The sequence below is a fragment of the Poromitra crassiceps genome (genome assembly GCF_964638095.1).
Source record: "Poromitra crassiceps genome assembly, chromosome: 12".
Lineage (NCBI taxonomy): Eukaryota > Metazoa > Chordata > Actinopteri > Beryciformes > Melamphaidae > Poromitra > Poromitra crassiceps.
This window is the reverse complement of record NC_139632.1, coordinates 28,036,004-28,101,817: the sequence shown is the minus strand read 5'-3', so window position 1 is coordinate 28,101,817 and position 65,814 is coordinate 28,036,004. Positions and strand designations below refer to the sequence as shown.

The 65,814-nt window shown below is 42.4% G+C and overlaps 3 protein-coding genes and 1 pseudogene across 4 annotated transcripts in view; all 4 read left to right on the top strand.

Moving 5' to 3' along the window:
• LOC310786127 overlaps positions 1–536 on the top strand; it is a 1,808-nt pseudogene extending 1,272 nt beyond the window's left edge. The window contains exon 2 of the transcript in view: positions 1–536. This exon is cut by the window's left edge and continues 890 nt beyond it. The product of the transcript in view is annotated as an uncharacterized misc_RNA (transcript).
• Positions 537–5,270: 4,734 nt separating this feature from the next.
• On the top strand, positions 5,271–8,080 carry LOC310786126 (uncharacterized protein; the record flags this gene model as incomplete). The annotated part of the gene is made up of 2 exons (XM_083647303.1): positions 5,271–6,922; positions 8,050–8,080. 2 exons carry the CDS (start codon positions 5,271–5,273, stop codon positions 8,078–8,080), a joined length of 1,683 nt encoding a protein of 560 aa, XP_083503429.1.
• Positions 8,081–10,345: 2,265 nt separating this feature from the next.
• On the top strand, positions 10,346–39,382 carry LOC310786125 (uncharacterized protein; the record flags this gene model as incomplete). The annotated part of the gene is made up of 7 exons (XM_083647302.1): positions 10,346–11,700; positions 12,145–12,351; positions 12,393–13,126; positions 13,191–13,384; positions 17,282–17,373; positions 23,007–23,117; positions 39,193–39,382. The coding sequence occupies 7 exons, from the start codon at positions 10,346–10,348 to the stop codon at positions 39,380–39,382; spliced, it is 2,883 nt and encodes a 960-aa protein (XP_083503428.1).
• Positions 39,383–62,734: 23,352 nt separating this feature from the next.
• The window catches only part of pex5la (peroxisomal biogenesis factor 5-like a), a gene marked incomplete at both ends in the record, with an annotated part of 143,314 nt that continues 140,234 nt past the window's right edge, over positions 62,735–65,814 (top strand). Inside the window, one exon of the mRNA XM_083647429.1 lies at positions 62,735–62,755. Within this exon, the coding sequence (XP_083503555.1) occupies positions 62,735–62,755 (21 nt within the window). The remainder of the gene's footprint in view (positions 62,756–65,814) is intronic.

The window sequence follows — 65,814 nt, the reverse complement described above, 5'->3', positions numbered from 1 at the left end:
TGGGCCAGCTAGACCTACGAAACAACTCCTTTCCCAACCTGGATGAGGAAAACCTGGATGTCCTCCATGTAGCAGACAAGGTGCTCCTGCAGCAGAACCCCTGGAGGTGTGACAAGGATATCCGGCCACTAAGGGATTGGCTGGCAGAGTACCCAGGCAAGGCCAACACCGACCTGGTGGTGTGTGGGCCCTTCAATCAGAATGGGGAGCGGATTGCCTTTTTGACAGATGAGTTACTGATGAGAACTGAGAGTTCTACCAAGGAGGCTGCAGTGACCCCAACAGAGAAGACGAGGAGACCCCACACACCTCCCCCCAAGAGGACCACTTCCTCCCCTACTATCAAAGTCACCCCCACCTCAGAGCATGGGGACAACACCAGTGGAGAGGGGCAAGAAGGGGCGATGTCTAAGGACACTTCCATCATCATCATCATTGCAGTGGTGTGCATCAGCAGCCTAATCTGCTGTGTGTGCTGGATAGGGCATTCACCAACTAAGTTGACTAGTAAAACCACTAGTCGACACTGTGCTTAGTAGTCGACTAGTCGTCATTCTTGGTTTTCCCTCTTTCCACAGTGCAGTGTTAATAATGCAGTACAGCAGATATGCCACTGGGGGACGCTGTGGGTTCCTTGCGACCATTTGCGACCCTTCCAATCGACGAAGAAGAAGGAGTGCAACAACCATTGCTAAATAACAAACCTCACATCACTTTATTTTCGTTTTTATTTTAGAATACTCAATAGCATAAACCATTAGTTCATTTTAGTGCGGCCAGTTGTTGTACGGTGTCAGGAAAGTCACTTTTGATGGATACTAGGAATTAAGCATCCTACCGGACTGTATGGACAGCAGCCCAGGCTAGGTTGCTAACTAACTAACTTATTTAGTGCCCCAAAGCAGGACTAGCTACACAGCCAGCAGGATAGCAGCATGGCAGACCTTCAAGTGTAAGTGGTGTTCGTTTTAACCATGCTTTATTAAATGACTAGCTGTCATTACTTAAGTAACGTTACCCATTTGTTTGTGAATAATGCAACGTTTTTGTTAGCTGGGTTTCACACTTTTAATTTGAAGGCCGAAAAGGGAAATGGTGTGATAGTACATTGAATTGACATTAGTCTGTCAATTCTATCATTTCACACGTACCATTTCCCTTTTTCGTCTTCAAATTGAAAGTGGAAAAACAACTAAACATTAGCATGTGAAGCCACGGCCTATCTGGATTATAAAAGTATAACGTTAGAGAAAACAGCCATCAGCCATGCCGTTTTATACTAATTTATTGCCAAATGCTTTGGGAATTAAGCTTGGTCAGAAAAGGTCTACTACATTAGTTATGCCTGCATCTCAATAGCCCTGCTGCCTGGTTGTATTTGAGACCTTTTGACGTGAGTTGAGCGTTTTTATTAGGGGGAGAAAAAAACTCTGACTAGTCGACTACCTTTAGGGACGACTAGTCGACTAGTAAAATTCACTAGTCGTGAATGCCCTAGTGCTGGAAGAGGAACAAGAGAGGAACCCTGTGCTAGAGACTATAGAGTAGACCACCCAACATCAGCAGCAACGCAAGAACTTTTAACTGTTATATTTGTACTATTTGCACTATGTTGTAAACGGAGTCCACAGCACAAGAATTTCACACGTGATACTTGTACCATGGAGTGACAATAAAAATCTTGAATCTTGAATCTTGAAACTATTACTGCGGCTAACAATCATTAGCAGTGTGGTGTAGCTTATAGCCAAAAAGTTCACATTTTTCTTATTGAAAACACAAGGAACCACTGCAGCTCCATTCAGAAGAACCACCTAGATCACACAAGTAAACATATGTCCATCTAATTAGCTTTTACTTTTTTTTAATAAATCAAATGTACCACTCTGTGTTCCTCTGCAAGTTTGCTATGGCTGAGACTGCAATGCTTCCCCCCCTTCTTTCTTACAAAGGACCATGCAACGATAAAAGAAACATCTTACTAAGTGTAATAACACTCACCTGGACATTTCATCGACAACTTGAACATTTTGGTGAATCCAATATCAAATGTATAGTAATTATTTTAATTAAAACAAGTCTGCATTCAGCATACTGCTAAACAATTTTGAAAATTTCTGCTTTTCAGTAATCCTTTTGATTATAACTAACCGCAAGTTTCTTAATGTAATTCTGATGAGGATTTTTGTGTGTGCATAAAATCGATATGTTTAGGTGTTGTATAAAATTAAAGTCCCATTAGCATTTCATAATCAATAAGCTATAATTGCATACGCATAATTAATGGTATGAGTTATTAGTCATAAAACATCTCACACATGCAGAAATGGAGACGCACATACATAGGAGGAGATTTCTTCAACCTCTGCTCCACAGCACATGGAGATCAAAACAAACGTTCTCCCCTCTGCTCAAGCCTTGGAACAGTGCAGCTTGTTCCATACACACACAGTTCCAATGCACACACACACACGCACGCAATCTGTGTGCTCCAAGTTCACCCCTCCAGCTCTCTGTTTGTCTCCTCTCTATAAAGCAATATGTCAAATGTGATATCTTCACTGCATTCCATAAATCCTCATGTAATCTATACATCAATGTATATTGAGATGTTTGCAGTCCTTCTCTAATGATGATTAGAGGAGATTAAGAATATGGCTTTATTAAATACACTTTTATAAGACACTTCCTGGACTCTTGGTTTCAATTCATTTGGTTTATATAAGCTGTTATAATTATCATATAGCGGATGAGGAGTGCTGAATTCCATTCCATAACAACAGGCAACAGATTTACTTTGAAACAACAGCTGTAATTTCAATCACGAGAGGCCAGTCGGTATGATTTAACAAGCAGCTTTATTTAGCAAATGGCAAGCATGGCAACTACTTTGGCGTATGACTCCCTTGCCAGGTGGCGCTCCTCTTGAGGTGAGAGGAGTGCATCTGAATAGGCTAGGATAGAGAATCGCCCCCCATGGGGAATTCTTTGGGAGTCAAGACTCGTTGGTGGTGGATTGGGGAGGTGGGTGGGTGAAACGACAGCTTCAGAGGAGATGATGAACAGCTGTGATGCCAGCTGCTGCTATGGTCCGCCAGAGAGGGAGGTGACGTAGGACCCTCGCTATATGTACTAGGATGAACTGATGTCATAACCGATGTCATACTTACACTTGACTGACGTCACGGGCTGATCAGGTTATGCAAATATGGCAGCCTTCTGATTGAAATTTGGTATGAAACCTCACTTCAACTTTCATACCATATAACAAAGAATCCAATGGTTTTAAGATATAATTCAAACTACATTGAATAAATGCACTATTTTTAGTGTGAGAAGGCTGGAACTGTCTTGAGTGAATCGTGTCATTCTAATAACAGTTACAGAGTTACAGTGAACTTGTGAAATCATAACTTGTTTATTTTTGATTGAAATACTCATCCTCTGAATCTGACAGTATATCCTTTATTCCCACATTATTCAGGGTGGAGGACAAGGGCGTCAAACCAACCTAAACTCAGTTCACCCACCATTTAATAATTGTTAAGGATCCAGTGCAATGATTTCAACACGTGGAACATTTGATATTGATTTATATAACAATGAACATTATTTGTTCCAGTTTTTGCACACCGTTTTTCCAAAAGGTGACAGTTATAATAATTTCCGTAACATGACATTAACAGGTCCTTTGATGAAATTGAGCAATACAATCCTCATTGCGCTGGACCTTTACACAGCATAAAGTAAGTTAAATCTTACAGTACTAGCTTTAAATTCATAGTATAAATCATTGGCATAGGTTGAGAAATACATTATTTCAGTGGGAGAGAAACATAATACAACTGAAAATATTTTGTTGATAGTTTGGTTTATCTGTAATTGGATGTTGGCCGTATTGTGATCAGATGGAGTTCATGGTTTGCCCACTTTTCTATGTACCAGTGGGTTTCTGATTGTGCTGATACAGTGGAATGTCTACAACAAAACACAGTCCAGATAGATTAGGCTTACATTTATTTTAAAAGGGTCATGCAGAGGGGAACGAGGCACTAATACCACAGACTTGGTCTTTTTAACCTCAGCGATGAACTTGCGTGTGGAGGATCCTGGCAATACTCAATGCATGTCATGTGTGTCAGATGGTTAGTTCGGGACAACTAATAAACTTGAACTTGAACTTGAAGCCACCCATCTACCTCATCCTAACTTTCCACTCTAAATACAAATCATCCAGTGCATTCAATCTGAGACTGCCATCTAGTGGGGGCTGCTCAGAAGAATTATGGCTTGATGGATCTTGGCTCAAATTCCACCCTTTTTGTTTTACTTGCAGTTTTAGAGACCTGACATAACAAATGAGTCACAAATACTGTAAAGTTATGACTGACTCTTGCCTGATAATCATCTAAGAAGATCATACAAAAAAAAAATCTATGCAAAGATGAAGTTCAAAACTAATTCAACAAATTGCAGATATGACTGCCGGTGAGCTGGAGGAAAATTGTGGAAATTAACTGTTGTCCATTTCCAACAAGTCAAAACTTTTACCATCTGTGTTGTGACAGCTGACTCTGCCATGGATGGTGCAGAGAGTCAGGCTTTTTAATCAGACCTATTGTTTGAATTACTGTTTGGGATGAGTAATCCCACACACAGTGACACAGTGTGTTTAAGAAGTAGGTAGCTATTGCACTCTAGAATGCAGTCATTGTTTAAAACTTCAACAACCTTTACATTTAAGCACTTGCACTTAGATAAGAAAACATAGTTTTGAAAAGTACTAAGTGTATTAAAGGAGAATTTCAGTATTTTACAACCTGGACCTTACTTTCATTTTTTTATTTTAAACTTTCAGAAATTGATGCAGTATTGAGCTAGAATGCCTGGAACAGAGGCCGATAGGGCATGAGAACTGTGCACACATGTACATTGTACTCTTGGTCCACGCCTCACATGGACATCCAACACACTGCTGGCCAACAGAGATAGAGCAGATAACTCGTGAGACGGTGCTTGTTTTCTGCTTCATTGCTGCAATAACCTCTTGTTTGACCCTCGGGAAGGAAATAATCAGGTAGGGAAATAATATTTTGTCTGCGGCTGTGACTGGAATAACAAATATAATGATATCCTAGCAAAGCTTTTATAATGTCACTGATACATGACAGATGATAATTTGTCTCAAGAGTGAGAAAAATGTGTAAGCTGTTTTTGAAACTGTACTTATGGTATAAATTGTATCTTTTTCCTTTTTGTAGATAATAAGCATGTCCGGAAGAAAAGTGGTCTTCCTTTTTCTGTCTTTGCTGTTTGAGTGTTCCTCGCCACAATGTGAAAGGGAGACTGACTGCCCCAAAGAGAACCAGAATGTTTTTGATTCATCTACGACTGACATCCCACACGATCTGAAACCATTTGTGACAGAAGTCTTCTTTGTGGATAGTGAGATCACAACCATCCCCAAAGGAGCCTTTGCTGCAAGCCCCCAGCTGAAAAAGGTGGATTTCATGGGTACTCCCACAGTATCTATAGAGGTTGGAGCGTTTGAGGGTTTGGCAGCCCTTGAACAAATTGAGATCTCCAGCACTCAAGTAACGTCCATCCCAGTGGGAGTCTTCCAAAACCTCAGCAACCTGGAGAATCTTATACTAAAGTCCAACAAGCTCCATCATCTGGAGAAAGGCTTGTTTGATGGCCTTAAAAAAGTAAAAAACCTTTACTTACACATCAATCAGATAGAATCCATTGAGGAAGGGACTTTTGATGATCTTGAGAGCCTTATACTCCTCCATTTAGCTAAAAACAAACTCCCCTCTGTATCTGCTCAAATGTTCTCCAAACTTAACAAACTACAGATACTGAGGCTTTACGACAATCAGCTGACCTCCATTCCCGAGGAGATTTTTCAGAATTTGCCCAACTTGAAGGAAATTGCCTTGCAGGGAAACAAAATAACAGAATTATCACCTACTCTATTTCCACATAGAGAGAAACTGATTAAGCTGCTTTTGGACAATAATCTTCTGGCTGATTTACCTCAGGAGTTTTTTGTTGGCTTCCCTCTGATTAAAACACTGACCCTACAGAAGAATCAACTGACTGGTCTACCACCAGTGCTATTTGGAGAAATGCCCAAATTGACTGAGCTCAGCCTCAGTCAAAACAATCTAATCTCTCTTCCTATGGGAATATTCAGTCCGCTAAAGAAGCTTAAGAAGTTAGACCTTTCTAAAAATCACTTTGCCACCTTGTCTGCCGACTATTTTGAGGGCCTTGAAAAGCTGACAGACCTTAATCTCCTCAACAACACGATCAAGTCATTGGATGCCAACACGTTTGAAAAAATATCATCTCTAAATACACTGAGACTAGCTCACAACAACCTTCAGACACTTCCTCTGGATATTTTTGAGCCCTTAACAAAACTGAACAAAGTCTATCTCAATGACAACCCTTGGCATTGTGACTGCAAACTGATTCACTTGTACCGCTGGATGACGGCCAATGCTGACAAGATTAAATCTTCTGCAGTCTGTCAGTATCCAGAAGATTTAAAGGGGCAGGAGATCATGTCATTAACAGAGGATCAGCTTGTATGCCCCACCATTCCTCCTACAACCACATTGACCACTACATTCCCAACCACTTTACAAACCACAACACCGACTACAACTTTACCAACCACAACACCGACTACAACTTTACCAACCACAACACCGACTACAACTTTACCAAACACAACACCGACTACAACTCTGCCAACCACAACACGGACTACAACTTTACCAACCACAACACGGACTACAACTTTACCAACCACAACACGGACTACAACTTTACCAACCACAACACCGACTACAACTTTACCAACCACAACACCGACTACAACTTTACCAACCACAACACCGACTACAACTCTGCCAACCACAACACGGACTACAACTTTACCAACCACAACACCGACTACAACTTTACCAACCACAACACCGACTACGACTTTACCAACCACAACACCGACTACAACTCTGCCAACCACAACACCGACTACGACTTTGCCAACCACAACACCAACTACAACTTTACCACTTTTACAACTTTATATAAAGCAATATGTCAAATGTCAGATCTTCACTACATTCCATAAATCCTCATGTAATCTAGACAGTATACATCAATGTATATTGAGATGTTTGCAGTCCTTCTCTAATGATGATTAGAGGAGATTAAGAATATGGCTTTATTAAATACACTTTAGACACTTTCTGGACTCTTGGTTTCAATTAATTTGGTTTATATAAGCTGTTATAATTATCATATAGCGGATGAGGAGTGGCGAATTCCATTCCATAACAACAGGCAGCAGATTTACTTTGAAACAACAGCTGTAATTTCAATCACGAGAGGCCAGTTGGTATGATTTAACAAGCGGCTTTATTTAGCAAATGGCAAGCATGGCAACTACTTTGTATGACTCCCTTGCCAGGTGGCGCTCCTCTTGAGGTGAGAGGAATAGACTGGGATAGAGAATCGCCCCCCATGGGGAATTCTTTGGGAGTCAAGACTCGTTGGTGGTGGACTGGGGAGGTGGGTGGGCGAAACGACAGCTTCAGGAGGAGATGATGAACAGCTGTGATGCCAGCTGCTGCTATGGTCCGCCAGAGAGGGGAGGTGACGTAGAACCCTCGCTATATGTACTAGGATGAACTGACGTCATAACTGATGTCATTACACTTGACTGACGTCACAGGCTGATCAGGTTATGCAAATATGGCGGCCTTCTGATTGAAATTTGGTATGGAACCTCACTTCAACTTTCATACCATATAACAAAGAATCCAATGGTTTTAACATATAATTCAAACTACATTGAATAAATGCACTATTTTTAGTGTGAGAAGGCTGGAACTGTCTTGAGTGAATCGTGTCATTCTAATAACAGTTACAGAGTTACAGTGAACTTGTGAAATCATAACTTGTTTATTGTTGAAGATTGAAATACTCATCCTCTGAATCTGACAGTATATCCTTTATTCACACATTATTCAGGGTGGAGGACAAGGGCGTCAAACCAACCTAAACTCAGTTCACCCACCATTTAATAATTGTTAAGGATCCAGTGCAATGATTTCAACACGTGGAACGTTTGATATTGATTTATATATTTTCTATATAACAATGAACATTATTTGTTCCAGTTTTTGATAGATGGTACAAAGCTTGTAGGACTGAGTGAGAGCCGAACCTTCTCTATATGATTGTGCCATCCACTCCATACAAATATATAGTTTTTTAATCTCTGGGGAAACATATCCAGTGTTGGAACTTTGGCAATCAGCAACAATAGGGGCACAGAGATTTTAGCTAATTTGTCAAGTAGCTGACAGGCTGACAGTCAATGGCGCACCTTATTAACTATTCATACTATCAACCAATCAGAACACTCATTAAAACCTGTGTGTAGGTGACATCATTTACACCAGCAAGTAGACTGGCATTGTAAATCTGTTGATTCTGTTGACAACCAGAGGGAGAGTCTTTCCAAAAGGTGACAGTTATAATAATTTTCGTAACATGACATTAACAGGTCCTTTGATTAAATTGAGCAATACAATCCTCATTGCGCTGGACCTTTACACAGCATAAAGTAAGTTAAATCTTGGTGGTATACAGTACTAGCTTTAAATTCATAGTATAAATCATTGGCATAGGTTGAGAAATACATTATTTCAGTGGGAGAGAAACATAATACAACTGAAAATATTTCGTTGATAGTTTGGTTTATCTGTAATTGGATGTTGGCCGTATTGTTATCAGATGGAGTTCATGGTTTGCCCACTTTTCTATGTACCAGTGGGTTTCTGATTGTGCTGATACAGTGGAATGTCTACAACAAAACACAGTCCAGATAGAGTAGGCTTACGTTTATTTTAAAAGGGTCATGCAGAGGGGAACGAGGCACTAATACCACAGACTTGGTCTTTGTAACCTCAGCGATAAACTTGCGTGTGGAGGATCCTGGCAATACTCAATGCATGTCATGTGTGTCAGACAGGGCAATGGTTAGTTTGGGAAGGAAGCCACCCATCTACCTCATCGTAACTTTCCACTCTAAATACAAATCAACCAGTGCATTCAATCTGAAAGACTGCCATCTAGTGGGGGCTGCTCAGAATATGGCTTGATGGATCTCAAATTCCACCCTTTTTGTTTTACTTGCAATTTTAGAAAACTGACATAACAAATGAGTCACAAATACTGTAAAGTTATGACTGACTCTTGCCTGATAATCATCTAAGAAGATCATAAAATATTTTTTTTCTATGCAGGAATGATGAAGTTCAAAACTAATTAAACAAATTGCAGATATGACTGCCGGTGAGCTGGAGGAAAATTGTGGAAATTAACCGTTAACCATTAACCATTTCCAACAAGTCAAAACTTTTACCATCTGTGTTGTGACAGCTGACTCTGCCATGGATGGTGCAGAGAGTCAGGCTTTTTAATCAGACCTAGTGTTTGAATTACTATTTGGGATGAGTAAGCCCACACACAGTGACAGTGTGTTTAAGAAGTAGGTAGCTATTGCACTCTAGAATGCAGTCATTGTTTAAAACTTCAACAACCTTTACATTTAAACACTTGCACTTAGATAAGAAAACATAGTTTTGAAAAGTACTAAGTGTATTAAAGGAGAATTTCAATATTTTACAACCTGGACTTTCTTTAATTTTTTTTATTTTAAACTTTCAGAAATTGATGCAGTATTGAGCTAGAATGCCTGGAACAGAGGCTGATAGGGCATGTGAGAACTGTGCACACATGTACAGGATGTACATTGTACATCCTATAAAAAGTTTATTTCCCTTATTATTACTACCTTATTTTGTACTTTTCCCACCTTGTCAAAATGCTTCAGAGCAGTGCAGTAATTAGCTGCAACATGAAGGAATTCCTTCTCTGGTCTTATCTCACACTGCAGAAGGCTCTTGGTCCACGCCTCACATGGACATCAACAGACAGCAACACACTGCTGGCCTGCTGGCCAACAGAGATAGAGCAGATAACTTGTGAGACGGTGCTTGTTTTCTGCTTCGTTGCTGCAATAACCTCTTGTTTGACCCTCGGGAAGGAAATAATCAGGTAGGGAAATAATATTTTGTCTGCGGCTGTGACTGGAATAACAAATATAATGATATCCTAGCAAAGCTTTTATAATGTCACTGATACATGACAGATGATAATTTGTCTCAAGAGTGAGAAAAATGCATGTACAGTATAAGCTGTTTTTGAAACTGTACTTATGGTATAAATTGTATCTTTTTCCTTTTTGTAGATAATAAGCATGTCCGGAAGAAAAGTTGTCTTCCTTTTTCTGTCTTTGCTGTTTGAGTGTTCCTCACCACAATGTAAAAAGGAGACTGACTGCCCCAAAGAGAACCAGAATGTTTTTGATTCATCTACGACTAACATCCCACACGATCTGAAACCAATTGTGACAGAAGTCTTCTTTGTGGATAGTGAGATCACAACCATCCCCAAAGGAGCCTTTGCTGCAAGCCCCCAGCTGAAAAAGGTGGATTTCATGGGTACTCCCACAGTATCTATAGAGGTTGGAGCGTTTGAGGGTTTGGCAGCCCTTGAACAAATTGAGATCTCCAGCACTCAAGTAACGTCCATCCCAGTGGGAGTCTTCCAAAACCTCAGCAACCTGGAGAATCTTATACTAAAGTCCAACAAGCTCCATCATCTGGAGAAAGGCTTGTTTGATGGCCTTAAAAAAGTAAAAAACCTTTACTTACACATCAATCAGATAGAATCCATTGAGGAAGGGACTTTTGATGATCTTGAGAGCCTTATACTCCTCCATTTAGCTAAAAACAAACTCCCCTCTGTATCTGCTCAAATGTTCTCCAAACTTAACAAACTACAGATACTGAGGCTTTACGAGAATCAGCTGACCTCCATTCCCGAGGAGATTTTTCTGAATTTGCCCAACTTGAAGGAAATTGCCTTGCAGGGAAACAAAATAACAGAATTATCACCTACTCTATTTCCACATAGAGAGAAACTGATTAAGCTGCTTTTGGACAATAATCTTCTGGCTGATTTACCTCAGGAGTTTTTTGTTGGCTTCCCTCTGATTAAAACACTGACCCTACAGAAGAATCAACTGACTGGTCTACCACCAGTGCTATTTGGAGAAATGCCCAAATTGACTGAGCTCAGCCTCAGTCAAAACAATCTAATCTCTCTTCCTAAGGGAATATTCAGTCCGCTAAAGAAGCTTAAGAAGTTAGACCTTTCTAAAAATCACTTTGCCACCTTGTCTGCCGACTATTTTGAGGGCCTTGAAAAGCTGACAGACCTTAATCTCCTCAACAACACGATCAAGTCATTGGATGCCAACACGTTTGAAAAAATATCATCTCTAAATACACTGAGACTAGCTCACAACAACCTTCAGACACTTCCTCTGGATATTTTTGAGCCCTTAACAAAACTGAACAAAGTCTATCTCAATGACAACCCTTGGCATTGTGACTGCAAACTGATTCACTTGTACCGCTGGATGACGGCCAATGCTGACAAGATTAAATCTTCTGCAGTCTGTGAGTATCCAGAAGATTTAAAGGGGCAGGAGATCATGTCATTAACACAGGATCAGCTTGTATGCCCCACCATTCTTCCTACAACCACATTGACCACTACATTCCCAACTACCACTTTACAAACCACAACACCGACTACAACTTTACCAACCACAACACCAACTACAACTTTGCCAACCACAACACCGACTACAACTTTACCAACCACAACACCGACTACAACTTTGCCAACCACAACACCGACTACAACTTTACCAACCACAACACCAACTACGACTTTACCAACCACAACACCGACTACAACTTTACCAACCACAACACCAACTACAACTTTACCAACCACAACACCAACTACGACTTTACCAACCACAACACCAACTACAACTTTACCAACCACAACACCAACTACGACTTTACCAACCACAACACCAACTACAACTTTGCCAACCACAACACCGACTACAACTTTACCAACCACAACACCGACTACAACTTTACCAACCACAACACCAACTACGACTTTACCAACCACAACACCGACTACAACTTTACCAACCACAACACCAACTACGACTTTACCAACCACAACACCAACTACAACTTTGCCAACCACAACACCGACTACAACTTTACCAACCACAACACCGACTACAACTTTACCAACCACAACACTAACTACGACTTTGCCAACCCCAACACCGACTACAACTTTACCAACCACAACACCGACTACGACTTTGCCAACCACAACACCATCTACAACTTTACCAACCACAACACCGACTACAACTTTGCCAACCACAACACCGACTACAACTTTACCAACCACAACACCGACTACAACTTTGCCAACCACAACACCGACTACAACTTTACCAACCACAACACCGACTACAACTTTACCAACCACAACACCGACTACAACTTTGCCAACCACAACACCGACTACGACTCTGCCAACCACAACACCGACTACAACTTTACCAACCACAACACCGACTACAACTTTGCCAACCACAACACCGACTACAACTTTACCAACCACAACACCGACTACAACTTTGCCAACCACAACACCGACTACAACTTTGCCAACCACAACACCGACTACAACTTTGCCAACCACAACACCGACTATGACTTTGCCAACCACAACACCGACTACAACTTTACCAACCACAACACCGACTACAACTCTGCCAACCACAACACCGACTACAACTTTACCAACCACAACACCGACTACAACTTTACCAACCACAACACCGACTACAACTTTACCAACCACAACACCAACTACGACTTTGCCAACCACAACTCTGCCAACCACAACACCGACTACCAGCATGCAATCAACCACAACCCTTGCCCCCACCACAACAATATCCACCGCCACCACCCCGGCCCCAACCACACCCACAAGTATGACTTCAACCACCCCCACGACCACCACCCTCACAACGACCCTCCCAACCACCACCCAAACAACAGCCCCACCACCACCGACCACCCCAGTGATCTTCACTTGCCCCATGGAGCCAGCCTTTCAGCAGCCATTGTCCTCGTTCACTTACCGAGGTAGAAGCAAAGTCCAGCAGTGCAAGGCCCGCATGGTGACCTATACCACACTGCTGGTGGTGCAGATCATCTGCACACTGGTGCTGGGTAAGTTCACATGGTCTCTGTACTGCCTTCCGCAGTGCAGGGAGAGGCAGTACAACAGGGTCAACCTCACCCGCTTCTCCTACAGGAAGGAGGTCATCCTCAGGCCTGTTCGAGAGGCAGAGACCCGAGGACTTTAAACAACCAAGGAAATTTGTGCCTGAGACATCATCTGCTCCATGTTCCTCAGCAGCTGTGACTTGTCAAAACATCTTTGAGCAAGATGCTGAATGTGTACTTGCTCATGTAAAACATTAATCTCCATTGCTTTTGTTCATCCTATAATGCCAGTTTTCAATAAATAAAGATACGTGCCACTCTAATCAGTAGTCACATAGTCGAGGCCAAATACACTAATCTCACACATGCCAGGGTATATGCAGGAATCCTCAAGTTAAATTCAATACTTATTAAAACCTTTTGTAAGACTTTTTCAATATATTTTAAGACTTCAATGCCACTTTCATCATATCAGCGGCAGTGATAGGGGTGTAAATCACTCACAAGTTTCATCATGATACAATATAGATTCTTTGGACAACAATTATGATATAATTTGCTGACATCACAGCCTGCCACAATACAAAATTGATTAAATTCAGGGGTCTGCGATTGATATGAGACAATATGCTCATTTAACACCATCAGCACAATACCTACAACATTTAATACCTCTCAAATGGTGATGAATACTTTTAAATACTTTTTAAGGACCTTAATTTACCCTAAATTGATTGATCAACTTTTAATACTTTTCAAGATCCCGCGGATGCCCAATCTTCCCCCCACACACACAGACAGGGATAGAGTACACTCGTCACACTTTGCACTGACTAGCGGAATACCCCTCCCTGTGTGACTCGCCATTTATTCAGGCCTTGCTCACAGAGTTGGCTTGCTCGCTCGCTCGCTCGCTCGCTCCCTCACTCGCTTGCTCACTCACTCACTCATTCACTCACTGACAGACACTTTGCATTCTTATTATAGGTCGGATTAGTCAATTATATCTCTAGTTTACTTTTCTTTAATTTTGACCATTTTTCATGTCTCAATTAGAAAGGAAAAATGAATTGTACTTTAGTACCCTGACGATTTTCATTTGATTTCTTTTGATTAGATTTTTGAGGGGGGGGGGAGGATCCCCCTGTGCCGTACCTCTACATAAGTCAAACCTATCGGAGATGATACCATTAGTAAGAACTAATGCTTTGGGGCTAGCATACAGAAGCCAAATCCAACTAATTCATTTTTGGCAAAATCCATATTGTTCAAGAGTGAGAAATAGATAGTGTCACTCGACTCTACTAAACGCATTCTAGCCGCGTCCAATGAGATAGCTGCCATAGGACAGTTCTCACTCTGAGAATACCACATAATATTGAGAAGGCATCTGATATTGTCTTGCAAAGCTTCTTGAACGAATAAAACAGACTTGATCGAGGTGGATTATACTTGTAATAATTTGATCAAGTCGGTTAGCCAAAATCTTTGAAAACATCTTTTGGTCTTGTCCAAGGAGGGATATAGGTCTATAATTTGTACAGTCAGTTTTGAGTATAAGAGAAATTCGAGCCTCATTCAGAGTAGGTGGTAGGGTTTCTCTTCCTCATGCATAAATAGTAACACTGGAGAAATTTAGTCAATATACAGCAGGTTTTATAGAATTCGACTGTAAAGCCGTCAAGGCCTGGAGCACGGCGACCACGCAAACTCTGAATGGTCTCTTTAAGTTCCTCTATCGTAATAGGCATAGCTAAAAGCACACGCATGCTCTTTGGACAAGGAGGGGAAGGACAAACTGGTGAGAAATATCCTGGGAGTCTGCCTGCAGTTCTGATTTGTATATATTTTATAGTACTTTCTAAACATTTCATTAATTGAGGTACAACTGGACTGTATTGCCACCTTCATCCTTAACCCCTAGTATGATACTTGCATTTTCCCACTGTCTGATACCTTGCTAACATCCTGCCTGCCATTTCCCCATCCTCATAGTGCTTATGCCTTGCTCTAAAGCAAACTCTGCTCTCTGGGTCAATATGGAATTAAGTTCATACTTCAGGCGTGTGCGGGCCATAAGATTGATTGATGACATACCCTGCATGAAAGTACTCTGCTGTTTGAATCTGCCCCTCAAGCTCCACACATTTGGCCATTAAAAAATAGATGCATGCTGAATTATATGGCCTCTGAGGAAGGCTTTAGGGCTTCCAAGGCCACTCCAGCAGATGGTGTGTAGATGGTAAGCCCTGCAAAGGAAAAATAGGGGTAACTTAAATTTTTGTCAAAAATGAGTTATTGTCATTTTGGAACATTAAATAACTGCTTTATCATGTCGACAATATCTTGAGTCAGTTTTGCTGTTTTTTGAAGGAAGAAGCAAAAAAGTGGCGCAAGAGCCTGACGAAGACCAGAGAGGTTGAAACGCGTTGCGTTTTTTGTGCCCCTGTCTATTTACTTTGAAGATGTACATTGTTTGTAAACTGGTTTCAGTACACATGTACTTTATACTTGGTTATTAAATGTCTGCTCCTATCTTTCAAGAAGCAAATTTTTTGTCTTGTTTTACACTGTTTTTTGAAGGAAATACAGTAGGGGGTCATATTTACAGTAACTTTCAAAATCCCCGGAGAAGCCAAAGAAGACTGAGGTAACATCACTCTTGGTTTGACTCTGAATACTCTGCCCTGCAAAGGCAAAAGGGGGTGACTCGCGAGATTGTAGAATTGAGAAAAATGACTTTAAAGTTTTGTTGTTGTCCAGCCAAATGAATTGTAGAATATTGCAAATGTGTAAATTCTTTGTCATCCAGAGGATGTTAAAAACAAACCAAAAAACACACTGGTCCATGACACGCAGATAATCTGTTATCCAACACACCATCACCCAGTAAATAACAAATACCATTATGCAAACAGTGTTAAACTGACTCCCCATTCCTTCCTCATTTATGTATCTTCCTCATTTTCCTTCGATGCCTCCTCTCTCTGTTCTCATCCTCCGCCTAAAATGCTATTCAAAATGAAGCTGGTACAAGAAGAGAAGGCATGTTACTTGAGGACATAATTTGCCCATTATGCTGTATCAGCTCCTATATGAAAGCGACTGACAAAGCACTACAATATGGAGATAGACTAACATTAGGACCAATGTCTTTCCAAACGGGCACATCCTGCTGCAGTCCTTAACCCCAAATTATAGAACATAAATCAGACTGTTACCTGAAGTCCCTGCAGTAGGAATAATCCCATCAATAAACGTAGTCCATAACAAACCAGGAATAGGGACTAAACTAAATTACTCTCTATGGGGATGGGGCAAAATGAATAGCATAAGTCCAGAAACAGTCCCCCGTCCAATAGTGTCTGTCAGCCAGGTCTGAGGCAGAGGGGAGCAAGCATCAGTTATCGAGGTCGTCCACTTTTTGCCGTAGTGCATCCAATTCAGTCAGGGTTACAGGTGGATTAGCTTTCAGATGTCTATCGGCATCCTGCGGGAAATCCTAATGACCCTCAATATCCTTCAGATGGTTAGTCAGCTCAGTTAGTTTACTGTCCATGGAGTCTGTAACTCTCTTCATATCATTCATCTTGCTTTCTTGCTGTTCAGATGTTTTCTGTAGCAGTTTGTACATCTTTACAATATCACCTGCCATTTCGCTCTCTTTATCAGTAACATTAACGTCACCCAAAATAGCACAGATATTACTGTTAGCTGCATTGCGTCGGCCTGCCAAGCTAAGTGTAAGTCGTTATTTTCTTGATCTTGTCAGCTTTTTGGTCACTTGATGCCACATCTGGTCACTGTTTGATAAGTTAAAAAGTGCAAAACTGCAACCAATTACAACCCTTACCACCACCACTACAATATCTACACCAACCACTTTGCTTACAACTACACCCACCAGCCCGGCCCCAACCACACACATGACCACCACCCATGTGACCTACACCACACTGCTGGTGGTGCTGATCATCCCCATATTGGTACTGGGTATGTTCACTTAGCTGTACCGCCGCCGGCTGCAACAGAGCAAGGAGAGGCAGTACAACAGGGTCAACCTCACCAGCTTCTCCTACAGGAAGGAGGTCACCCTCAGGCCTGTTCGAGAGGCAGAGACCACAGGACTTTATACAACAAAGGCAATAGAATCCTAAAACCCGGAAGTTAGCACTTCCTGGTTCCCTCGTCTCAAAGTCAATGTTTTGTTTTTCTGTATAGGAATTTTGGTTATTTGTTGGTAAATTGTTCTTCTCATCTTGTTGGCATTATAGGCATCTTTTGGCCAAACAAGAGGAGCATTATTCTTCCAGGATTGCTGGTTTACTATTCTGTAGTTCACACTGAAGAAGGCCTGTGTGCCAAAACTGTTTGTTGCTCTGCTGCTGCCCTACCCAGACTGGGGACACCTCGCCATTCCGAAGTGTCGGCATTCCGATCATTGACTTCTATGCTTTCGGAGAGGCGGCCCTTTTTTATCTCCAAAAAATGTTTCGCCGAGAGGTTAGGTTAGGCTTAGGCGTGGGGGGTGGGAGAGGTTAGGTTTAGGGTTAGGGTCTGGGGGAGGGTTCTTTCGCAATGGCGAGGTTAGGGTTAGAATTTTGTTGGAATGCCGGTATTTCGGAGTGCCGACATTTCGGAATGCCGAGGTGTCCCCAAACTCTAAAAGGACATTTTGTGTGCTGGCTTTTTTTCCGCTGTGACTATTCTGTAGTTAAAATCATAGTTATTTATTTTCTGATTGAACTTCCTGCAATATTTCCTCTCAATTCAAAAAATGTAAGTAGCTATGTGGTAATGTAATGTTACGTATCTAGTTAAATGTTGAGTTAGCTTACTTGCTTTACATCTTTCAGCAAATAACATCTGTCTCCCTATTTGTATGTCTTGATATTCTCAATATTAAAATGAGAAACAACTTGTATATAACAGGCTTAAAAACAGATGGGATATAAACAAAAATAACATTATAGGCTGATGATGCAACTTTCTCTATACTTTATTTAAATATGTTTTCTAAATTTTCTGGGTTAAAGCCAAATTTTTATCAACTATTCTTAGGGTGGAGACTCTGGAGATGATGCGCCACTTGATTGGTGTCACACCATGTGATAAATCTGTCTATCTTCTTGTGGTACACACAGAAGGGTCTGTGTCCTTGTGGAGAACGCTCAGGATCAATGTATCATCCGCAAATTTTAAAATATAATTATTGGGGTGTACCTTCCTGCAGTCATTAGTGTACAATATGAAAAGAATTGATGAAGACGCAGAACCTTGTGGGACCCCTATATTGCAATATTCGATATCTGACAGTTTGATTGATTGATTGACTTTATTTGACAGTGACCCATTAATCTTCACTTGTTGAGGTCTATTAGTTAAAAAGGAATAGATCCATTTAATTAGGGTGGGACTAACGCACATGTCTTTTAGCTTCTCTAAAAGCAGGTGGGTTTTCACAGTATTAAACACTGAACTAAAATCAACAAATAAAAGCAGAGTGTAAGCTTTTGTGTTTATCTATAAAGTGATACTTGGTGCAGGACTGTCAGACAGTAGAGATGAATCTCTACTGTCTGTAGAGATTGCAGCATCTCTGTCTGTCTATGCGAGAGATGGCGTGTCTGTCTCTGTGAGGCCGCTGTGTTTGCTGCCTCACAGAGACAGACTGGAGGCCTATAGGCTAACTTACTGTATGGATTTTTAAAGTCAATAACATTCAGTAAATAGTGAAGCTGTATGTTTCATTACTTTATAAGTACTGGTCTGGATTCATGTAATAAATAAACAAATGTCAATTAGATGGTAATCTACATGAGAAATAAAGAAAAAAATCTGTTATAATGATCATCCACTTGTATCAATTTGACCTGTCCAAAATAAAAGTGATCGCTCTAAGAGGAGTGCACTTATGTATAGTATAACACATAACAGCAGAGGGAGCCAGAGATCCACGAGAATTGCATCTATGGCTCTGTTAATGAATTCACAGTCAACATAAAGAGCTCATTTCAACTATGCAATCTGGATTTGGATAATGTGTCTGCAAGTAATATTGGCGCTGTATGAGAGAATAAACAGTTCTATCAGGTGTGTGGTCAAATATTAAGGAGCCTGAATATAATTTAATTGCGGAAGACGCAGGCTGGGGAGCTAACCCATACTGCTACCCGGGTGCCGTCCCTGTTCCGGCTGTCAACTGACTCTCCAGTAGTCACTAGTCTTTCCTGGTTGTCACGTAGTCTATTCCTATGAGTCACTGGCTAGGCCAGGCTAACTAATAAAGAAAAAAACATTGCATGGATGCATAACTGGGACGTATCCTCAGTGATGTACCCTGGGGTCATAAGATGTTTCGGGTCTCGCATCATCATACACCCTCGCCCAGGTGACCCAGCCGGGGCTGGCCAAGCCCCAACTTACGTCCCAGTAGCTACCCATGGTCAGCCCTCCAGGAAGGGTCGAAGGTGGTCACGCGGTCAGGGCCACTCAATCCGCTGCTCCGGAACTACTCTGCCGGGACCGGGGGAGGGGGAGGGCTCTGGTACATAGAGGGACCGGGCTCTGTGGGTTGCCACCCGGCCAGGCTCCTCCCTCGTCTCACCAGGTCTACGACCTGTGCGCTGCACCAGACTCCCCCGCTCCAAACATCTGATTCCGAGGTGATGGTATCTTGGTGGATACCATGCAGTACCAGTACTTGGTGGCACTTGCGGCTTGAATGGCTCTCCTAAAAGGCCTCTCGTGGGTTGTTGGGCTTCTTCCTCACGGAAGACGCAGGCTGGGGAGCTAACCCATACTGCTACCCGGGTGCCGTCCCTGTTCCGGCTGTCAACTGACTCTCTAGTAGTCACTAGTCTTTCCTGGTTGTCACGTTGTCTATTCCTATGAGTCACTGGCTAAGCCAGGCTAACTAATAAAGAATAGCTATAGGGCCAAGTTTCACCTTGGTTGTTTCAAAACAGTTAGAAGTACCACCATTCCCATGATGTATGCTACATGATTTATTTCCATATTAACCTAAAGTTCTTGTCAGAGCACCCAGACAGAAAGCACTACAAACAGCTCCTTACTATTGCGCACACATGCACACACATCATGACACACATGCGTCTCAGGCAAATGAGGAAGTAATTTTGGTTTCAGAGTGAACCCTCTTTGTTAACAAATGCTATTTGTTGTTAGTTCTCGCTATGGATTTACTTAAAAAATGACCGTTTCCAGTAATTTTGGATTATTATTTCATCGCGTGGTGGTGACATGAGTCACAACATGTACGTGTGAGTGTTTCTGGCACTGTTGGAATATGTATTTTGGGCGACTGAACTTGGGTAGGCAGCTGTCCCATAGACTGCCATTGTCATGCTAATCTAAGTAGCAGTGAGGGGCTAAACTGACTTTATAATGCACCCACAGAGGAGACATCTAGAATGTAGAGGTCTGTCTTGTCGGGAGCTGTAACCAGGATGTAGCAGCGACCCCTGGCGGTTGGCGTGGAATTAGCTAATAGAATTAGTAGTAGTTTACTCGTCATCTTTCAACTTCCTCGTTGCGATCGAGACAGTTCACCTCCCAACATGGTCTGTTTTTAACCATATACCCAAACCATAACCATAACCAACCACATAACCGACGTTTAAACATAATGTGAGTGTTTCAAATTAACCGTGTCCCACGCGAGGTGTATCACCTGCACGCACCATTTCACTCATATATGTCATTTTGGGAGTCTTTGAAAATTGAGTTATTCTGTTGTTTCGGTATTTATGGTATATAAGCATTAATATTATAAATACAGAGGAGCCTATTAATCCCTATAATGCCAATACTGTTGGTAGCCAAACGTAATAGGAAAAAGTAGAACTCAGCCCCTTAATAATGCTTTCTATCACCACTCAGGTCTATCATGAGAAAACGTGCGCTCATAAAATCCATTTGAAAAACAAAAGTAAAAAATTATACTCACTTGAACTTCACACTTTGAAGAAAGCTGATGGTTTTACAGATATGGATTCAGATGAGCTAAACTAACCTCTTCCAGAAAAAGAGGAACTTGTCATATTATATTCCTCAAAGCCTCTGCTTTCAGGGAGCCATAACCCTCCAAGTCTATACTAATGAGGCTGAACCGGAGCTGAGGAGGTGATTTTAATAAAGCTGAGGAGGTGATTGCGTGTGAAAAGGGAAATGTGCTGAGGAACATAAGGGGCAATAAAATGAGGAGGAGCCCATTACAGCCAAACTAAGACATTTCAACTGGAAAATTGTTTGCGATATGTAAGCACATTTTCAGCTGGGTTTGTACAGCTGGGTATTTTAGGGGGTAATGGCCAACAGAGACCTATGATTTAGATTATGTGGGACATATGATAGAGACTGACTACTTATTTTGAAGGAGAGCAGGCACTCCACCTCCCATTTTCCTTCATTGAGACAGTAGGAAAGCTGAAGACAGAGGCAAGAAGGCGCTGGGGAGATTGAATCCTTTTCTAGCAGGGGGTTAACCTCGCATCACCAGGCTCTTCCCGAGGAGAAGAGCCTGGTTCCCATTACACTTGAATTACACCTCTCTCAGTGTGGTTCCGGTGTAGACCCCACCCAGCTTCAGCGGAACCAGAATTGTAAACCGGATATGTGCCACATTTTTTATCGTTCCCCCGTTGAAACACTGATTCCAGTTGTGTAGGATAGTCACCACAAACAGGCGGCGATGCCATATTGCATCATTTTATGTACAGTACTATGTAACTTTTTAACGTTTTTATAGTCACCTCGTGTTATCAGCTCACATGTATCTGGTAAACGGGTTCTGGTTCCTGCCATTGCGCATTGGTTTACGCCCCCAGGTCCAGAAGCGGTGGAAACGGCTCCAGACTAACTACATGTGGTCAAAGAGTAGGGATCTTGAAGGAAAAAGCCACCCTTTAATACATAAAAGTATTGTCCAAAATTGTCACACGTTTAAAAATAGGTCTTTGTTCACACCATAGGCAGAACATAGGCAGAACTGAAGCTTGAGGCAGGCTCAAGCTGAACTGACGCTTAACCGGTCACACCAGGAACACCTTTTCCCCAGCGTCTTGCTCCGCGCGCCTTGAACCCGCCCACAACTCCCATTGAATTCATGCCTGCAGCTTCAAGCTCCACGTGTCACGCCTAGAAAATAGGACTGAATCCTGAACAATCGCTTCAGCGTGGCTTCAGCGTGGCTTCAGCGTGGCTTCTGCGCTGCTTCAGTGCGGCTTCAGCGTGGCTTCAGCGTGGCGTGGCATGGCGTGCGGCTGGTGCCAGCTTGGAGCATGTGCTGAATGATGTCTCACCACAAACAAAGACAACGACGGAACATCAGAACCATCCCAAAAAGTCACCAGAATGCAAGAGGTAAGGTCTCTGAATCAAAAAATTGCATGGGGGAGAACTGAAAGTCTCCCTATTTCTGGACTCTCAAGGTTAGCACGTATGTTCAGAGGAGTTTACCGATCTTTCTATCCTTGTGAGGGTATAAGTATAGAAAAGTACAAAAGTAAGTACAGACAAACAAGCAAACATACACACACACACACACACACACACACACACACACACACACACACACACACACACACACACACACACACACACACACACACACACACACACACACACACACACACACACACAGGCAGAGCATGCTGAGGGGCAGCCCTGGCCTCTTGGCTCTGGTGTCTCTCACATCCATCCTTCCCTCAGGAGACTGCAGCAGAGCCATCTGAGTCCTCTCTGCCTGCCAGCTGCCTCCCCCAGGCTGGCCCGGGTCACCATGACATCTCTTCTCCCCTGGTTGCAGCTGGAGTCTGGCAGGTGCTGAGGCTTGTCACTATGGCACTGTGTAGCGGCTTAGCTGATACGCAGAGCATGCAGAATATTTGGAATACCTGCTCTTTACATGAAGCAGACCGAGCCAGGTCTACCCACATGAAAGCTATAGACAATTTCACTGGAATTCTGTTGCTAGTGAACAGAATTGGACTCAAGTCAGCTAACAAATCGAACAAATCGTGCCTGTCATGTGATGTTCTGAGATGAAATGAAACCACTGTTTTCTATAAACTCAGGCCTCTGTCATGTGATGTGATGTTCTGAGATTAAATGAAACCACTGTTTGTTTGTTTGTTTGTATCTATGTGTATCAGTATTTTTGTATGTATGTAACCTGAAATACTGACAAAAATAAAGTTACAAAAAACCAAGGGTAGTACAATTACTGTGTGTGTGTGTGTGTGTGTGTGTGTGTGTGTGTGTGTGTGTGTGTGTGTGTGTGTGTGTGTGTGTGTGTGTGTGTGTGTGTGTGTGCGCGTGCGTGCGTGCGTGCTTGCCTGTGTGTCGTGTGGTATAATGTAATCACCTTTGCTGTCCTATCAAAGCTAATTCAATTGATGAGACTTTGTTTGCAACATTTCGTTTGCTGTCCCCTAACATTTGAGTGCAATTTGACAGAATGGTGGTATACTCTTATCTAAAAATATCCAGCTTTCATTTTGAAAATGAGGCACAGCAAATTGGGACAGAGAGAATGAGTGTAAATCACTTTCAAAGACCCATGGTAGAATTTATTCTCGTGTGTGTGTGTGTGTGTGTGTGTGTGTGTGTGTGTGTGTGTGTGTGTGTGTGTGTGTGTTTGCGCATGTGCGTGTGTGTGTGTGTGTGTGCGTGTGTGCGTGCGTGTGCATGTATGTCTGTGTGTGTTACCAGTGAAATGATCGGCTACGTTTGCTGTGTCATCTAATGTAATGAGATTGAATTGATGAGATTTATGTTTATGTACGTGTTTCCATCTGTGTGTGTGTGTGTGGGGGGAAGGGGTGCGCGCGCGCGTGTGTGTGTGTGTGTGTGTGTGTGTGTGTGTGTGTGTGTGTGTGTGTTTCTGATTCTTCCTGCCTGGACATTGTCATCAGTGTGAAAAATGGGTTAACATCAGTGTGGATATTGGAGTGATACATCGGCAACTTCTGCAGGCAGAAACCAACCAGAAATCCTTCAAACATGCTGTTTTCCTGACAGCAGTTAAAATGTTTTGTTGGCTCCTACTGTTTCATGATTGCTGTGTAACATAAAACTTCTTCAGGGCATGCATAAAAAGCAGTTTGTGAAATCCATGCGGTGTAATAAATGTTATGTCTATTAAATAATGTTAGCCTTTGGTGGGAGCAGAATATCTGCTCTATTAGGGTTCGAGTTATAGTCAGATAGCTATGGGGTCCTCAAATTGTGGCCGTTTGAATCCAGATTTAGAGGAATATCTCATTTTAAATTAGCATTAGGTTTAGACTGTTGTGTGATGTTATTATTCAGTCTTACTCTTAACCATCAATTTGTTCCTTTTCTCACTCACCTCCGCTCTGCACTTATAAATCAAAAACTACAAAAATAAATACATAATGCTTATACGAGGGATCAGTCGAGCAGGATTTTGGTAAACAAACCACGTCACTGGGTGGCAACGGCAATGGAACCCTATGGAGCCCAAGTCGCGCGAGGCTGTGTGTCTGACTCTTGCCGTCTAACTCTGTTTACATTTTAAAAACTGCAACAGTTCACACAACTTCAACACGACATGCATATATTATACATCAAACTCTTGAGCTACTTCTGCTTTCACTCAGAATGTCAAAATACAAGCGATGTGAGTTTTTGAGAGATTAACAACTCATACTATTAACTGCCGCGAAGTGTCACGCTGATTCGTCCTACACATACATACATACAGTATATATAATGCAAATACAATTTGCTGCTTTCCGAGCAGTTCTCTGCACTCCGCAAGAAACGCTATCTAAAAACAACAACAAGAAAACAGATGAATGGGGCAGCCATCCCCTACGCTACCGTTGCATAGCAACAACAGACCGGAAGTAACGAGAGTAACCTTACAAACAAACTAATGTGCACAGGTAATCAAGAACTTATGAATGAAAAACAAATTGCACTTAACAAACAGCAGCATATTTCAGCAGATACAGTAGCAGCCTCTTGTTAGAACAAAAAAATGTAGGCTAAATACTTACAAAATGAAAAGTCTCAGTCTCCTCTCCTCTTAGCCTGTGTCCACAACATGAGACGACCATAACGTTAGCTTAGCTACTAGGTAGTAGCAACCTAGCTGTTGCGCTAACAGGTTGTTGTCTGTTGTCTGAAGCTGTTCTTTGTTTCTTTCTGAAACCGAAGCTATCCAGGCTTGTACACCCCGTTGGCAGATTCAGTCTAATATCTTGTTGTCTCAGGCGGCTGTTTACATCACGTGATGGTTGCATCTTCTTCTCCCGCAACTCGGTTGTAGTAGTAGAACACGTGCTCATGGGCGGCACATGGTGGCTTGGAGGTGAAATGCAGCCTATTTCACACAACAATTCACACGGTTACATTACGTCATTTGGCAGACGCTTTTATCCAAAGCGACTTACACGGTTGTTTTGGGAAAACTGAAAACATGTTTCTTATTTAGCCTATTTATCTAGTTAACATAAATAATACTAATTCTTACATCGAGAAATTAGTTAGGCCTATTTGGAGAAAAAAAAAAAAAAAAAAAAACGTTATTGTGGGGGTCCCACAGGTGTTCTGGACTATCGGGTCCCAGACTCCCCATAGGTCCCCCCATAACTCGAACCCATATAATAACAATCACAAATGCAACAATAGGTGAATATTGTTGCCTCGACAAGGAGTGATTAAGAGCATGGCCGTAACTAGCTATGAGGACGGGGAGGTCCGGACTCCCCTAATATTTCAGAGTTTTTTTTTTTTTTTTTTTTTTTTTTTTTTATAAAACAATCTGCATGGAAAAGCATGAAAAAGACGGGATCGCTTTTATTTTGAAACGAAAGGCAGGTCAGGCAGGAAGTCATCTGACGCCGCGTCCGCGGTAACTTGATTCCGAGAGAGCAGCAGCATGGTGGTGAGTGATGACTGTCTGTCTGCCTGGCGAGATAATTGAAGGTGAGCGAGCTGCGAGACAGTGAGCGAGTGAACGACAGACAGTGAGTGACACTGACAGATTTTTTTAGCAACAACCAAGAAAGTAAGTGTCTAGTCTGTCTCTTAAGTAATGTTACCTGTGTGACACGTTGGGATGCTACTGGCTAATCATGCATGATGCCAATTGCCAAGCTCCCGAAGTCAGGTATGCAGGTGGCTATATGCATGGTTTCAGTTTCATGACCCAATAAGTAACAAAAAGAGGTGGTGTAAAGTTAAAAACAACATAATATATTTTATTTTATTTTTCAATCGTTCCTATCAGGAATAAATAAATGTCCCTCTGTATGTTTTTTTTATTATCGATGATGACTTTGTGTGTTGTGTACGGCTTGGGTTGTGTACCTGTGTTTGTAGGTGTCATTTTGATATGAATTTGGCTAAAACAGTTTGTGTTTGTTAGTTACAATTATGTTGACAGGAGAGCTGAGCAGGTGGTGACATGAAAGAGAATATACTGAATAATGACATCACAACAGTATAATCCTAATGTTGATTTAAAATGATATATTACTCTAAATATGGCTAAAAAAGGGGGAAAAAAACCCTCAATTTTTTTCCGGCGCCACCGAATACGCCTCCCCTTGCTGGACCTCCCCTATTTCGGGACCCTGGTTACGGCCCTGATTAAGAGTTATATCCTATTAATTGCCAGCTCGTTCATTATATAATGAGAGTATTGAAATATTGAAATTAGACCGTGCCTAGTGTCATCATGGCAAACTGTGCTTAGCTGCAAGGATAATGTTAGCCGCATGGTTAACAAGCTAATGTTTTGTCACTCAGTGGCGTTTTCAGGCTGACGAACATTGTTAGAGGCAGCAGGCTTAATGTTAGCTAACATGGTGCAGTAATACTGTGATGCGGTCACAGGTGTCTGTTTATAGAGGATTCGAATGCGGCTCAGCCAATCACAATCAAGGACAGGAACTATCCATCTTATTTAAAGCAACACCTTGTACCTTTTACTTCAAATTACCAAATTAGGCATTCTGCTCAATGTTATTTTTCTGTTCCTCATGTATATAAACCAATTGGCAAAATATTGTTTATGTTTAAAGCCCCAGTTGATTGGAATAACTTACCTGTGGAAATTAGATCCATTTCTTCATTTAGTTTGTTTAAGTTAGCCCTGGCTTCTACTGCTACCCCGTATTGGCCATTCTGGCCATCTTGTGGTGGTATTGTTTTTCATTATTTTCATGAATGTGTGTGTGTGTGTGTGTGTGTGTGTGTGTGTGTGTGTGTGTGTGTGTGTGTGTGTGTGTGTGTGTGTGTGTGTGTGTGTGTGTGTGTGTGTGTGTGTGTGTGTGTTTGTCATTTTTGTCCTGTTTACCTTTTTTTGTCTACTGTCTGTCCGTTATATTGATTATTGTACTTTCATCTTGTGATTTATTTTGACACTCCTTTGTGTACAGTATGTAGTGTCTGTAATTATGTTGGGACCCCCTCGAAAACGAGATGATACATCTCAAGGGGTTAATCCGAATAAAAAATTGAAATGCTATCCATTTTATAAAGAACAAATTGATGTGACTTTGAGGATTCTTTTGGTTTTGGTTTTGTTTTGTTTTTTCTGTGCTGAAGTTGTGATGAGAGGGGTCTTTCTTTTTGTTTTTCTGTGCTGAAGTTGTGATGAGAGAGCTATTTCTTTTTGTCACTCTGTTCCTATTCCCACAACAGCAGGATGCACCCTTATGCAGATGTATGAGACCTCCGTTTGGCAGCTAGCCAACACGAGTCATTCTTAACTAAAATTAGACAAAGGAGGAGGGCCAAGCAAAAATAGACATCTCCCCCCCTCAGCAGAGTTATTTCTGTCCCATTCGCTCATACAAATCCAACCATATTGCCATTATTTCCTCTTGTTTTGGCAGCTGTGTCTAGACATCATTATTCAGAGTATCATCCAAGATTCATCTTCTCATCAGCTCAGGCTCTTAAGCATTTTTCACTCCATTTTCTCTATTCTCCCTGAGGGCCTGTGAGCGTATAGTTACCAATGCCACCGTCATTGTGGTTAAAGTTTGAAATGAAATTCAACCAGTGCAACAATATGCATGTTGGTTTAGAATTGTTTATAAAATGTCATGGCATCATTCACTGTGGATTTAAAGGGTTTAATCGAATTTTCCATTCCCCCCGTTGTTTTTTCTGTTTTTGCTCAAACCGAATGTTTTATGGTCACTCACGAATCAGTAGATCACAGGTCGGCTTTTGTTCCAGCCTTTTAGAAATGTCTATGGAGAAAATGAATGCGGAACTTACAGCTCTATTGCAGGCCCACACCCCAGGTCAGATCGGGCTCAAACTTTGAATGGCGGTCATGGGCAGGTTGTAAAGTCCTGGAATCATCTGGGAAGTCCTGGAAACCACCTGGACACCACCATCATTTCCGGTCAAGCAAAAGCCACAGTTGTGTTGTTTGTATTGCTTCCTTTTTAACCCAGGCAATGCCGGGAGCATTGCTAGTATCAGTCGGTGACCATGGAATTGTCTTTTCAGTAACGTTCGGGAGGATGCTATTGGCTGGATAGCATTTCCCATGGGCGTGGCCAGAGGCAATCTGGGTTGTGGTTGTGGCTACCAAGTTGAGGCTAGCGAGCACAGTACAGGCAAAGGGGAAAGCAGTACGAAAAGACAGAACAGCTAAAACCTCTTGAATAAAAGAGTTTACTGCTGATTGGCTCTGCCGTCTGCTTCTTCAGCACCTGTGGAGGCTTTGTGGATGCCAGTTCCCTCAGCCTCAGGCTAGACACCGTTTGAACAGAGAATGTGATGAATAAGTGCTGAGGCAACTTGACCAAGCTGTGGAGGAGGATGGCGGGACTAACAATACAATTCCTGCCTCAAGGCAAAGCGTTGAATATGGTGCTTTAGTTTAGTGTTTCTCTAAATGCCAACAATTAAATACTTGTGACATGGGGGGAAACTGGATGAAATCATTTCATGAATTCAAAGAGTCATGCAGATTTCAACAAAACAAACACACACAGGATGTAGCACACATCACCAGTCAAACGTTTTGGACACACACACACACACACACGCACGCACGCACGCACGCACGCACGCACACACACACACACACACACACACACACACACACACACACACACACACACACACACATTTTCCCACTCTACTTGATAACCACTTCATAATGGCAGTCTGTTGACCCCAGGGGTCATGGTCTTGGTGCAGATGTCAGCAGTGTTGTACCTGACTCCTGTCTGCGGTATCAGGGGGTTCAGTGGTTTAACCTCACCATGGGCGGTTGTGTGCTTTAAGTAGCAATATAAATGGAAATTAGGCCTTCAATGTAGAGGAGGAGTGCTGGGAATCAATTGCGTTGTCCAGATAAAACAACATGATAAAGGCATTATGGAAATTACATCCGATATTACTTTTGCTTGTTGTGAAGACATCATAATCCTTTAAGTGAATGCCTCTTTGGAGAATTGTGCAGTTATTGTTTTATTTATATTTAGATAAGCCCATTGTACTTTTGTACTCCATCAAAATGTAGTATGATACACCCACTGGTTAAGCTTTTCTCAGTGTGAGCTTGCTGCTAAATCAAACACAGATGAAAGGCTTCTTAACAGACATAAAATTGCTAGTATATGATTTGTTGTTTCCATCCTAGGATCAGTAATGAAAAGCAAACGGCTTCTGTGATTTTTGTTTCTTGTAAGTGCAAACGATGTACAATTTCAATGGAGATTTGCAAGAGCATGAATCTTCCATCTAGAAAGAGAAGTGTGGACATTAATGTGGACATTGTGGAGCATTACAAGTACCTGGGAGAGTACATTGACAATAAACTGGACTTCTTCTTCTTCTTCTTCTTCTTCTTCTTCTTATCATTATTATCATCATCAAACTGCTGTATATAAGATATTATTATGTACCTCACTTTTTATTCAATGGTACTTGACAAGGATTGTAGGCAAAGGCACACATTTGGGACACTTTATTGTATATAGGTCTATTCCTATGCTTCATATAATGTCTATGTTTATGTTCTTCCCTATCTGAGTGTGAGCAACTGTAGCATGACTCAATTTCCCCTCGGGGATCAATAAAGTTATTCTGATTCTGATTCTTCTAGGAAAATCACTTACCAGATAGATGGAGAACAGCTAATTTGACACCCGCTGCTCAGACCCTCAGACCTCTTCCCTCTGCAACATCTCCAACACAAGCTACTATCCATAAGACAGAGAAACAAAATCCATAGGATGTAAAATGAAGAGTTGAAGATGATTTGCTTCAAGTCAGCTCTTCAGTCCAGTGGATTATTACCTGGATGACTGAAAATAATCTACACACATACTACCACTACATCCTGTCACATGTCAGGTTAAGTCAATTGGCCAAGATCGATCCTCCACTACAACCGCATAATAGCTCCTTTTATCACATTTTTCCCCAGCTGATCCAGGATTTGAACTGCCATATTTTGAGTCATAGGCCGACTGCTGTTCCCTGGATTAACTATTCCCTGGTAGAGGAATATCCACTGAAAAGGTCAAAGTAGGAGCTGTGAGCTGAGTGCAGGGGGCCTGGCTAAAGTGCACTGACTGATCTGTTTAACGGGCGGAGGCTAGTCCAAGGATTGCATCTGTGATCTTTTGCTTATGGGGTCGATTAATTCAACATCAGGCTTTGCCATTGCGTCACAAACTTGTTGTTGGCTGAAGCGCCACCGGAGAAATAGTGCAAATAATGGCTAAAAAAGGACTATAGATACCAAAAAAAGATTGTGGTCGTGACACGACCGTCGTGTGTCCATTCAGTAATGTTATGAACAAAAGTGAAGGTCATTTTTCCAATTTAGTCCTAGTCCAACCGTCTATACTCAAAAACATTCTAAATTGTAGCTTGATAAGAGTCTGTTAACCTACGGTATATTATATTATATTATATTATATTATATTATATTATATTATATTATATTATATTATATTATATTAAATTAAATTATATTATAGGTTTTGGGCTATTAGCTAGGGCTAGAAAACAAGCCAGCCAGCTAATTTTACAAAATAACAAGCAACATGCAACTAACGCTAGCTTCTTCTAGATACGTTAGTTAGCTAGTGTGCAGATGTGTTTACCACAAGACATTGATTGTTAACTAACCAGATACTATGGTTAGCTATAACTAATATCTACGTGACCAGATAATCATTTTCCAGTCAAAAACAGCCAAAAACTTAGTTCTGTTTTTGAATTGGAGTGACGTGTTTTCTGTTGTTGATAGGTACATGTATATTTTATAGGGGACTATAGGTTAGGAGCGGTCTGTCTTCATCTCCTCACAGCCCTCACATATTACACCTAACAATCACACACCTCAGCTTGACTACCTGCCACATCTAATCTGTTTGTTTATCAGGCTCCCTTCTTGGCTAGGGTCATAAACCTCCTCCTCCTCAATCAAAACAAAAGACTTGTTTGTTTTTCCAAAGAGAAGCATGTTTGAACAAAAAATAGTTTCATGTAATTATTATTAGCCTATTCGTTTCAGCAAAATGAGTCATGCAGCTGCTTGCAGAATTATGCAAACTAGTGCAGTGCCCGTTCTCCTCACTCCCCTTCCCCCATTCACAAATCATGCTCTTCCACTCTTCCCCCCGTCCCCTTCCTGCTTGCACCGCTCCCCACAAATGGTCGAATTGCCTGACACTGCACTTAGTTTCTCTGGTGCCCAGCAGTGCACCCGTCAAGTTTTAAGTCGATTGGATGAATTGGATCATTGAATGAATTGGTCATTGGATCTCGAGTTATGTGAAAGCCGTGTTCTGATTGGTCGAATTGGACAAAATTCAACACTAGACTTTCTTGGGTCCCCAGCAGCACACCCACCAAGTTTGAAGTTGATCGGATGAACAGTTCTCCAGATAAACCACTTTTTGTGTTGCCAGTAGGTGGCACTATGACTATGTGCGTGTCCAAATTGCACGGAATTCGGTATTGCACTCCATCGGGTCCCTCTAAGTGCACTCCCCGAGTTTGAAGTAGATCCGACGAAGAGTTCTCGAGATACTATGTGAAGGACAGACAGACATACAGGCAGATACAGACAGGCAGAATCGTCTTCATAGATGTTCATCACAAAGAGAAGAGGTTACATTATATGACCATGTCGGTAAGTAGGTTTACATACACACTGAAAGGATAATAGTGTTTGGAACATTATTAAATATTCTATATGAAACTTGGTGTAAGCAAACACCAGTCAGTTTATGACTGGTTTATGAATTACTGTACCACAAACCTGAATAAGGTAGCGAGGATGTGTTAATTATTCCATGTTCTGTTGGCTCTCACTATCAGCACGCACGCTTGGTTTCCATGGTAATATAATATTCAGTATATTCCATGTATTAATGTGCACAGGGATCAGGATATGAAGATGCATATATGTGCATCTCCTCCACAAGGTCATCAATAACTGGGATATGAGCTATTATCCAGAATATAGTGTGCATGTAATGTGGTCTAATTTTAATAATAAAAGGAACTGTCCATCAGCACCACACAGAAACCAGAAACGGAAATTCAGGGGTTGCCTGCAATAGGCTAATTAACAAATAATTGATTACAGATTAAATAACGGTGTCATAAAAAACATTGTAATGTTTTGCAAATGATTTGACGGCCCACATGCTATACCTTCACGGCCCCATAGGTTGGGAAAGGCTTTGGGTGTATGTGCATCACTGCCTTGTCCACCTTATCAAACCTCCAGATGTGTATGTAAAATACCAATGTGCAAGGCACATGTACAATGATGTCTTTTCTCATTATCACTATCATCATCTGAACATATTTGTGGAATGTGGATTGTGGTCATATTTGTACAGAAAGTGTCCAGAGAAATGTCCTCTCTCATGTGCAGAGAATTATGCCAACATAATTATGTACAGTGTAGGTTACATGCTACATATAGAATGTTACACTGTGTAACATTCTATGTATACAATTTATTTGAAAATGTATACTTACTGCATGTACTGAATCATATAAACTTTGCAAACAAATACAGTAGATTGTCCATGCAGAGCAGGAATGCGGAGGCAGTCCAGCATGGTTCATACAGTATAGAAAAAGCAGGGGTTCTGCCTCAGGCGTCCTGATTGGCTGCATAAGACTGTGACTGTGACCCTACAACAGAAGCAGCCTTTTTCATCCAATTGTTTTCCTGCTTGCCTCCCCCGCAGGCCTTTGCTACAAAGAACAGAACGCACTGTTCTGGCGACAAGTGATTGCTAGAACAGGCAGAGTATGTCGCATACTTCGAAACACCTGAGCCTCCTCAACGACCACAGTGTACTGTGTGCACTCTCTCTTACCTCTGTGTTGTCAATGTCATAGTTGGCTGTTGATTTTCATGCTGACGTACAGTACTTATGAGACTGCTCCAACTCCACTCCTCCTGTACAGTGACAGGTCTGTGGCGCCTTGCTCCACTGCATCAAATACACCCCAATAAAGCTGCCCAGCAGACTCCTATCCTCCCCCTCCTCCACACCACCTTAATATGCACACAACAGTAGAGCCGAGGAGTTACCAGAGAACTTCTGGAGGGGTCTGGATCCAGGTGTGTAGAGATTAATTCTACATTCATTCTGACTCTCATTCAGAGAGTCATTTTGCTTAGATTCAGCTTGTGATTCAGTGAAAGAGACCCCCCCCCCCCAGTATCTCGTGGCAGAACGTTATTTGTGTCACAGTTGGCGTTAACATTAATATATTTTGCTTAATCCCCACAGAGATACACCCATATGCTCAATATCTCATTTAGAGTGCAACCTGCTGAAAGTAGGCCACACAGACGTGAAGTTGCATGGTGGCATTTGCTTCCACTTTCTAAAGGGAAATCATTTTCCTCTGCTCCTCGTCACGGCCTGAGTAGCATTTTCCTTGTTAAAAAGGTGTAAATCATTTCACCGCTGAAGCTCATTAAATTAAACTGCACACACAGTCCCAAACAGTGCCATTACGCTCTGGTCCATTGGTTAGCAATTCAGTCTTAACAAATGATGATTGAACAGCCTTTTGGCACAAGGTGGCGGGAATGTATCATAACCTATTACCACCTAGGCTCTCACAGAAAAGTACTTTCCACCTTTTTTTCCAATGGAAGCTGGTGGAGAAGAGAGGTAGAGGTAGTTTCTGGGGTGTGTCCCAGGCGTAACAAATGCTAACCCCCTCTGCTTCCAATTTGTCTCTGCAGGCCTCATCGGAATGGCAGATCAAAACTCTCTAAGATGTGATAAGAAAACATTTGGCAAGACTGTTGGGTAGCCTTTCCTCTTCTGGTGGAGTGGAACGCTTTCACGTGGCACCAAACCTGAAGAGGCCCTTCAGACAGGCAATGCTCTATTAAAGTGATGTCATATATTAGACATAAACATTCGAGCTTTTAGGAATTGCCTCAATATTGTCTTCAGTATTGTTTTGCAAAGCTGGCATTTGTAGGACTTTGTGAAAACTTGTGCAAGGCAATATAATTTATTTAATCTAGGTTACTGTATGTCGTACTGCTGTGAAAAAACAACAACAAATAATAGGTGAGTATCACAGTAACATCTAATTTTCTCACCTGTACCTATAGCTAAGGTGTCAACTTCACTTCATTGTGGATGGCATGCGTGAATAATCCCCCCCCCCCATCCGAATGTTGCAGTTCATGTAAACGTCGTCACTGACTTGAACAAAGGCATGCAAGCACACACACACACACACACACACACACACACACACACACACACACACACACACACACACACACACACACACACACACACATACACACACACACACACACACACACACACACACACACACACACACACACACACACACACACACACACACACACACACACACCTCCTCACTTCCCTAATTCCCAAAGCTTTTTTTGCCGGTCGCTCTTGATTTACTGAAAAGGGTTTCAGGCCTCTGGTTAGCTGACTAAACTTGGCCAGTGTTACACATGCAGTGACACTATCAATGAGTCCTTGTCATAGCAACATTGTCTTGTCTCCACTCAAGGTGACTCAGCATTGTAGGTGCTGCTAATTTATACGCCAGCGAAGACACAAAAAGAAAAAAAGAAAAACGCTTGATTCCATTATTGCTGTCAGAAAATGAGACTTCTTCCTCGAGTGAACGGAAACACATACAGTACAGAATAGCTGCTTGTCTCTCCGCTTCTGGAAACACCTGATTCAGTGACGATTACTGCTGACCTTCAGTGACCTTGACTTCATCGGAGCGATCTACAGTAGAGAGAGATGGTTGTGCTTTCCCTCCGGTGACGTGTGTGAAACAACAATAACAGATAACTTTCCCTCAGGTGAGGTGTGTGAAACAGCAATAACAGATAACTGCTCAATCTTGTCCCTGTGTAGCTTCAGTGCATAAGTCAATAGAAATGAAAATTGACTCACACAGACTCTACGTGCAATCATTGCAACCACTAAAAGCTTACTGTCTTGGTTTAGTTCAGGGGTGTCAGACTCATATTAGGTAGAGGGCCGGATTTGTTCAACTGAGACCTCATGGGGGCCGGATTTTTTTTTTTACTAAAATCAATTCGACTCATTTATCCATTTACTTTACAAAATAAATACTGCTCTTTCCATTTCTCTTGAAACTGCCTGCATTCCGTGTCAACCTTTCTCTTTTTCGACAGCATCTTGTTGATTCCTTTGTTTTTTGGTAGGTAGCCGAATGCGCGATTCAATTCCAGCGTGGCATCATGGCGGCTTTGTTTACACCTGATGACCTACTGACATACTTCCTTGTATTGCAGGTTAATTAACTTATGAATGAACTCTGAGCTTGCTTATTAGCCACACATAGTTCATGATAATGGGGTGCAAATTTAATAATAATAATAATTATTATTATTTTATTTTTTTTATATTCCAAAACATCTCGCGGGCCGGATGAAACCTGCCCGCGGGCCGTATCTCTGACATCCCTGGTTTAGTTGTATTGTTTCTCTAACTGTAGTAACATCAAACACAGATGCTAAATCTGGCATGTTTCTTTCTTGTTTTGACGTTATGCCCTTCGTGTCTCTGTAGTATAACATTTCATTATGTTTGACTTCAAATGTCGGATGAGAACCACTGGCCTAAAGGACCCAGTCCTTGCCATTGTAAGAGATATGCAAGCCAGGTGCCAGAGTCTTAAAAAGGAGCCATCACTGCCTTCCTGGCAAGCCTGCGATATTGCCTCCATGGGAGATCACAGTTCTGCTCTGTTCATTTTCAACAAGTCTCCTGTGAGAGAGCAAAATAAATGGCCACCACAAAACACAAGGCCTCAGCTATTCTATTCAGATAGAACACGGTTTAGGCTCAATCTGGTCTCTCTATACACATTCATTTGTGCGATCCTCAAGAGGTCTGCAGTCATTTTCACATAGTACAGTTAAAGCACCAAGCAGCCATTTGTGGCTACAGGGCAGTTGGCCTACAGATATAAAAAGTGAGCCACAGGCGCTGCAGCAGGTTCCATCAGCTGTCTGAGTGCAGGCCAACCACATTAAACATGATCAAACACCTTGCAGGCCAGGACCAGTTAGTTTTGATTGGGGGCCAGACAAAACACTTTACCGATTGCTGTGCACTTTAATGCTACCTTGCACATTATCGGTCATTGTGTGCCACAAACAAGGTCCTTGATATTTATTTAGCCTTTTATTTATTTTAACTATAGGCATGTAACATTTAACATGCTACTTGTGTTGTTTCTTGTCAATGTTCTTATTTGTATGTCTATATGCTGCAACTCAATTTGCCCTTTGGGACACTAATAAACTTGAACTTGAACTTGAACTTGAAAACACGGTAACACCAACCCCAGCATACTGAATATCAATATCCACTTAGCTCTAGTGGCTATGACATGGCAGCCACTAGCCTGAATGGCCTCAAGTCCTGAGCCCCACATCTTGAGGCCCTCAAGATGTTGCTGCAATTAATTTTATTGCATCCCAAGTACAACCCAGTCAAAACCTTGGAAAGAACTGTGTTAAACCTATTTACATCCTCCCAAATATTGCTCCTTTGTTGGTAGTAATGTCTGGGAATTTAGATTTTGGTTTTGTCTGATTTCACACCCAACTATTTTGTTTGGTGAGTTGACTAATGGTTTATTTTTGTGACTTGTATGCTTAAACCGTGATGGGATGTGTTGATGTCGAGTGGGATCATTGTGATTGTCATGATGTTGATTTCGACCATATCATCCAGTCCTAAAACAATGGAATAGTGCACAAGAGCTGTGCCCCAGACGTACAGTATCTACTGGCTATGGCAAGACTACTCCTCTGCCAACTCAGTGCCACTCAGCAGCAGACTTTTTTCATCATCTTTACTCATTTGGTTTACTGGAGATTTGTTGACAATATATATATATATATATATATATATATATATATATATATATATATATATATATATATATCCAGAGTATTTAGGGTGGCCTCTCAATGTTTAAAAAGCTCTTTCCATGTTATAAAGTGATTCTCTGTATCTCCAGTTTGTTTCACTACAGAGGATAACTGGGGGAGAGCATACGTGCGTACGTATGTGCATGTGTGTGTGTGTGTGTGTGTGTGTGTGTGTGTGTGTGTGTGTGTCCAGCTAATTATCCCACTGTGCTTTTGTGAGTTGGGGAGGTCAGAGGCGTCTGATTGGCTGTCACGACTGACAGGCTTGAGAGATGATCACAGCCTGCCTGAATACACTGGAAACACACACCTGGCAGGCAGCCAACTCTGGATTTACAAAAGAACAAACAACAAATAAATAAATAAATCACATTTTAATCCTTTGTGAGCCAAACGTAATCTTTTTTTCCCCACGCATTGCAGTTTAAATGTGAAAATATATGGGTCACACTTGTCATTAATGTTACTTTTTATTCCTGTAAATCCAGCTCAAAGTACAAATGTCAAGGATGTCATAATAATAATTACAGCCCAATATTACACTTGGCATGTAACAGCCAGAATGGTCGGCAGAATAAAATGCCGGCATTGCACGTTTCTGCAATCCACTGATACGTGGAATATGAACATTTCTGAACCAAAATACGTTGAATATCATGTTTCTAGATTACGTGTATATCAAAGTTATATCTCGGGGGCATTTTGCCTTTATTGGATAAGACAGTAGATAGACAGGAAAGGTGGGGAGAGAGAGAGGGGATGACATGTGGCAAAGGAACACGGATCGGATTCGAACCCGGGTCGACAGCGCGAAGGACTAAACCATTGTGGTACAAACTCTATGAGGTGAGCCACCAGGATGCCCCTCGTAAGTCACATTTAAGGTTTTTATTCTTTACTGTAAGCCTGACTCTAACCATAACCTTGTAAATGTATGTATTCTTATAACATCTGATGTCATACATGTTGTAGGACTTTTGTGGTACTGTTGTTTGTTTAATATGTTTTTTGTATTTATCAGAAACAGTGTCTTGGGACGCAAGACAAATTTTAGGCTTGTCCGACAATAAAGTGAAATCTAAATCTAATCTAATCTAATCTAATCTAATAACCCTAACCGTAACCGAGTTGTTTTATTTGTCTGAGCATTTACCAAAGTTGTTAAAGTTGTTTTATTTGCATTTAACGTCGAAAAGGCAGTGATCTTTTCTAATTAGCCGCCATTTTGTTTCAAATGTACGTCGAGATTGGACGCATCCGTCGATTGCAGAAAATGCCGACATTTTGCTCTGGCGATTGGGTTGCATATAGCCAAGGATTCTGACTTGGATTCTTATCACGTCTTTCTCAAATTTTCTCTCCCCTATCTCGTCCTTCCTCTCTCTAGCACAACCAACTGTATTTCTCCCCTTTATTCAGCCCATTCACTGACACTGTCACTGGAGCACAGGTCAGCACTACCCCTCTGTCTGTGGAAGGGGAGCTGTCCGAGGTGCTGAACGTAGCAGAGCTCCAGCTCCAGAGGCAGGTGTTGCAGCCCATCGCTCTCCAGGGTACCAGCCATTCTTCCCGCTACAGTGCGAGGCTCTCACTGGCAGGAGGAGAATGAAAACCATCTAGGAGATCTGTGCTAATCTATCATAATCTTCACTGTGATTCTGTGCAACTGTTTGGGAGCCTACATAACTGTTTGTGCTTTCAGACCTCATTGCTGAATCTTGATTCACCTCCACACAACTCAAGCTCATGGATATCCTTGTGGTTTTGTCTGTCTCCTCTCTGAGAGTGTACCTGAGTTGTTGCTGTTTTGAAGACTGTTTATTTAGTGCATGGTGTCGGCTCTCAACCGACCCAGTATAGCTATTATAGATTTCCTGCCCTGTTTCGGCAGTTGGTCTTTTGTCTTTTGAAGAAGTCCAGTAAAAAGACTAAACCTTCCTCCTGTGTCTGTCGTCTCTGCACTTGGGTCCAAAACTACAGTGTTACACTCACATGTCCTTTTCTTCTCTCTCACACTCTACATCTCTCTATCTCTCTCTCTCTCACACATCTCCATTCCTCTGTTCTAAAGGTGTCAGGTTTCCATATTCATCATTGAGTGAGCTGAGAAGCGCGGGAGAGAGAGATAGGGAGAGAGAAGAGGGGGAGATAGGGAGAGAGAGAGAGGAGAGATCAGGTAGAGGGATGGTTAACTGCTTGTTGTTGTGGACAGAGAGCTTGTCCACAAGTGAGCCGACCCGCTTGACACTGTAACACAAAACTGCCATGTGTGCCAGGCCAGCCCAGTCGCCAGAATAACATGTCAGCATTGTACGTTTCTGGAATCCACGGATACGTAGAATATCAACATTTCTGAACCAAAATAAGTTGCATATCAAGTTAGATACATATATACAGTATCAATGTTATACATGTCAGTCTGCTATTGAAGTAGAGCAGTGGATAGTCAGGGTGTTGTGGTCGGGGTGGATGGAGGGCGTCAACACTTGTCTTTCACACCGTGTTCACCTCCCATGGTCACAGCGTTTCCGTTCAGCCATGAGTCACATTTAAGGCGTTTGCTGAAGCTGAAGAGAATGAATACCTGACTCTGCTTCACAAAACACTACGTTGGTTGAATAACTCATTCAATTACTACGGATACATCAAGCAGATCATCTGTCACCTCGCTCAGTGTCAGGCAGAGTCGTTTAAAGGGAAGCTGCACACAAAAACACGTTTTGGGCCATGAACTGATATATAAGCGGTGGCAGTGGTGGTGAAATCGATCAATCCTGGTCCTACTCCCATCCTGATTTTTCTGAGCCAATGCCATAGTATCAGCATTTCCAGCAGTTCAATCATGAGAGACTAAATAAAAATAAACTTTAATAATACTATAAAACAAGATTAAGGTTTTGGTGTATGGCTCCATGATGACGCTCCTCCTGCGATGAGGAGGGGAGGGCGTCAGGAATGGTAGAGTAGAAATCCTCTATATGGGGAATCCCTCTGGAGCCATGACGTTGGTGGTGGCAGGGGAGGAAGCAGGGCCAAACAACTGGTACACGGGAACGACAGCAACTGCAGTGTGACAACATATCGGTGAGTAGCAAAACCACATAGTAAGAGACGAGAACTGGAAATACTCTCAACCGCTTTGATGATTTGATGAAAACACTGGAAGGAGATGGCTAGCATCGATTGGCTATTGATAGCGTGGGAGAGCATGGATGACTGTGATTGGACAGGAGAAGTATGAATGAAACGTGGATAACTGAATGAATAGGAAGAAATGTGAATGGACAGGGTGTAGGAAGAAATGTGAATGGACAGGGTGTGGGCTCAAGTAGTCTTCCTGATTGAACTTGCATCTAAAGGTCCTTACACATCGGGAGCCTTTTTTCCGTGCGATTAATTCGCACGTCAATAATATTTTCCAGTCAATGCAACCGTGCATACCAACGGCGAAGTTTCGCTGAGCGTTATTGCGGTGTTTATTTTTTCGAACCACGGTCGATTTTTCAGAAATTCGACGTGTGCACATCTGTGGCTGTGATTGACAGGTGGGTCAAAGCTCGCATCGCAATTTTGTGCCGTATATTCGCATCGCTCTTGATGTGTAAGGACCTTAAGACTTAACTAAATCAAGCTCATTCTCGTCCATTACTGATTGAAGTCTGCAGGGCCAAGTGTGTGCATTCAGAAATGCCAAATGCGGATAAAATGGCTATTGACTAGTCACTTTGGCAACAAGTGGCTGTCTCTTGGATGTCTTTGTTCTATTAGTGTCACTACTTTGTTTCTTCTTCATTATCGGAATTTCAACCTCAGCCAAGGTGTTTAGCTAACAACTATGTGCATCTGATGTACTGCTTATCTCTGTAAAAATTAAACTCATAGCAACAAGCGTGTTCAACCTATTTAACAGTGTTGTTTGTAGGCCTACTATCTGTTAATTATCTTGCGGTGAGAACTGTCACACAGTGCTACGTGGCCTTCTGATTGTGTTTTCTGCAAACCCAGGAAGAATACAGTTTACATCTGGCATTAGCTAAAGGTTGGTGTGCCTGTTCGGGGGAGGGGAACTGGGGGGAATATCGTGATCCTCCTGTCGGTGAAACTCCTAGCTGTCAGTTGGAATGAAGCGCCTGGCCACTGCACATGTATCGGAGGAAGCATGTGCTAGTCTACAACTCTCCCCAGATCGGCAGAGGGGGTGGAGCAACAAGCTGGACAGCAGAATTAGCCAAGTAGCCTACAATAGAGAGGCAAAGTGAGCGCCTACTTCCTGCTTCAACACTACCAGATTTTCATCCGCCTTTATTTTCTCATAGACATTTCGTAAAATGATTATAAAAATAGTTTTACTTCGTCAAACCAAACGGTTAAGCTATATTTAGAATCGGGAGAGACCATAGATTTCACTCAGACCAAAAAAAAAAAAAATACATCGAAAAAATGTTTTTACGTTTTGGTCCAAGTGAAATGTTATGTGGCCTCTCCTGTTTCTAAATATATCTGAACCGTTTGGTTTGAACAAGTAAAACAATTTTTTATAAACATTTTACTGTCTGTCATTCTCAACCTATGGTACGCGTACCACCGGTGGTACTTGCGCCCCCCTGCTGGTGGTACTTTAAAACATGTAGCCTACAGTAATACTATCAAAATACAAAGCTACTATTAATGAAAATATGCGTGAGAATTTAAATGGGGTTTAAAATAACTTCCACATTGTTGTTAGATTTAGGAACAAAATAAAATTTGACAAAAATGGTTCGTTCGTGTTGTGTTGTTGTTTAATATCATTCATAACAACACTTTCACTAACGTAACACTACATAAAACAAACACAGAAGAAAGGCTGTGAAAGAAAGAAAGAAACCGTTTGTAGCCTACATTTAAATTGAAAGTAGTCGGCCGAAAACAACGAGAGGGTTTGACAGCATTTATTTGATAACAGCACATTTAAACCCCAAGTGGTACGCGGAAGTAATGTTGTTTACACATGGTGACGTCACGGTGATTTGGTCTTAGAAAGCAGGCATGTTGCAAAATTGGCTGAAAACGAACTGGAAAGAGACGTGTGGAGGAGTCCCGCAGCAATGAAGTTCAACAAGTGAACGAGGAGGACAGGTCAGTGAAACGACCGCATAAGCGGTTTGCACACCCCACAACGCCTTCCAGTGATAACAATAGCGTCAGCGCTGAACCAAGTGCCACATGTGCACTAGCAAGTGGCTCCGTCAGCAGCGCAAGTGGGGAATCCACAAACAAACGACGCAAAACAGTGCGCAAATACTAACAACTCCAGTTACATACGGTTAGGATGCAGCTGCGGTGGGACGGAGGAAGAGCCCAGGCAACACTGAAGCCTGCTTTCAGAAAGTTGTTGGACTTTTGGATAAAACAACACAGAGAATACCCTGCCCTGTCTGACAAAGCTGTGCGCTTTCTCCTTCCTTTTGCGACCACATATCTGTGCGAGAAAGGCTTCTGTTCACTTGCTGCCATCAAAACCAAATACAGAAGCAGACTGGAATCAATCAATCAATCAATCAATCAATCAATCAATCAAAATTCACAGAGACAGCTTAGTCTGGGCACCTTCCACCCCGCTTTTTGTCATGGGGGCGTAAACCCCGGACCCAGAATTAACACCGGATGGCAATGCGCCTAACAACGTCTTTGTTGCCGTTAGCTTGACGCGGTGATGTTACCTAAACTAGAGTCTGATCAAAACAAAGCTAGCGTTACATAAAACAAAACGTTTATGCAATATGGCATCTCCGCCACCACCGCCTGACACACCGGTCAAAACGGTGAAAGAGGATTCTGATACTTGGGTCAAATTGTCAAGTTAACGTGAAAGTTGACGAGCTAGAAACGCTGCCATCCGGTCTAGGGCGGGCTCTAGGCCGGAGCCAGTAGGGTGACAAAATCAATTGTGGGCGGGAGCCAGGCTCTTTCTCGCCGAGAAGAGCCTGGTGACGCGAGGTTAGAGACAGCTAGGCACAACCTTCACATTAGGCTTATGTGAGTTGTCAATGTAGGCCGTGTTGGGACCCATGAAAAAGTGCTTAGAAAATGAGTTTCGTTCCCATGTCATGGGCACTACTCATTCAATGCATTTTTTCATAGACAATACCCTTCTGGACTTTGGGTTAAAAGTTCTACTCATAATATCCTGCAGTATTTTGTCACAAGCCAGAAATGTATAAACAGTTTATAACCAAAAAACGAAAATCTTGTGCTGCTGTTTTTGCTTGTAAAATGTGTTTTTGGCAACACAAAATCTTTCTCAAATGTCATAAATGCTAAAATGCATATAATTAACATCTGAAACAAGTATTGGTGCCTTTAGTTTACTCATATGTGAATTTAGATCATGAAATGTAGCATATTTGTTAAAGAATATGCTTCAACTTAAGTGTTTGCCACACAGTACAATGAAACCTCCACAGTAAATTGTGCCAAAAGCTTATGTTTCATACATAGAAAATGTCTCAACCTACTGTGTAATGAAAGGTAGAAAAGAAAATCAGGGCACCTTGGACCAAAATGGCAGAAAATCTATCAAAATGTTACCACGCCCCCTAAATTGGAATAATGCAAAAAATGGACAAGACTAAAAATTTAAGTACTAGAGGTCAGAATTATTACAACATATGGTATGAAACATTTATTCAAGTACCACAAAGTGTCACAGCATCTGTCATTTGTACACCCCCCCCCCCCCCCCCCCGCCAAGGAAATATATGAAAATACAAAATAGCATACAAATGCATCACAATAAAACCTTCTGTTGGCTGTGTAAGTAGTCTGTGCTGTTTGCATTTATGCATTGCATTTAACTGGATGTAGGCAGTGTGGCAATTATTTAACAATTTAATAATTCTTGAACAAAACAAGTAGTAGGCCTACATAGTAACATGTTGGGTTCCTCATCCCTATCACTTTCATCAGAGTCATCATCCCATGTACCTCTTTCTTCTGTTTCCTTTGACACATTTTCACAGTCCTGGCAGTGACATAAATCAGTGCAAGACAGTTTTGCAGACATGCATGAACATCTTCCAGTTTCACATTTGCTTTTTTTACAATTACAGTGGACTACCTGCAACACACTATCAGGGGCAGGATTTCTAGTCATCCATGTTACTGTTAACTCCCCATCCTCCATGCCCCATCCATTGCCAATGGGTGAAGGAGCACACATCCTACTAGTCAGAGAACGTCTCATCACTGCTGCTTGGTAGTTTGCCCTTTTGCAATGTTGGTGGAGAGCATCACTTGTTGGGGGAATGGACAGTTCTGGCAAAGCTGATGATGCCGTACAAAATGATTTGTACCTTGCATTGTTCACGTTTTTGGCAGATGATTGGCCATACAGGTGGCACACATATTTGCTCAGTGTGTTGAAAGTTGACTGGTCAAGGTTAAAACTGCTGCCAAGATTTGTGAACCCAGTCAGGTATTCTTCTTTCTGGCAAGCAAGAGAAAATGTCTTCCCTTTGCCCTTGCCATGAAAGGCACTGGTCGAGTCACAACCTGTGAAGGTATGGATGCCAATGAGTGCAGAACAAACACTGGTGCCAAGAGCTGCTGACACCTTAGCCACATCAATGATCCTCGTTCTGTTGCCTACTCCTGTGAAGAAATACAAGCTACACTGTAAATCTCTCTGCAGACTTACAGCAATCACTGCCACGTCAGTATCGGGGCTTTTGATGACTACAGTTTGGTGTTCTTGTGCAGCATGCTGTGCATGTACAAATACCCTAGTGTCATATTCCTCATGGTCACATGTCAGTTCTTGAACAGCAGTGACAGTTTGTGAACCCTCTTTTACGGAAACACAGTGACACAGTTCTCCATGTGCTATGTACAAGCTGAGGTCCCTGCCCAAAATGGTGAGGTCAGCATCTCGCCATGCAACATAGAGGAATTCTGCCAGTTCTGCTTTGTTTGTTCCATCTGATAGAAACTTTTTCCATTGCGTTGGTGCCTTTTGATCCCGTCCATAGATTTGCACCCGTTGTGTACCGACCCCAGCCCTACGTGACCGCTCTAGGTTCTTAATGCTAATTTTTGGATACTGGTCAATGACAAAGTCTATCCGTGTACACTTGTGCTGCAGAGCTAATTTGAGCACATACTGTAGTACGTTTTCAGCCAATTCTCCAAAGGTAGCCGGTTTGGAACGAATGGCTTGAATGACTGCCATGCCATCGAAGAGAATAGCTCCATCTGACGGAACTTGTTGAACTAAGCAGTCTTTGTCTTTGTTATCCAATATATTCATCAGAGCTGATTTGTTTGTTTTAGCTAGTGACCCGTCAGTACTGGCTAAAGGATATGAAACCGTTCCCAAGGAGTAGGACAGAACTTCCCTCAGGTCTATCTTTCTAGTTTGACCAACAATGAGTAGTCTGGAGAACAGTTTCTTGTCAGCACGCAGAATCACATCTTTGCCTGCTGCAGATTTCTTCTTTGTCTTTGCCTGGTCACTGAAGGTCTTCAGTTTTTGTGCCTTGATGGGGGCGAAAATGTCGACTGATTTTGACAACAGTCTTTGGGCCAAAAAGACTTTGACAGCTTCTTCACCTCTTTCTTGTGCTGCAAGCAAATCATTCTTGACATCTTCAGCTGCTACTGTCCCTGAGCTAAGACAAACAATGCCATCTTGGTGTATGTCAAATGGGTTCAGCATAGAATCTATGGTGGAACTTATTCTGGTCACAGCATTTTCATCGGCATGAATCCGTGTTTGGTCCAGATCTTTTCGTCTCCGTGTTTCAGGAGATTTACCAGCCATTGACTCACATTGTCTAGCTATGGCAGCTCTTTCATGTTGTGACAATATCCAGCGAGACACTGCAGCCCGATTCAGTGTTATCCCTGTCCAGCCACCCTTTGTCTTGGAATCTCTATTGCATGTTTGCTCAATAGCCTGGTCACAAGCAATGGAGGCAAATCCATGGGCACTTTGACGTTGGACAGTCCACTGGCCTTTTACACTGAGGTCTTTGTGACAAGAAGGATGTGTGAGAGGCAAATTGACCATTTCCAGCCAGTATGAAGACAAATACCTAGCATAGTTTACACGGTCGTAAGCAAAAAACCATGCCATCATCAGGCGCACTGTTGACAGGTGAAGCTGCCAGTCTGATTCACGTGTTGCTCTCACAAACAGCAGTAGTATTTGTACCATGTCAATGTATGAACTCCAGAAGGCAAACGTTGGGTTTTCTGCACTTGTCGTTTCCACAAAGACGGCATACTTTGAACACATTTTGTCAAAGTTCTCATTTGCACACAAAACATCCATTGTTCTGTCTGGGAAAGCGTCTTTGATCTCAGTGATGACAGCCATGCACTCATCTCTCTCCTCTGGTGTTAATGAGTCTAGGAATGTGCTGAATCTGGCACGTTGCAGACTCTCATACATACGTTTGTGTGCCCTCATGCTGCGGTTGTAATGATGACCACTGATCACACCATTGATGGATCCTTGGGCAACGACTTCAGACTCGATGAGTATGTCTTGCAGTCCTGCATCACCAAATCTTTTTCCTAAAATGCCTAGGAAGGACATGCATGTATGAAACTCACCTAGTCTAACCACAAGACGCTTTGTCAACTCATCATCTTTCCAGCAGATTTGCTGAGCTTTGGCATATATAGCTTGGTCAAAAACTAACACTACATGGTCCAGTTCTAGCTGATCAGCAAGTTCAACACTTCGCTTCAGAATAGTGTTAACTGTTGACATCTCTGTCGGTGAAGCCTCAATGACTGGAAGATAATACAGTGCTGACTTAGGTAGAGTGGCATCACTTTGTAGCATTGTGTGGAAACCTGTCCAGCCTGGTACTGTACATGCTTCAGCATCTGTGTTCTTCACTAAAACATAATTTATGCCAGTTCTGTTTTGGCAGCAGACACAGTGTTCAACCTGTACGTTTCCACCTGCAATGGAACACTTTCATCCTGAAGCAAGTTCTGTGGCCCTTGTCTTTTAGTCTGTGGATAGTGTTGTAGCGGGATGCTAGGAGGTGCTTTGAATGTGTAAACTGACTTCAGCAGTGGCTGTCTGTCTGGTCTAGACATTGTTTCAACAACAGAACTTTGTACCATAATGCCATTTGTATGGTGAGTAGTTCCACGACCTGACAGTGTCTCCTCCCCAAAATCTATGTTATCCCACACCAGTATGGTTGGTGCCTTCTTTGAGAACCCCTTAGGGATTTTGTCTCTGCCCTCTAGAAGTTGTAGTGACGCTAGGCTAGTGTCTAGACTGACAACTGTGTTCCATGAAGCACAGTGTCCTAATCTGTTCAGTAGTGACAGAACATTGGATGAACCTGTTAAATGGCGAACAGTTAGACCAAGACACAGTGACTTAGGCGTCTGCTTCCGACCTTTAGAAGCAAGATACACAATGTCTTGACAAACAGATAAAACTTTTAGGTTCACATCTTCAGGAATATCAACATAATGGTCTAGTGTTGGTTCCTCTGTTGCACCTATAATCCAGGAAATCACATTGAATAGTTCAACTGGCACAACAGATTTTGCGTCAGAAACATTCAAATCCTCTGCTGTGGGAGGCCAGGGGCATTTCATCCCGGGAGTTTCATTCACAAGTCTCTTCAATATCAGTCCTGCACTGTACAGTGTCCTTGTGTGCTCTGTAGTTTGTCCAGATGTGTGTTCATTGTCACTTTCAGCTTGGCTTACCTCAGTTGACTCAGTTGTTGTCGTGTCTGATGGATGCGGTAGCCTGTCTAACAGTGTATCTGCTGATAATGTTTCAACAAAAACCAGTTCGGAGATGTTGCGCGTTGCAGGGCTGTGAAACACCAGCTGGGGGAAATCACGGGCCAACCGCTTTTTCAGTTTATCCTGCCTGCAAAATGAAAATATAGAAAAAGATGAGCACAAATGTATAAATAAAGGGATTTTTTTCACAATGAGAAACAAATACATTTAAACATACTGTCAGCCTTTCTTGTGAGCGAATAAATCAATAAAATGGAAACTTTTCAGTATGAAAGAGGTTCTTTTTTGTTTACTGAACTGTCAAGGACACAGTTACCTGTAGTCTGAAGCATCAATATCCTCATTCTTCTCAACGATGTCTATGAATTTCTTCCTTAGTTGGTTCATTTTCAGGATTTCTTGTTTATCGATAATCCTTTGACGGATGACTCGTTCGCAGAATATCTTGTAGCTGGCAGCAAAGGGTTGTTCATTTCTGAAAACACACACACGCAGACAAAAAAATACTTAACATGTGCAAAGAGGTCTGCTGTCAACATTGTATCTAAAGACAGACAAAATAGTATTTGTTGTAGGTCAAAGCCTTACTTTTGAAATGTGCAGTGTTAATGCAATGTAATAACTCACACTTCATCTGTGGTTGCAATATGTGTTGCCGTAGACTTTGACAAGGACCTTGTGTATTCTCTGTAACAGGACCTGTGGTAACGCACTTCCAGAGACACACAGTCTTTGTCTTTGATATGCAAAAGAACGCTAGAGTCTTCCTTCTTCTCAGCAGCCTTCCACAGCTGGCCTGAAAACAAAAAAAAGTTATAATCAGCTTTACTGTCAAATCACACATTTTATAATTAAAAAAAAGTGGGTGACATTTGTTTTTGTATCTTTTATCCATTGTATTGTTATTACAAGAAAAAAGAGGTGGGGGGGGGGGGGCAAGGAGATCAAGGCAATAAAAGAAAATGCTCCCTCTCTCTGTGGTGTGTGTGTGTGTGTGTGTGTGTGTGTGTGTGTGTGTGTGTGTGTGTGTGTGTGTGTGTGTGTGTGTGTGTGTGTGTGTGTGTGTGTGTGTGTGTGAGTGAGATAGAGAGAGAGAGGGGGGGGTCGCTTACCTGCAGACACTGTCTCTGCTTGTGAAAGTTGATCCTTCTTCCGTTTTCCACCAACAGTAATATATTTGTCCACCTTTTTACAAATGATGCAGATGGCTGGAAGGACAGGGCCAGCAGAACGGACGGGCAAACCTGTCCGAGACCGAAGTTTCTTTCGGGGGGTTTCAGACGTGGCTCCGTCGGGGCCGATGCTGTCCGAGGCTGCGGCTGCATCTGGTTCTTCTTCTTCTTCCCCCTGCACCATCTGTGTGCAGCGTTTCTCAGCCAAACCCAAACGTCTTTTACAAATAAAGTGACGGTAACACGTCGCGTGAAATCCAGCGTCCTCGGGAGCATGGTCAAAATCCACGTCCACGCAATGTTTAAAAGTTTCAGCGATAACTTTACTATCGCCGTCCAGACAAAGCCACTGTTTGACGACAGACCTGTAAGTGTCCCACCTTGTCTGGATAAAATCCTGCACGTCCTCATTCTGTACTGACAAAAAGTGCATATAGCATCGTTTGGAGTCCTTTGATTCCCGGCATTTACGCACTTTTTTCCGCTGTTTTGGTTTCTTTTTCCCCTCTTCGCTGCTTGAACTGGTGGTCGCCATGGCTCTAATGTTATTACGGCAAGGGAATAAAGCGGCTACGCGATTGGTCCACGTGACCAAAACCACACCACTCCCCTTGCACAGATTAGTACGCCTAGTAAGAAATAGTGCCGTCTTTGACCACTGATTATAAAAATACTGCAGGATAACACGAGTAGAACTTTTTTATTTGTACTTTCTACCTATAGATCTCTTTTATGGAGAAAAAAGTGTGTAGTGCCCCTGCCGTGGGAACGGAAGTAAATGAAAATGCTAGTCACAATATGGCCTAATGGACATCAATGCTCTGTATGTGTGTGTTTGAATGTTTGAAGTACAATTGTTTGCTGTGTGTGTGTGTGTGTGTGTGTGTGTGTGTGTGTGTGTGTGTGTGTGTGTGTGTGTGTGTGTGTGTGTGTGTGTGTGTATGTGTGTGTGTAAGAGAGAGAGAGAGTGTGTGTGTTTGAAGTACATTTGCTGAAATAAAGTTCTCAATTTTCTCACTTGCTGTGTGAGAATGATACGGTTATGTTCTCATTTACTGAGGTGCATTGTATGAGAATTGTGTGGAAGAGTTTGCTAGTTCTAGTGCTACCCCTTTGTACATTGTGGCTGTGGCTGACAAAAGTTAACAATAAATAATGTTATTAGGAATAAATGTGCCTCCTGCGTAAACTCTGCAGCTGAATAGACTGTATTTTAACTTCGATCATATGGTGGTACTTGGAGAGCCAACTAATTTCTCAGGTGGTACTTGGTGTAAAAAGGTTGAGAACCACATGACTGGTCTATGGGAAAATAAATTGCGGATGAAAATCTCTGGTACAGTGCTGAAGCAGGAAGTAGGCGGTCACTTTGCCTCTCTATTGGAGAGAAAATGGGAGAAAAACAGAAAGAACAAAACGTGATAAAAAAAGATTAACCCTGCCACCAAGCAACACGCTTTTCTCGGCCACCAAAGAATGAAGCAGACAGTAGCAAAGCCAGGCAGCTGTATTTGCACTCTAAACATTAAGCAAACAGCGGGTAGCCATATCAAAAGCAGTGCAGTGTGATCTACTTTTATATTCATTGATAAAATCTCACGTTTACAGAGAAATATAAATACTTATGCAAATGAATAGTTTGGCCAATCTGGAGCAGTTCAGTATGTGTTTTCATTGGAGACAAATGATATTTCTGTGTATGCCGCTACTCATCTGAGAGAATTTGTGAGAGACATGAATTATGAATCCCAGGCCGTGCACAGATAACTGTCTGTGGTAATGAAGCCGGCAGAACAACTAGATAACTGTCTGTGGTAATGAAGCCGGCAGAACAACTAGATAGGCTACATATTTAAAGAGGCTGCTTCCTTTGTGGACATATCATCTGGGCATTAAACATTCACACGTTGTGATAGCCCAACACAGCGGATTGCTGGCTCAGTGAGCTGGAGATGAGAGCATTATCAGACCAGCATTATGGGGTTGCCGCCCGGGCAAAGGCTGGGATAGTGTGACATAAGCTTTTAACGTACGTGTGTGTGTGTGTGTGTGTGTAGAGGTGTGTGTGTGTGTGTGTGTGTCTGTGTCAAGTGGTCATAATACCTTTGCGTACACTATAAAATACCCTGAGTTGTTAATGTTGCATGTTTAGATGCTGGTGAAGCGTATGGGCCAAATTATTTCAGCCTGTGCAAAGATACAAATGTACATAAGGTAGGATTTAGATTTTTCATTGCTGCCAACTTCCTTGCCAGTCCATCCTCATAAGGAAAATGGTCGAGTTTCAAGGGGGTTAAAACGACCGATGTTTACAAAAGCGACCTCTTGTGGTCATGCGAATAAGTGCATGAGGGCAGTGCATACGCCAGATTCGGGAGCTCTAACCGGGAAGTAGCGGTGACCTCTGGCGGTTCCTGACTTGTAACTTTCTCATCTCAGAGGGCTGATTTCGAATCCCAACCCAAACCCATAGACTGTATACTCAAACCATGATGACCCTAACTTGCCTAAACCCAACCAAGCTGTTTTATTTGCCTCGATTTGAGCTGTGCCTCCTGTTACACGATACTGGGCCAGGGAAAGGGAGGCGGTTACAGCAGCCCAGCTCGGGGAAGTAACCAGGAAGAGACGGCGTCTGTGCTGGAGGACCGACATCTCCATATTTAACATTTTCGTGGATGGAAACGTAAATTAACATTTCCGTGGATTCTATAAACATACAACCCCGACATTTTATCCTGGCGATTGGGTTGAGAGTTTCCCTCTGTCCTCGCCAGCCACTTTAACTGCAACAGTAACCCTCCTTGATCCTTATCTATGATACTGAAGGGCTGAAGACCTGAACCAGCAGCTCAACCGGGCTGCAATGTATCAGAAAGCAAGGTCATTGCATGCTGTTTAATTTTCCAATACAAACAATTGACACTATCAGTTTAATCAAAGTCTAAAAATAGTCACTGGAGACACTGGTAAAGAAACACCGCAGCAAGGTCTTCACTATCCTGAAAGCAGTAAAAGAATACGGTGACCTTTTGGCTAACACGCTTTTACAGCTCTTAAGCCGAGGGCACACCAATCAAACATTCTCCAACAAGTTGTTGGCGGTGTTGTGGTGGTGGTGTTGTTGGTGTGCCATGGGCTACCGACAGGAAGGAATCTGGAATCTGTCGAATCTGACCAAACTACAGACAGCCATGGCACACCAAACAAACATCTGTGTTTGTTGTAGAATGTTTGATTGGTGTGCCATGGGCTTTACTGCTGCATGTCCAGACGACTGCAGCAGTTTCACCTCTTGCCCAGTATCTTGTTAGCGTGTTTGAGAACATCATCAGCATAAGCTAGCTGTCCTCTAAACATACGGAATCTGATAAATTAAGCATTGATTGTAAAAAATGTAATCAATATCAGAGAAATTGTGAAATTTACTTTTCTTCCTTAACAGAAGGAGAAGAGTTGTTTCTGATATGTTGGCATAGGCTATGTCGTACTATACTTGTATGTTGTAGAGCAGTGATTCTCAACGTGGGGTCTGGGGTCCACCAGGGGTCCTTGAGGAGTTCCAGGGTGTCCCCATGCAAAATGATGAATTGTTAGACGCCATTATTTAATTTACAAGACATTAGCACAATTAGAGAATGTAGAAGAATGACTGTTTTGATTTTTCTCACATAGTTATAGTGCCACCTACTGGCAACACTAAAAGCAGTTCATCTCGAGAACCGTTCGTCGGATCGACTTCAAACTTGATGGGTGTGCTGCTGGGAACCCGTGAAACTGCAGTCTCGGATTTCGTGCAATTTGACCAATCAGGGAGGGTGAAGAGTGGGAGAGCATGATGTGTGAATGGGGAGAAGCGGAGGGAGGGGAACGGGCACTGCACTAATGTGGAGTAAATGAGGGGTCCTTGATATGAAAAAGGTTGAGAATCACTGCTGTAAATACTGTGTCACATCTCCCAGCACTCTACATCATTTGCCATCATTTGTTTGCTCTATTACCTTTTTGTCACTCTCGCCCCAGCTCTGTGTTTGTTGGCTCGCCGTTAATGCTTTGTCCTCCAAAGCACAGATTAGACATTAGTTTACTGTGTCTGTGAAAATCAAAATAAATCACATTCTCTTCAGGTGAAATGATGGAGGATGCTGTTAGTCAGGCTTTGTGGCGTAAACAATTTCAAAAGGGAATGTTGTGTCGCATAACGACTGAGTTGCCAGAAAGAAAAGTAAAAGTACGCAATTTATTTCTTTATTATGACAGAAATCCAGTGTCCGTTGTCTCCTTTATTACATTTTCTGCTTCATTCTTTCACTCTGAATAACTAGTCCAAACCCTCTCCTGTTACACCGAGCACAGAGCAGATAAGCGGCACCTCGCTCCACACCTCGACTGATAGGTTTGTTTTGTCAGACGGGTCTCTGAAGGCTGAATTGAATGAATGAATTTATTTAAGACAGATGTTAAAAATACACAATGAACAGATAAAATTGTCGAGGAATCACAAAAACAAACACACTGACACCCAGACAGACAAACACCCCGCAGGAGATAGGACAGCTATTTCCATTCTATCACCAAATGGACTACAGAATGTTGACTGATGCAGTGTCTGACCTGTTGCATTCGGTTGTACAGTAAGATGCCATCAGAAGAAATTGCTTGTGGTAAAATGACAGAAATGTACCTGAAAGCTGACTTTGGTAGAAGTTAAAATCACCTATTATTATATTACTTGAGTAAAAGTCTTAAAGTAGCTTATTTACTGTACTTAAGTATCAAAAGTAATTCTCTGATGTGTAAGCATTGAAAGTACACTAAGTAAATGCTGTCAATAAAAAAGCAAAGGACATCTTCTTGAGTTTTATAGTGGTTGGCAAACAATGTTATGGTGCATTACTGCCACCAATTGGAATGGAGTATGGATCGTGATTATCTTGCAAGCTACAGTAGGAGCACTGATTTGATTTATTCCGGTTTTATTTTGTAGTAAGGATTAATGAAGATGTTTAGGGGAAATGTATCTCCTATAATAAGGTGACAGGCGGTGCCACAGTTGCTCAGTTGCTCAACTGTGGAGTGAAGCGTGCAAGGCACGCTACAAATGAGCGTGTAGTGTGCGATATTTAGTTGGAGAATTGTAGTAGAGTAAAAGTGAAAGTTAACAGAAATATAAATAGCCTACTCAAGTAAAGTACATAGACTACATACTCCCCCAAAAATACTACTATGAAGTATTATCACTTTGTTAAGATTATACAGTACAGTACCACCAAGAACGAGCTGTATGCTTCACTGAAATAAATGTTTGGTTGAATTTGAATGTGAGACGCTATTTTGAGGGAAGAACATTCATCTGGCCTCTGAGCACCAGATGCTATAGTGTGTGTGTGTGTGTGTGTGTGTGTGTGTGTGTGTGTGTGTGAGAGAGAGAGAGAGAGAGTGTGTGTGTGTGTGTGTGTGTGTGTGTGTGTGTGTGTGTGTGTGTGTGTGTGTGTGTGTGTGTGTGTGTGTGTGTGTGTGTGTGTGTGTGTGTGTGCGCACGCGCGCCTAGCGTGTGTGTTATGTAATTTCCTGACACAAACAGTGTAGTGGCCACCTGGCAGACCCTCGGGGCCTGTTGTGCATTCAAAGTGAGCCCCAGGTTCAATTAAAGAAAAATTGACAATTGCTTATTTGCTGCTCCCATATGTTCAGGATGCGCTTGGAAAACAGAGTCAGGCTGCGAGCTGCAGCACATTTTAATCGTATAGGATTCTATTTAATTAAATGAAATTTAATTTAAATTAAAGCCATGACAACACACAGCCTATAGCCTAGATAATACATGGGGTAAAATGGAGTTTTTAATTTTTAACCAGACACATTTTTCAGGTGAATATTTAGTTGAGGAAGTCTATTAATAATGGCCTCATCTATTCTCGTGCTGTTAATAATTTTTGAATTCACTCCATGATCTGACACTAGTTCATCTACAATACTGTAGTGTCAGAGTTCAATGTATTCTGACGCCTTGCTGAGATTTATGGCATTATTAGAATCCAAAGGCTCGCCTGGAATAGCTATTTCAGTAATGGCCACAGATGAACCAATTATGCACGATGACAGGTAATAATTGAATTGTGATGTCACTTGTGCAAAACCCATGATGAGCAAAAGCAAAGACTTTATATGGCTTTTGCACCTACTATGATGTCACTACAACTCCCAATCCTTTGCCGTTATAAAGAAAATCATGTTCACTGAGTCAGTAGAGATCTTAGAGATGTGCACTACTCCTGCCTCCTTATGGGAAATTCACTCAACAAAGTACTTAAACAAACCTAGTCCCTCTATCCAAGAACAATTCACACACATTATACGCCTGCTTGTGTTTCAATGCGTCTCACAGCAACAATTAGCCTGAATGAATTTGATCACATTCTATGGTGAACCTGGCAGCTGCTACGAGTTCCCAAAACCCATGAGAAGAGAATGCTCTGCAGGTCTACAAATAAAACGGACAGCATGTTCAGTATCTACAAAATTACACTGAAAACTAGTGCTTTGCTAGTCTCGGTTTCCAGACGTTTGGTGAGCGGCGCCAACAGCGCCACCTAACCACCAAACAGTAGTGAAACGGATCAAGACTGAGAGCTGAGTCTAGTGCTTTGCAGACCTAGAGCTGAAAATAACAGAAAATTGTTGTGGTAAATAATCTGTTATTTCTTTGGTAGCAGTGTGTTTCGGATGCATTTGATGGGTGTGTGTAGTTCTAAATTCATAGGAACAAAACTCAGAAGTTGTGGACCTTTTTCTTTTTGTATTTTGTAATTTACGTCACACTGTTAGTCCAATTGCATTCTACTTTTATGCTTTACTGCTTCTAGTAAAGCTTTGCATACAATTTCCAAAGTCTAAAATGTTTGTTTTTTTAATCTGCAAATGTTGCAGAGGCCATTATGGGACATGTACATGCAACTTACATGTATGAGCAATGACTCTATGATAATTAATTCAGTGGCTCATTTGTTCATCTGGGATGCCACTCAACAGCAGATAAAACATTTCAATTTGACTGAGATGATTTGTTTTTTCAGTCACACACTGGTGCTGCTGTCTGGTCCCTTGTACACAAGAATAATTCCACTCATCTTAAATCTGGGGGGGGGGGACAACAACAACACAGGATCAGGGTCCAACTGAGGCTAAAAATAGATTGTGGGCAGCATGTACGTGTCTGTCATCTCACATCACACGAGGGTGAATGTATTCATGCCATCATTATTCATTGATAAAATGAGTGGGAGGCAATATGAAAGAGTGAGAATCTGTTGATACTCACCATGGCAAATTTATTTCAATGTATTTCACAACACAGGGCCTAATCAGCATGCTGATTTCCATGCGGCATGCCCGGAGGCTGGATTTCGTTTCATCTGGTCAGGCATGGAGAATATCAAAACAGCCTGTGGATGGAAAGGACTGATGTGTTGCTGAGATGTTGTAGCCTACCACACATGAATAGTTTGTGTTTGAGAGTTAGGTGGATGCTCTCTGGTACTTTTAGTTCTGGGGAGAGTTGTAGAGCACATGCTTCCTCCGATACATGTGCAGTCGCCAGCCGCTTCTTTTCACCTGACAGCGAGGAGTTTCACTGGCAGGATGTAGCACGTTGGGAGGATCAGGCTATCCCCCCCCCCCCACCCCAATTCCTCCTCCAAACAGGGGTGCCCCGACTGACCAGTGGAGGCACTAGTGCAGCGTCCAGAAGACATACCCTAAATCCAGCTTCCCACCCTCAGACATGGCCAATTGTGCCTGTATGGACCCCGGCCAAGGTAACACGGGGGGCTCGAACCTGTGACCCTCGTGTTGGTAGGATGAATCTACTGCTGCACTACCCAGATGGTACTATGTCCCTATGGTACTTTTAGTTGACAAAGCAAGATTTATTCATAAGAATTCACTCCATTTGCCCAAATGAAACTGGAGTCAAATACTGGTGAGACATCTTTCCCGTCCACATGAAGTGACAAATCGAAAGTTAAGAGTGAAATGCTGTCTACTAAACAGCAGTGAGTGATTCTGGGTAGTGAAGTTTAAATTGTTCTACCTTACCTCTGGTGTGAACTGGTGTAAGCTATATGATAGTGGGATATGTGGGGACAGCTGAATTACTGTTCTTTTAAAAGAAAAATAGAAAAAAAAAGATTTTTCCCACGGTGCTGGCAGGAGGCCAGGCCGGAGACAGAAGACCAATGTCGGGACAGTCAGTCAATCAGTCAGTCAGTCAGTGAGTCAGTCACTCACTCATGGATGTGAGGGGGGGGGGGGGGGACTAGGGAATAGGGGCTATGGATAGGAAGGTGGAAGAGAGTCTGTGTTTGAGGGTAGTTGAAGTGGCTAGGGGATGTGGGTGGTGCGGGCTGGCATGGTCAGGGAGGGGTGGGGCTATGGAAAAGGGGCCGTAGCTATGGATAGGAAGGTGATAGAGAGTCTGGTTTCAAGGGGTGGGTAGGGGGAGTGGCTGGGGGGATGTGGGTGCGTTAGGGTAGGGTTAGGACTATTTTCCATGTTGAAAATGATTAGCCGTATTGTTGTGGTACCCCAAAACATTGCACCATGACATGACTGTACTGTGTGAGCTTCAACGTATTTGCACTTGTTTATATGTTGGTGGTTATTTTCCTTATTACTGACTGAGGTTAACCACACATTAAGTTAAGTTAAGTATCTTATTTATTATTTATTTTATTTATGTATCTTTTCCTCAACATTAACATTTTACTTCGCAGCAGAACAGAAACATCCATACTTTTGGTCCAGTCCACATAGGCTACATCATGAAACTATGACTTGCATTGGTTGGTTATGTAACATAGTCTTCCACTAATTGGACAACAAAGCAGGATAATACTGTAATTTGTTTATCATAGGAACAGGCACCTTGTTGATGAAGGCATAATGCTTTTAATATCTAATGGTGAAATATTGCATCAGATAAAGGTTATCTAAGAGAGAGCGGATGAGCGTCTGAAGTCTTTCTGACACACAAACGCATGCCATGCATGCATGTGTAACCAGGGCACGAAGGCCCGGACAAATAGTACGCAGACAACGCCACTCTGGGAATTTCACCCAGAGAATATCACATCAATGAGTCAAAGAGAATACCCAACATCAGGTTTCATAAAAGGAATGGAGCAGAGACGTGCATTTCCAGGTTCAACAAAATATGTTTTTATTTATTTTGTTGTTCAGATGACCTGCCAATTAAATGTTTCAAATCAGCTGCAGATTTGTTCAGGCAACATGCCAAGTAAATGTTTCATAAGCAGCTGCAAGAGAAGAGTAGAATTAAAACAATTTCTTTATTATAAATCAGATTAAAAATGATCAAAATAGACTAAAATTACCAGTACAGCAGGGGGTGCCAATGGAGTCCACAGGTGGAAGGGGGGGTGAGTGAGGGGGAAGAGGGTCAGGGGATTGCACCACCACCAATAAACCAATAAGGCACACTCACTGCAAAGCAAAACACAGGTTAGAACGCAAAACAAAGCACCACAAATTATAACATGCACTAAGGGGACCCAGGATAAGCCCACACCCAGTGACCAACCACCTGCAGAACCATGGCGCCCTCCATGCTGTAACTGGCAAGATGAAATCTCTAAAATAATGATCAATTGGGTTAAACAAAATAAACAATCAAAATCAAATAAACAAACAACTGAAAAGAACAAAAACTACAGGACAAAAACAGCAATTGCAGAGCCTCTCCTCCACCAAGTGCAGCAGTCTAAGCCATGTGGAAGGCCACCCAATCGTCAGGCCCCTTATTCCATGGCCTACGAGCTACGGAAACCAAACCACATTCATGGTGCTGCACGAGGTGCATGGAGACTGGCTCATGTCCGGCTCATGTCACAGTAGCTCCTAACAAGACAGACATAGTTAGTCATTACTACTAATAATAAATTAAAACCAAGGACATTACAGGCAGTCGCCGTACCTTCATTCCCTACAGTAGCACGCACCAGTCGGTGCCGCACGTCTCCCTGCGCTGCCACTGTGTGAAGAAAGATCCGCCCGCCACACGCCTGCAAAATGTCAAACATTAACACCAGCCCACACATCCCAAAAGAAATACATTCTTAAAAGCACATACCATATGATCTGGTTCTCCCTCCCTCAGCAACATCAAGCAAGCCTGCCATGGTCAAGCCATGTCTCCCTTTTAAATGGGCTGGTTGATTAGTGTTAAGGTGGCTCACCTGTGTGGCTCACCTAACGAGGGATCATTAGGGGTGTGGCAGAACTGCAGGGGAAGCCTAAGCCTACCCCACTACAATCTACCCCCCCAACTTCTATCGGTGTCCCACCGATAAAACAAAAACAGGGACATAAGGAAATCAATTCCAGGTCCTAAACAGCAAAAAGATCCTATTACCAGACCCAGGGAACCAAGAGGTTGCAGCAAGCTCCTGAGCAGGTTTTCCTTCAGTCCAAAGATGTATCACTAGGTCCCACTCTTGATCCTCCAGACCCATGGCAGAAGTCCAGAGCGCGATGCAGAATCTTCCCCAGAAGAGGTCGCTCTTCTGAGTGGAATCCCAGGCCAACTGCTGTTTTTTGTCCTTCATTCACTACAGTAGCACGCACCAGTCGGTGCCACACGTCTCCCTGCGCTGCCACTGTGTGAAGAAAGATCCGCCCGCCACACGCCAGACCCAGGGAACCAAGAGGTTGCAGCAAGCTCCTGAGCAGGTTTTCCTTCAGTCCAAAGATGTATCACTAGGTCCCACTCTTGATCCTCCAGACCCATGGCAGAAGTCCAGAGCGCGATGCAGAATCTTCCCCAGAAGAGGTCGCTCTTCTGAGTGGAATCCCAGGCCAACTGCTGTTTTTGTCCTTTTCAAAACACAGTATAACCACAAAAATACATATGGTAGAAAAAAAACAAAGTAAACCAACTGACCGAAAAATACCAGAATGACACGTCTCTGCTTTACAAATCCTGCCGACTAACGCCAGATTGTAACCAGGGCACGAAGGCCCGGACAAATAGTACGCAGACAACGCCACTCTGGGAATTTCACCCAGAGAATATCACATCAATGAGTCAAAGAGAATACCCAACATCAGGTTTCATAAAAGGAATGGAGCAGAGACGTGCATTTCCAGGTTCAACAAAATATGTTTTTATTTATTTTGTTGTTCAGATGACCTGCCAATTAAATGTTTCAAATCAGCTGCAGATTTGTTCAGGCAACATGCCAAGTAAATGTTTCATAAGCAGCTGCAAGAGAAGAGTAGAATTAAAACAATTTCTTTATTATAAATCAGATTAAAAATGATCAAAATAGACTAAAATTACCAGTACAGCAGGGGGTGCCAATGGAGTCCACAGGTGGAAGGGGGGGTGAGTGAGGGGGAAGAGGGTCAGGGGATTGCACCACCACCAATAAACCAATAAGGCACACTCACTGCAAAGCAAAACACAGGTTAGAACGCAAAACAAAGCACCACAAATTATAACATGCACTAAGGGGACCCAGGATAAGCCCACACCCAGTGACCAACCACCTGCAGAACCATGGCGCCCTCCATGCTGTAACTGGCAAGATGAAATCTCTAAAATAATGATCAATTGGGTTAAACAAAATAAACAATCAAAATCAAATAAACAAACAACTGAAAAGAACAAAAACTACAGGACAAAAACAGCAATTGCAGAGCCTCTCCTCCACCAAGTGCAGCAGTCTAAGCCATGTGGAAGGCCACCCAATCGTCAGGCCCCTTATTCCATGGCCTACGAGCTACGGAAACCAAACCACATTCATGGTGCTGCACGAGGTGCATGGAGACTGGCTCATGTCCGGCTCATGTCACAGTAGCTCCTAACAAGACAGACATAGTTAGTCATTACTACTAATAATAAATTAAAACCAAGGACATTACAGGCAGTCGCCGTACCTTCATTCCCTACAGTAGCACGCACCAGTCGGTGCCGCACGTCTCCCTGCGCTGCCACTGTGTGAAGAAAGATCCGCCCGCCACACGCCTGCAAAATGTCAAACATTAACACCAGCCCACACATCCCAAAAGAAATACATTCTTAAAAGCACATACCATATGATCTGGTTCTCCCTCCCTCAGCAACATCAAGCAAGCCTGCCATGGTCAAGCCATGTCTCCCTTTTAAATGGGCTGGTTGATTAGTGTTAAGGTGGCTCACCTGTGTGGCTCACCTAACGAGGGATCATTAGGGGTGTGGCAGAACTGCAGGGGAAGCCTAAGCCTACCCCACTACACATGTATATGTCCAAAATAAACTTGTAATTCAATTTCAATTGAAACATAGGCCTATGTCTACATGGGCTAATTGTGAAGTAGCCTAATATGTGAAATGCTATTGCCTCTGTGTAGGATATGCCTCCTTGTGGAGCACGTAGGCACTGGAGGAGGCACCAGAGGGGTTGGACAGGCAGAGGAGAGGAGCGCACTATAAGAGGAGGATGGACCCCGAGGAGCGTCAAAACACTTAAACCACAGCCGAGAGAGAGAGAAAGAAGAGAGAGGGAGAGAAAGAAGAGAGAGGGAGAGAAAGCGAGAGAGGGAGAGGAGGAGCGGCAGTGCGTCCAGTATGAAGACTTAAAAACGGGGGAATGGACACTTAAAACCCGGGGGATTGTTTTTTTTTGTCCGATACGGACTCGACAGCCGTATAACAAACCAAAGCAGCGCTTATCAGAAGACAGCGTCAGCGCGGTGCACTGCGAGCGACCTGCGAGGTGAAAGTGTGCTGGTCCGACGCCTGGATGATTGGGAAGTGTTGTGGAGCTTCAGCACCCGCGGAGAGGACAGCTCCTCTGTCCTGTCCGCTCCGAGCTGACCCGGAGGCAGCGCACACCGGCCGGCGGGCGTGTTGAAGAACTATTTGCAGAGCTCATAATGTAAACATCTATCTCATCTAGCGTGCCTGGAAGAAGTGTAAAAAGACCCACTGCCGGAGAGATCCGCGTCCGCGTGTGCTCAATATGTACCAGGGGCATTTACAGGTGAGGACAGTCTGCATGAGCGTTGGTTGTTTATTCGTTTCATGAATCTGAATGAACTATAACTGCATGAGTTGTGGGGGCGCGGCGGCGGAAGTAATATAATGACTTGGTGTGAATCAGGCGCGCTTCTAAATGCAGCCTAGTTCAAGTCAAGGACATTTTCACACAAGGGATATGAGGTAGTCGGTGGCAGAAAAGTCTATAGAGATTCCAGACTGCTGCTGTCAACTGTTAGTTGACAGCAAATAAATAATGATTGGGCTACAGTTTTGTGCATTTTGACCCGTTACTCAACTGAGGGACGTCCAATTAAAGCAGGGAGAGACTGTGGAATTTAGCCAAAACCTATAGAATAAAACTGACAGTGAAAACAGAGGGAGTGCGCACCTCATGAACTGCAGGTGCATTTCAAGCAAACCGCTCCACAGTTTAACTAACAGCAAGGTGTAATCTGGACAACCTTAACTGAACAACAACAGTTTTGTAACTGAGCTTAACAAACATGCAGAACCTACCAGTTATACGGTATACCCACGTGACGCCACACAGTCTGACGTCAACTGTACAGCAAGCTAGAGACTGTAGGCTACTGTACTTTCTTCTGATGTTACACCACAGGGTAGTTGGCTGGAAGTGCTCAACTCGACTCCAAAACAAAAAATAGATGTAGCTAAAAGCCACACAAAAATAGCATTCTGGGGGGAAATGAATAGGCAATCATGGTTATGCTATTTTTCTTTCTCCCTTTTTTGGTGTTAAATCAGCTTAAAGGAAATACATCAGTCACAGTGTAGCATGAGTGTTTGATGTACAGTAATAACACACTGTCACAGGAAATGGGTGAATACAGTAGCTTCCAGTGCGAAGAATAATCCTCTCCCAGTGAAATGATGATACCCTCTTCTTTATTTTAGATGCATGGATAGAAACTGATACTGTCAGATGCCTGTTAGAGATACTCCCAGCCAGTTTATTGTGCAATAAAAGACCCCTCCATGAGTCAGAGACCTGGAGCATTAAAGAACACAATGTATAGCCTACTCTGTATACTGAAGCAGCATTGTTAATTTAGATCATTGTGAATTGAGGATGCTGAAAAGACAGTTGGCAGTTGTCTGGGTTAGATGGATTTACAGTAAGGGTCGCTGAAACACCTCTGTCTGATATTGGGTGATATAAAGTTGATATATCATCAGATTAAAAAAAAACATTTACTTTTATAGCATTCACATATTTCCATGTTTTCATTCCATGGAGTTTCAATTATTATTTATAATGAGACTTTACAGTATAGCTACAGTGTATGTTTGTCATCACATGTACATGTACTATACCTCGCCTATACGCCGCCTATACTGAAATAAAATGCCATCCTTCCCCTGCCCAAATATTGGGCTAATTTAGCAGCAAATGTCCAGTGAAATGTAATTATGGAGCTAGCATCATGCTCGCTTGCATAACAGAAGCATTATGGTGACAATGACAACACTTGAGGTTGGTTTCAAGTGTGTGTGTGTGTGTGTGTGTGTGTGTGTGTGTGTGTGTGTGTGTGTGTGTGTGTGTGTGTGTGTGTGTGTGTGTGCGTGCGTGCGTGCGTGCGTGCGTGCATGCGTGTGTGTGTGTCTGTGTGTGTATATGTACAGTATGTGCTTTCTTCAAGTGCTTTTTCAAGTGTGTGAATGATATAGCTACACGTACCATCCAGACCTGTATCAAATTAGTTGTGTGGGGGGTGGGGTTTACCATATCATGACAGTTTGCATATTGTCAGATAAGTTGTCAATGACAGAAAAGTAAACTAAATTTACTTTCAAATAGAGCTACTTTCTGGTTCTCATTGAAAACAATGCTCCCACATATTTATTTAATTCAACACAATGTTTCGACTCGGTTTCATCAGGTATCAGAGGACCATAGGATACCTGGTGAAGCCCTAGAGTTCAACTGCACTCCAGCACCTGCTAAAATTTTCATGAGATGCGTATGGTCATCTTCTTTTTTTATCTCACTGTATTGTGCAATGTTGTAAACCACGGCCATGTGGAACTCTGTGCAGGTTAAAACAAATGGTAACAGGGTGTCTGGGTAGTGCAGCGGTAGATTCCCTGCCCACCAACAAGTATAATTAGGGAGATGAACCTTGATGAAAGCATTATTTCAAGCTAGGGCTGGGCGATATGGCCTCTAAAGAATATCGCGATGTTTTTTGGCTATATCGCGATACACGATATATATCTCGATATTTTTGAAATCTCTCATAAATGCTCAATTTAACCCTTCAGGGTTCATACACATTTTGACCAATGGATTTCCATGACTTTTCCATAAGTTCTTAACCTGTATTTTATGCACACCTGGGGTAAAAAAAGAAGAAGAAAGACAGGGCAGATGTAGTGAGCAAAGATGATTTAATATTCCATAGCTCTGACCTAAGCAAATCTGACATCACTGTGAACACAAACAACACTTCTGATATAATATGATTGTTTTAGTAAAGTGTATCACTCAATAGTCAATACAAAAATAATGGCTTTTATAGAACTGAAAGCCTAGCTGCTTAGTCTGCAGATAAAACATTATTGGCATGACGGCAACATATAAGCTGTGAATTTTGCATTGTGGCCAGTTCTATAGTGAGGCATGGAAAGCCTCACTATACGCCATCATATCTGTGTCGTAAAGAAAAGACACTGTGATGTTGACTTTTATGTAGGCTATGTGTGCATTCGTTTTCCTTATAGATCATGACTGCCCTGCAGCTAGCTACGTTAGCTTGCATGTAACGTTAGCGTTAGTTGCTTTTGGAGACACAAACCCTGGACGTTTCATTTTGAGTAATGCATGAGGTTCTCTATGGTTTACACCAGCTCTGGGAGTATGAAGTGCTTTAAATGCGGGGATTTTGGTCACAACAAGCTTGTGGAGCGCTGCCTGCAACTAGGTAACCGAACCAGCTAGCTAACGTTAGCCCCGTTAGCCCCATCACAACAGCTAACGTTAACGCCAAACAAATCCCCTTCCTCCTCCCCACGTTTGGTTTAACGTAACGCCAGCTCAGA